Source organism: Lissotriton vulgaris, chromosome 1_1, assembly GCF_964263255.1.
Source record: "Lissotriton vulgaris chromosome 1_1, aLisVul1.2, whole genome shotgun sequence".
Classification (NCBI taxonomy): domain Eukaryota; kingdom Metazoa; phylum Chordata; class Amphibia; order Caudata; family Salamandridae; genus Lissotriton; species Lissotriton vulgaris.
The window spans coordinates 1,550,098,581-1,550,170,669 of NC_141685.1; positions in this window are offsets into that span (position 1 = coordinate 1,550,098,581).

A 72,089-nucleotide genomic window follows, 5' to 3' on the forward strand; every position below is an offset into this window, starting at 1 on the left:
TCTTAATGCAAATTTTCTTTCCTTGCCCTGGGTTCGAAATTGTTTTATTTATTTATTTATGTATGGTATTTGTAGAGCGCAGCACTCATCCCAGGGGATATCAAGGCTCTTATACCAGTACTGAAACTACTGCGTGCTGTACTGAAATGAACATTAGAGTTTGGGTAAGAGGTGGGCCTTCCATGCCTGAAAAGGTGGTACAAGATCTGTTTTCCAGGATTGCAATATAAGGGATTTAGCTATTAAAGCTATGAAAAGGGACTCATCATGTGGAGTGTGGCTCGAAGAGCAGCCTAGGATGGGAATTAGGTCATCAAGTACTATGGTCGTTTTGAGCACGATGGAGGGATATTTTTCTATTTCCTTCCAAAATAGCTGGATTTTTGAACACTCCCAGACAATATGTTTCCAGGTGCCTTTTTCTTCACACCGGAAGCATTTGTCGGTGACTTGGGGGAAGATATTATGTAGAAAAGAGGGGGTTCTGTATATTAACCATTTATTATAAAATTGCATACGTTTAAAATTAGCCCCGCGAAATATGGGTTTATTAAATGTATTTGTCTTATCCCATACCTGTTGGCTAATTACAATATCTTCCCTCTTTTTCCACCTCTCAATAATCCTACCCAATTTCTGTAAACAGGCTTTTAAATCTTGTTCTTATCTTAGCACATATGCTGTGAATTCAAAGACAGATGCCAAATGTCAGACTCTCTCTTCCTGGGAGCTTGGTGTTTACTTTTCTTTCTCTGACTTCAAAGTGAGAGGATGTATGCGACAATTATGTTGGCTCCATAGAGTACTTGAGGTAGGCTGTACAATGTTATTTTTTTTTAGCACTCAACAAAAATTAATTCAAATATCTCTATATGAACTGTGCAGATATTTTAGAATTATAAAAGCCCATATGAAGCAAATTTTTGGGTAATTCTGCAGTGTGGTGAAAATAAATATTTTAAAATGATCAAAACAAATCAAAACACTAAGTGATGATATTGCCGCACATTATTGTTTGTGCACTGTATACTTTTATCAGTGGAACTTTATGCCTGTGCAAATGTAATGACGATTTCAATTGAAGATTTGTTGTCTGTAATGGAAGTATGCTACCATCCTATGCATATTCCAGTCTACCCTCTCCACTCTACTCTGTGCCACTCCACATCACTGCACTATGTTCTGAAACACTCCACTTTACTCCATGCCACTGCACTCTGCACCACTGCACTCTATTCCACTCTTCACTACTCCTTTCTGTTTGACTGCACTCTACGCCACTTCACTCTATGCCTCTCCACTCTGCTCTTACTCAATGTGAATGCACTTTACTCTACACCGCTGTATTTTTCACTATTGCACTCTACACCACTCCAGTCTAGGCCACTCCACTCTATTCTGCACAACTCCACTCCACATCACTCTAGCCTATGCCACTCAGAAACACTTCACTCTATGCCAGTGAACGTTTTACCAATAAACTCTACGCCAATGCACTCTACGCCAATACACTCAATGCCAATACACTCTACTCTTTACCACTCCACTCTATCACCCTGCATTCTATGTCAATCCACTGTACTCCTCTCTAATCTACTCTGGACAACTGCACTCTATGCCACTGCTCTCTATACCACTTTATACCATTACTCTATGCCACTCTACTCTATGCTACTTCACTCTACCCTTCACCATTCGACTCTACCTCACTTTACCCAGCACCACTCCATTCTATGCCACTTTACTCTACTCTTAAACAGTCTACTCTATGCCACTGCACTCTATGGCACTGCACTCTACGTCACTCTGCGCCCCTCCACTCTCTACCAACACACTCTATGCCACTCTACTCTATGCCACTGATCTCTATACCACTACACTCTACACCACTGCATGCTATGCCACCCCACTCTATGCCACTCCACTCTACTCTGTACCACTCTACACCACTGCACTCAACACAACTCTACTCTGTACCAATTTACAACACTGCACTCTACTCTCCACTACCATACACCACTGAACTCTTTGCCACTCCACTCACCGTCACTTTACTCTGCATCACTGCACTCTATGTCACAGTCCGCTGGCTCCTCAGGATCAGGATGATGCTCATAGGGTTCCACCTCCAGCTTTCCCCACGCTCTGACTGAGAATGTTCACAGAGCACGGAAGTAAGCAGGCGAGGAATAGGAAAGGGTGGGAACAGCGGTGGAAGGGATACCTGCAATGAAAGACCACACATTAATAAATGCACTTTCCTCCCTACTCTCTGTGTAGTCTAGCAAAATACTAAACCATACCCGATAATCTCTCAGGAGCTGACCCCTTCCTTCCTCTGATCTAGGAGATGTTCTCTCTCACTGTCAGACTGGACTTCCCTGTGGGTCAAAGTACACGCCTTTAAACCTCGTTCTCTTTCTTTCACACACATTAAATTCTTTGAGTCAAAGACATACGTACCAGCCGTTCACCACCCCTAAAACCAAAGAGAAACCTTCTCCTGCACCAGCCACAAGCATTACGTAATCCGAATGATCATGCAGGTATATAGTTTGTAAACGTAATAAATTATAATGATATGGCTGGCAATCCGAAAAGGTAAACAGTGTAGGCCCTTTCTCCTCTGTAAAAGATTATTTAGTTCCAGACAGGCACCTACAAATGTTAAACAAGTTCGAGGTAATAGAATTCCTCAAAGTGACAATACTCTTACCCCACTCTCAGCAATGTCTCCAGAGGGTTTCCGTTTTCACAGTTCCAGCTCTGGGGGCTTCCTCTGACATGAACAAATGAAGATTCTCAGCTGAGAATCGATCCTGGCAGAAACCTACTCTAATAATCTACTCAGCCGAGTAGATATGTCCCAAGACTCCGTTCCGACTCAGGAGGGGGCAATCCAGCGGCTCCTAGTCGCACAAACAACCTATCAAATAGTGGGCGTTTTCCGTAACGGCAAGGAGGGGGCCATCCAGCGTCTCCTTGCCGGATCCGAGAAACTCACGAGTACAACACAAACTCTGCTCGGCCAAGCAGAACGCAATTTGGGGCACAAAACGTAATACTACAGCCGCGCTGTTACGACGGGGAAACAGATAAAAACTCCAGTGACAGCGCGGGGACAAGGCGTCCGCACAACCACTTCCTCCAAACAAAGCAGGATCACGTGCGAGGCACCCGGCGTCTCACGTGATTATGTAGCCTTCCAGTACCTCCCAGAAGGATGGCCTTCTGGGAGATGTAGTCCCGCCATGTTGCTTCTAGGTAGGCACTATCGGATCCTGACACTCTATGCCACTGTACTTTATGCCACTGCACTCTTTGCCACTCTAGTCTGCACCACTATACTGTGCAGTATTGCACTCTATGCCACTGCACTCTACTATTCACCACTCTAATTTACCCCACTGGATTCTATGGCACTGCATTTTACACCCCTGAATTCTATGCTACAGCACTCTATGTCACTGCACTCTATGACACTATACTCTGCAACACTCTATGCCAATGCACTCTACACCAGTCCACTCTACCTTGCGATAGCCACTCCACTCCAATGTAGCACACTCTATGCCATTGTGCTCTAGTCTACTCTGCACCACTCTACTCTATGCCACTCTACTCTATGCCACTCTACTTCATGCCACTGCACTCTACTCTGCACCACTCTACTCTACTATATGCCTCTGCACTCTACATCAATGCACCCTAACATCACTCTATGCCACTATACTCTGAAATACTCTATGCAAATGCACTCTACATCAGTCCACTCTACTCAACACCACTCCACTGTATGCCATGCCATGTGACTCCTCTATGCCACTCCAAAACATGACAATCTATGCCACTACAGTCTATGACACTCTACTCCACTCCTCGCCATTCCATTCCACTCTACCCCACTACACGCCACTTCCCTCTATGCCACTGATGTTTATCCATGCTGAACAGTAGCCACGCTGGTGTACTACATGGCTAAAACACATTGGTAAAGGCAAGCATAGGCGAGACCTATTAGGTTTTTTAATGATGTTAAAGATTCTTTTTGTCACAAAATAGGAAATGAGGTAGACATATCTTCCTGTAGGTATAGTCCCCTCTATTGTAGTCATGGTGGTCAAATCAACAAAATGCTAGGGGATGCAGAATCAACGTTGTGCTCTCTTTGACCCACAATGCCCGATGACAACAAAGATTTGTACTCTTGTCTCAATCTAAGCCACTAATCAGCCTCCTTTTTATGTTGAAGCCTTGCTGTCTGGTTTGCTAACAACATCTTGGGGACATTCGGAATGCTTCCCTGTACATGCATTCAACCCATTGTTTACCATTCTATTTGCTGGCTCTATTACTTTTAAGCTGTATAGCTCAAGTTCATTCCTTACCTTGCCCAAACCCTATTTGCTGTATTTGTCCACTATTGCCCAATTTCTGTAAACAGGCCTTTAATTCTTGTTCTTATCTTGTCACATTTGCTATGTATTCAGAAACAGAGGTCAAATGTTAGAGTCTCTTTTCCAGGGACCTTGGTGTTTTGTTTCTCTGACTTCAAAGTTTTTATCTGACAATCATGCTGGCTCCAGGGAGTACTTAAGGAGCCTGCATGATGTTATTTATTTCTAGTACACAACAAAATGTAAATGTCTGTAATTGAACTGTACAGATGTTTCAGAACTAGGAAAGCCCAAATGAAGCAATTTTATTGGTAAATTCTGAAGTGTGGTGAAAATAAAAGTTTTAAAATGATCAAAACAAATCAATAAACTAGGTGATGACATTTTCACACATTATTGTTTGTGTACTGTATACTTATATTAGTGAAACTGTATGTTTGTGCAAATGTAATGGTGATTTCAATTGAAGATGTGTTGTCTGTATTGAAGTGTGCTACCATACCGTTCATATTCCACTCTACACCGCTCCACTTTATCTGCATCACTCCATGCCACTGCACTCTATGCTGCACCACTTCACTTTACGGTATGCCAGTGCACTCTACTCCACTCTGCACTACTCTATTCTATGCCACTGCACTTTATGCTACTTCAATCTATGCCTCTCTACTCTGCATCACTCCACTCTCTGCTACTCTATGCTACTCTACTCTATACCACTGCACTCTACACCACTCCAGTCTAGGTCACTCCACTCTACCCGGCACAACTGCACTTTATGCCACTCCACAGCTTTGCACTCTACACCATTGCACTCTACGTTTCTCTACTCTACCCTACACTATTCTACTCTATGCCAATGCACTCTAAGCCACCCTACTCAATACCACTGCACGCTTCACCACCACACTCTTCACCACTGCACTCTACACCACTCCAGTCTAGGCCACTCCACTCTACTCTGCAAAATTCCACTCTATGACACTCCACTCAACGCCACTCTGCAACTCTTCACTCTATGCCACTGCACTCTGTGCCAATACACTCTATGCCAATGCACTCTACTCTGTAACACTCAACTCTACGACCCTGCACTCTATGCCAATCCACTGTAAGCCACTCTAATCAACAGCTGCATCCTATGGCACTGCACTCTACGCCACTTTATGCCATTACTCTATGGCACTACATGCCACTGAACTCTACCCTGTACCAATTCACTCCACGCCACTTCACTCTACTCCGCCCCACTCTATGGAACTGCACTCAATGCCACTCTACTCTACACCACTTCATGCCACTGCACTCTACACTACTGTACTCTATGCCACTGCACTCAATGTCAATCTAGTCTAAGGCATTATACTAAACGCTAAATGCTCTCTACACCAGTGCACTCTAAGCAATGCACACTATGCCACTCTACACCACTGTACTCTTCGACACTACTCTGCAACACTGCACTATATGCCATTGAACTCTATGCCACTCTACTCCGCACTACTATATTATTTGCCATTGCACTCTACATCACTCCACTCTATGCCACATCAGTCTGCAGCACTCCACTCTACATGACTGCACTGTATGCCAATGCACTCTATGGCACTATTCTACTCTGCATCACTCTACGCCATGCCATTCTACTCAGCACCTCCTTATTCCACTTGACTGTGCAGCACTCCATATCTGTGTAAAAGCCACTCATCTGAACTCCAGTTTGTTCCTCTGGGGAGACGACTGGACCCAACACCCTCTGGGACCTTTTCTGGGCAGCAATAACAGTACTGCAGACTTTGCCCAGAAAGGTCGCAGGGGAAAGGGGGTTGGGAGAGAGAGAGAGAGAAATAAAAAGAAACAAATCGCACTTGACCATGGTGCACCTGGTTCTCAGGATTCCAATGGCCTTTTTCTGGGTTACTTTGTCAGGAGGCTGAATAGGCTGTGTAGTGTCATGAGTCCTTGACTATCTGTTGGAGAACAATAAACAATTAGGGTGTCAATATGGAGACGGTTTTCCTTTTAACCTGTACAGGATTTTGTCACTGAATTCTTCCAGTGGCATAATACCAGCCCCTCACAGTCCCCACAGGTGCGGCAGAGCTACCAGGTTCCAGGGGGCCCACTCTGGTCCTGTAGCACAGGCAGGCCTGAGAGCTCTTGACTGAATCCAGGGCATGGTGGGGCCCGCTCCAGGATCATTCCAGGTGGGTACTTTCACATTCTGTTACGCCATTGGACTCTTCTACATGTTATAAACACCCAATATGATTTCCTCAATATGCTAAAAGGGAAATAAAATATCCCTTAATGAACACACAGATAAATGACAACACCTTAGGTCTCTAATGTGAACTCCAGGCTTTTGCTTACCTAGAACTAGATTGTAAGCCATTTTGTGTGAACCATTTTTACACCTGAACACAGTTTCTTTTACAACTTGACCATCAGTTTTTTAACTAAGCTTTGCTTTTCCCAAGTCTCTAGTTCCAAAAGAATAATAATATTAATAATAATAATAATAATTACCTTGAATTGTCTTTCAAACCTGCTAAACACCAGGACACCGAAAAATACGGGTAACAATTTCTTAAAATGTATTTCACAGATTCCTGCCTCAGAAGATCTGGTATTGCTTGTGGAATTGCCAAGGAGATGGGGGCGTGGCTGAAGACTCTGGAGATGAGGGAAAGTAGGCTGACTGGAATCAGGAAGAAGTGCTAAAACATCACCTGGAAGCCGCTGATGCTAGCGCAGGAGATCAGGTAAGAGTCCAGACGAGATGAGGCCAAGTGTCTTGTGTTAGGTCTAACTTCTTTAAATAGAAATGCACATGGGGGGCATGCCACCGGCTACAAGTGTTGACAGTTCCTCATGGGGACCGTAAATACTGCCACAAGTGTGTCCCAAAGGAAAGCACGTGAGACAAGGCTGTATTTATAACTTCCTAGATTAAGATTCCTTGTAAATAGTGTCCTTTCTTCCATGTAAGTCAAAATACGGGTTGAAGGGGTTGAAGGTGGGTAAATAATGTCAACCAGCCTTTGCAGGCCGCACAACCTATTTATTGACTGCACTTTGGCTGAGATCTCTCTCTGTCAATTAAATAGTGTGTTGTTTTAGAGGAAAACCTCAAAAACAGATTTCCTTTTTCCACATCACAATAAAATATTTTATAGCACATGTAAGCGTTGAAAACGAAAATGATGTGAAAACTTCAGTAAAGCTGCGAATATGACTATCGGCTAGATTCATCAAAGGCCCGTTATGCGAGTCAGTAATAGCGATTATTAAGGAATCGCTATTACAGACTCGCAAAACAGGATTCATGTACAAATTGCAATTCATTTTGCGATTCCTACAGCTTCCTTATTTGCGATTAGCTAATTGCTAAGCGCAAATAAGGAATTACTCCCCATTCATTCCTATGGGCATAAAGCCCCATAGGAATGAATGGGAAGACATAAATATTAGCGATTCACATTTTGAAATTGTGATTTCAAGGCTGCAGTGGTGTCCAAAGAACACCCTGTTGCACCCCTGAAATGTGAATTTACACTGATGTTGTGAACACACATGTCCAAAGGACATGTGTGTGTGTAACATGCAACTTAGAAAAATGCATTTAAATGCATTTTTCTAAGTTTTAGCTTTTTACCACGAGGTTTGACTTCGTGGTAAATTGCGGTCCTAAATTGCGAATTCGCAATTTTAAAATGTTTCATGAATAGCATTTAAGGAATCTCTAATAGAGATTCCTTAAATGCTAATCCTCGCAAATTTGCGAATTATTTATTAGCGATTTTTGCATTTGGGATGATGAATCCCAAATGCAAAAATTGCACTCGCAAAGGGGCAGATTCTCAGAATCTGGCCCTTTTGCGAGCGCATTTCGCTTGATGAATCTGGCTGTATATTCTTTAGGTTTCGTAGTAACTTCACAGCCTGTTGCATAGTTATTATTTGATATTTTAAAAACAAGATTAGCAAAAAAAGTTCGTTTTGCAGTTACAAATCATATGCAATCAAGCAGCTTTATGGATGGCTTAACCCCTTAAATGTTCTACCAGTGGCTCACCTTTAACCACCATCTCAAAATCACATCACATTTTTCAGGTTAGGAAGCAAAGTTAAAACAATAATACAATCAGCTGACCTTAAATACTGTTGAGTCAGTGCTGCATATTGTTTAGAATCCAATCAACAGCGATCTTTGTGACTACCTTTTTCCAATAATTTTGTAACTACTAACTTTCTGGAACAGCAATGAGGTCCTCCACACCTAGAAACTTCTTTAATTAAACGTTTAGAAAACTACTAAAGCAAAGCACCCTTGGAATATTGTGCATTACATGTCCTGAGATTAGCCTCTGTGTCAGCCCATGCTCTTGATTGCATGGCGTTATTATCTATGTCACTTCTCAACTCCTCTTCTCATGTCTTTCCTCCCTATTCTTCTGTTTGTCTAACTCAGGAGCATTTCATTTTGGTCTCGCAGGCCCAGATTTACAAAGGTTTTGCATTGGGTTTGCGTTACTTTTATAATGCAGACCCAATGCAGATTCCTTTTTAAGATTTACAAATTGGTATTTGTTTTTGTAAGAAAAAGTAACGCAAACTGAATGTCAAGGGGACATTCCATGGGTGGTACATGGGCATTACCATGCAACCACCCATAGTTTCTGGACGCATAGTCCTATCTACTAACAATAGTAGACAGTTTTTTGCACCAAAACTCAATGCCGCTATAAAGCATGTATTAAATTAGAGAAATGCTTTTATTTCTCCTATGTACAGCATACATCAAAAGTAAGAAACGTTTTAGAGTTAATATAAGCATTGTATTTTGTATGGTAAGTGTACCTTTCCAGTACAAAACCTGTGCTATTCTCATGCAGACACAATTCTTTGATACAGTGACGGAAAGACTCAAGAACAAGCAAAATGAGGAAGCATACTAACAGACAGACAGCGCTCTAGAGCACAATTCTGGGACTCCAGCCCATACAATTAACATTAAAATGTAAATTGGAAACACAAACTTTATTTATTATCGCACAATATGGCGATTCATGAATTTTAATCTTTGGTAATCATTTTTATCCTTTGATACATGTTTCCTTTTAAACAGTGAACTTCAAAAATTGTGAGTTTTAATTAACTGTACAATAAAGTTACTTACTTACTCATGCAGACACCGTTGCATTATGGTTCAAAGGTGAGTGCATTTGACAGCCTGATTGGGGTCAGCGGTAGGGAAAGCAGGATAGCACCATTTCTATGGATATGGCGCCTTCCTTTCCGGCTCTCTCCCTGTCACAAACCGCAGTATTGCAATTTTGGGTGCTGTGCTGCATTGTGTGGAAACTTTGTAAAACTGGGTCACAGTGCTTTTATTAGTTGACATAGCCTTTTCTATACTGAAGTGAGACCTTGCTCTGCAATGCATTGGAGGGACACTTTTACCTCTCTTCCTCCCTTTCCTCTGTGCCACCCTCTTCAATCCCACTCCAACATTGTGTCAGCTTGCCCCATAAGCCCCAATGCTGACTCTGCCACCTGCTACTCAATAAATAGGTCGCAATTTATTTTACCATTCTAAAATGGCCTCCACACTAGTGCATGTGCCTCAATTTTTTTAAATTTTTTTTACAAAAGCAAATTTGGTAAATCACTGGGTAAGCAAATCCCTCAATCAGGATTTATAAAGCGCGACTAATCACCCAATAGGTTACCCAGGTACTTACATGCCCTGGAGGCTTTTTTGAACAGCAAGGTCGTAAGGGCCGTTCGGAATTCTGAAAGTGAGGTGATGGCTTGGAGGTGCGTGCGGAGTCTGTAACAGCTTTTTGCTGCGATGTGGGAGAAGGAGCATCCTCCACTTCTGCTTCAATAGATGCAGGGATTATGGGCAAGAAAGGGAAGTGCAGCGTAGTCTTCTTAATGGTTGGTGGCAGTTAAAACAGTGGTTAATGTAGGCAGTCCTTGGTTTGCCAATTTCTCCATTGTGCCTGCTCCCACACTCCCGGAATAACTGATGGCTGCTGACAACCCATGCAAAACAAAATGCCCCACTCTCATTTTGCCCCACCAGGCACTCCTCTCTGCTCTCCACTCCCACCCTACACTTCTGTTTCATTCCTCGCTCCCTCACCATGCATTCTCCTAGAGCCCTTTACCTCCTGCCCTGTAATGCCTGTTTGCCCTCTGTTCTCCTTTCTCTCCCAGACTGTGAAAGTGTGAGGGAGAGGAGAGAAGATGAAGGCTTGTCGGAGAAGAAGCTGAAGTCTGTGCGAAAAGTATCTTTCAAAGTTTCTTGTGTGTGTGTGTGTGTGTGTGTGCGTGTGTGTTTGTATATGCAAGTTATTGTGCATGTCTGTGTGTTCGTATATGTGCACATATGTATTGTGTGCTCTAGTGCACATCTGTGCGTTTGTGTGCGCATGAATGTCCATGAGTGCTGGTGAAGTGTGACTGTGTTACCCACTGCCTCCACCAGTGAAAAGCTGCACCTTGCACAATGGCAGTCATTTCTTGCAATCTACTGCCCCTTAGTCAATCAACCATCGTTTATTCTAGCAATAAGCAGGCATGGGCAAAATCGAGGTCATTCTTTGTAAAATGCTATCACTGACTCAATGATGGTAAACCCTGGCAACCAGCAGGCCCCTGGCACAATGGTGGTAATTTCTGGTGCATTGTATAGAGTTAAGAAAAACTTTTGCAAAGCCAATAGTGCAGCATTGTAGAGCCAAGACCCTTTGGCTTTGCCAATATTTGTTAAATCAGGTCTGCCACAATACCCAGTAACATTATATCCCTATGCAGCAGTAAACGTAGTCCATATTGTAGCTGCCAACCAAGAAATCTCTAAAGGTTCTGGTACCAGAAGACACAATTGATGACCCCTCTCTGGCACAGATGTACAGGTAGATTCATCAAGCCGAAATCGGCTCGCAAAGGGACAGATTCTGAGAATCTGGCCCTTTGCGAGCGCTATTTTTGCATTTGGGATTCATCATCCCAAATGCAAAAATCGCAATTCTAGAAATCGCTATATAGCGATTAATTGCATTTAAGGAATCTCAATTTGAGATTCCTTAAATGCAATTCATAAACCATTTTAAAATTGCGAATTCGCAATCTGGGGCCGCTATTTACCGCAAAGTCTAACTACGTGGTAAATAGCAAAAACTTAAAAAAATGAACTTTAGTGTTTTTTTCTAAGTTGTATGTTACACACAAACATGTCCTTTGGACATGTGTGTTCGCAACAACAGTGTACATTACCATTTCAGGGGTGCTACAGGGTGTCCTTTGGACACCCTGGCACCCTTGAAATTGCTTCCTTATTTGTGATTCGCTAATTGCTAATCGCAAATAAGGAATGACTCGCCATTCATTCCTACGGGCCTTTAGGCCCATGGGAATGAATGGGAAAGCCATTCCTTATTTGCGATTAGCAATTAGCGATCCGCAAATAAGGAAGCAGTAGAAATCGCATAAAATATTGCGATTTCTACATGCATCCCGTTTTGTGAGTCTTTAATAGCGAATCCTTAAAATTCGCTATTAAGGACTCGCAAAACGTTACTTTGATGAATCTGGGGGGTATTTCCTTCCCAGGCGATTATTTAAGTGAAGAGTCCAGAAAGGCACTGGCACGGAACAATATAAAATATTTGCTTTCAAACTGATGACACTGGAACTGTATAGGCACAAGGGCTTTCTACAAGAAATTAGTTAATTTTGGGTAATTGATGAATTGGTACGTTGAAATTAATTCATCGGTTGGGTTGTTACAGGACTTTTATTATATATAATCCTCCTTTAATAAAGCACGAGGATTAAGTATGTTTAAAAAACAAAAACGTAAGAATTAAAAGAAAAGAACACCATGTTTAGTGAACCTTTGCACCTAGCATCGTAGGATTCTCCGTAACTAGTTCCTCTTCTCAAATGATCTTAAGGCTTTGCTTTTCCCATGGTAAAATAAGCTGCGAGTTCAACATATCAACGTTGATTTTCCTTTAATTATGTTGTACCTGTTTTGTTTCCTCTAATATAAACATGAACAAATATACGTTATTTTAAACGTCTTGGGTTTCTATTTCACTTGAAATTGCCGGGGCTAGATTGCCTCTCGATTCATACTCGGTCCTCGAGTGTGGGAGTTATCGGGATAGCCGTTTGGCAGCGGACACTCTCTGTGACAGTTGTGGCTGCCTATTCACCTTTCGTGGACACGCCTCTGCAATGAATAAACAACTCCCCACCTATCACATCATTGCTTTGCGCTTTCTGAGGCTACATTGTCAGACATCCACCCACGCAGATGAGCTGAGCGTAGGTGAGAGGGTGTGGGCTTACAGCCAGAGCGGCAGACTGAATCTGGACAAGCAGGTATGAAATCCAGGTGTCTGATCAACATCCTGGGAATCTGGGCACCCCACGCAATATCCCCGCCTTTTGTGAAAACTAAAACAAATGAAAAATATTTGTAACTCTACTCTGTCATTGCTTTAATGTGATTTTTCCTCGCAATACAGGTATCCCTCGACAGTTTAGAAGCTTTCCAGGAATCAATGCATAAATAAATCCGACAAGCCCAACGTTGGCAAGAGATTCACAAGGAGGCGTTTCTCCTTCTGAAGTGTCTAGCTGCGCAGAACAACACTGCTCTGCTGCCTCTTTCTTCCGTGGGTAGTAGGGTGGCCACCATTTCGAACACTGTTTCCAGCTCAGGACTTTTGTTTACAGTCTAATGCAGTCTGTTTCTAACTTTAATTGACCTACATAGACTAGGACTCCCGAAATCCATGATTTGTAAGGGTCCAGTTCAGAACAAAAGACAGCGTCCTTAATGACCTGGAGTGAGGTGGCCACCCTAGTGCGTAAGTTACCTGCAGGTGGCACGAGGCCTCTGTTTCGGTATTGTCAAACAGTGTTAAGGCGGAATGAGCATTCATACTGGTGCAGCACCGTACACGTGCGTCTTGACTGATCCCGGGTTGATGTGCTCTGCCAGAAGCTGAAGCACTTGAAGTAGTGATGCAGGGACATGCTATGGCAGTTCCTCTCCTTCATAATTAGGGAAGTCGTGACAAACTGAAGGCCCACTCATCAACTGTCTTTGCACAAACTTAGGGCCTCATTTATGAAAAGTGTTGCATCGCTGCGTAAAAACAGCTATCAAACACTTTTCAGTGCGCCCTCCTTCCGACACTATGGATGTGCTGTATTTACTGTATGGCACTCCTTGCCGCAAGGATTTACAGATACGTCAGTATTCCTGACATATTTGTAGGCGCAAAAGTGGTGCATTGATGGGATGTGTCTGAAAACAGACGCAACTCCAGCAATGTACCCTTTCACATGGGGCAAGCCACATGTGAAAAGGCCTGCGTTAATCTTACACCTGCGTAAGGATTTGACCCAGGGGAGTCCTGAAAGTGTTGCAGTGAAATCGCATAGATTTCACTGCAACACTTCTACGTGCCTTTTTTTGTGGGGGAACGCCCACCCTGCATACCATTATACCTGGCACAGGTATAATGTAGCGCAGGGCTTTACAAAGTGACACCTCGGCTTAGATGCGTCACTTTGTAAATATGTTGGAGTGTGGTTTCGCAAATACTGCTTCTGAATCTCTAATGTTCGCACATTTGTACTAATCTACTCTTATGTTACGCCAACTATGAACTCAACTGGTTTGTTATTTTTCTATGTAAAGTGAAGTTTAGAGACATGCTTCGTGAGGCTCTAATTGTTGTGTGAGGGGTGGAATTCTTAGTTATCAGGAAGCTAGATTTGCGATATACGGTCAAGAAATATAACTTCTTTAAATAATATATAATAAATGAATGAATAGAATGTCCTATTTCTTACCGGTAATCTTCATTACTCCGGGTCCCGTAGTCCTCGACACCTTCAATACTAATGAGATACTCCATCTCGCAGACAGAAAAAAAGACGAAGGAATGTTGGACCTACCCTCCTCTTCCCGCCGGGAGTACATAAGCATACAGGTCCCAGCATTCCCTCTGAAATACCAAGCCAAGGATGAAGGCAGGCAGTCCCGGAGGGAGGGAAACCATGAAGGTGTCGAGGACTACGGGACCCGGAGTAATGAAGATTACCGGTAAGTAATAGGACTTTACCCCCCGGTCCCTCCGTCCTCGACACCTTCAATACAAATGAGAAATACCAAAGCAGGCCCTGGCATTCATCCCAAAAAAACACAACTAACCACCAGGACCGCAAGGAAACCCAGAGATCCATCGACAAAACAGAAAGACAAGGGCGAACACAACGCAATACCTCCAAAGCAAAACCGCCCTCAACACCCAGCAAAGGAGAAGGCGGCAAGGTCGGGTGAAAGAAAAAAAGAAGAAGCCCAAACAGATGCCCCATAGAACACAGAGAGAGGAACACCCCGGACCGCAACTAAGAAGCAGCCACCCCCACCGCAGAATACAGGAGGAGCCAAGCCCCAAGGGAGCACCCAGCGGGGCACAAACAACACCCTCCAACAAACCACCGGGAGAAAGGGAGCCCCGGAGAAAACAACAGCAAGGGAGAAACCCACAGCCCCAGGCACTGCCAAGCAGCCGCCCCATCAGTGACAGAACAGGCCAACCCGGCCCACAACTGAGAGAGCACGAGAACAGGCCGCACAGGAGGACACCGCACAGGCCCAAAAAGGAACCAGCAGGGGCAATACAGAGAGCGAAACCCGTCCCCAACGCAGTGAAGAGAGCGACCCACAGCCGGGGCAACCCATAAACAACCACACAAAAAGGCGAGGGGAGGAAGACGAGACCCAAGAGGCATGCCAAGCAAGAGACCAACAAACGGGACCAACCACAGCGCAAGTCCCAACACACTAGGGGAAGCCACCAGCAGGGCCACCAGGTCAGAAGAGGGAGGAACCAGACAAGAAAACAGGCACCGACTCAAAGCCAGAACCAGGAAGAAAAAGGGGCCCAGGAACCCAGAGAAGGCCTGCACCAACAGCCGACAACCGCAGCAAAGAGGTAACCGGAGGCACAGAAAACCCCCAGAAGGCCCAGGCCAAAGGCAGGAAAGACAAGCAGCCAACTCCAGCAGGGCCATCGGAAGGCTGCAGCCGAGGTCACCATACCTGGAGAAGAAACGCTGGGGCACAGAAACCAGCCAGCTGCCAGTCCCAAGGCAACCAAGCAGGAGACCAAGGGAACAGGAATCCAGGAACCCGTCCAAACCAGGCCAGGGTGAGCAAAATGGTACCAACAGCAGCACCACAAACAGTCCGGGCACAGGCAAGAGAAAAATCCAAAGGCCGAACACGGAACCGGGGAACCAAACCCAGAAAAGGGAAGGAGGAACAGGCAGCAACCAAGAGCCGACCCGCTGGCCAGGAAGCCCCCAGGGGACCACTAAAGGCGAACCCCAAGAAGGCCAAACACAAAGGCCAACAGGGAGGCCAAGAGCCCAACAACGCAGGAGGTCCAGAAAGACCCAAGAATCCAACTGGAGAACTGACAGGACAGCCAGCCAGGAGGACCCCAAAACGGCACCGGCAGGACCGAAGTGGAGGCAGAAGAGAAGCATCAGGAAGGCAAAGATGGAGACCGGCAAGCCACAACCCATAACCAACACAAAGGGCACAGCGCACCATCCAGGCGGAAAGGAGTGGGACAGGAAGGACACCAGCCCAACCCAAAACCCAGACCAACAGGGGCAGAACCACCGGACACCAAGAGGCAGTAAAAGAGGCCCCAAAGCACCAGAAAACGAGCGACCAGGGAGGACCCAGGCAGGGACCCCACAAAGGGAGCCCAAGAACCGGGACCGCCAGGGAACAAACCCAACCGAGGCAGAACCGAGAACCCACAGAAAACCTGGAAACTCAAGGCAACCCCCAACCACAGGCGAGGAGCCAGGAGAGACCAAAAAGGCACACAACCCCCGAGGGGCAACGCCAGAGAAACACAGGCCGAAAGCAGGCCGCACAGGAGGCGAAATGCACAAATCCAAGAACATGTCCCAAGGGGAACACCAAAGCCCCATGGTCCAGGAAGGAGAAAAAAGTGGGAGCGGGGAAGGAGCCAAGCGACCCACAAACCAGGGGAGACCGACACCAGTCCACAACCCGCAACCACACCCACAAACCCATCAGCCAAGACCAAGAGAAGGCATGGGGAGAGGGACACCACGAACGGCAACCAAAAGGCAGGAAAGAAGGGCACAGAGCAGCCCATACCCCAAATCAGGGAGGGACACCGAAGCAATGCACCCAGGAGCCACCCAGACCGAAGCCAAGGAAGACCCACAACACCCAGCCAACACAGGAGGCAAAGGGAGCAGCAACCAGCAAGGAAAAGACCCCACAGCGCACCAAGCCACAACCGCCAGAAGAGGGGAATAGAAAACCACCACAGGAAACCAAACCCCACCAGCCCACCAAGAGCAACACAGCACAGCACTAGGCAAGAGGCAAGCCTCAACCACAGCCAGAAACCCACCAGGGGCTCCAGCAGGATAGACCCGGAGCAACAGCCAAGCAAGGCCTACCAGGACAGAGGGAGAGCAGAACAGCCCCTCCGCCCCGGAAAAAAAAACAACTGGATCCCGGAAACAGGGAGTCCGGATGCAACAAGGACCCAGAAACAGGAGGCACGAAGAGACCCAGCTAAATCCAAACAGGGGCAAAGGTCAAGAGCAAACAAGCCACCACCGAACACGGAGGGGAACGAGAGGTAGCACGCCCTCAGCATGACCCGCAAAGGAGAGGAGCGAACGCAAGGGCATCGAAGGGCCCAGCCGCCACACCCAGGCCCCACCAGGCGCCAGCAGGGAAGAAAAGGCCCCAGGCCAGGAAACCCCACACAGCGAAAACAGAGAGCACCGGCCATGCAACGGGGGACAAGAAAAAAGAGGCACCTCAAGCACGGGCAAGCCAACACCCCCGGAAGGACGCAAGAAGCGCCCAGCACCAGGAGCCCCAGGCAGGTACCCAGAGAGGAACGCACCAGACCCGAACCCACAACAACAGGCAGGCACTAACAGGGCAAAGGAGAAAAATATGGGAGACTGGCAACCAAGGGGGACAGCCCACCAGGAACCAAGGATGCCCAGGAGGAACAGAACCACGCAGAGCATGAAGGGAGGAAGTCCCGAGGCCAGAGGAATGAACCAGGCCTGAACCCCCCCTCCCTCCCAAGGGAAAAATCCATGAGCATGGGCGATAATGCCGCAGGACAGCATAGCACAGACTGGCAGAAGAAACCTGTGTAGCGCAAACATAGACCGGCCCCCAAAACCACCTGAGCAGACCCCAACCAGCAACAGGCGCTGGCCATGCAGAAGCCAGGATACCCGAGAAACCAGAACCTGGGGAGGAAAAAGTGCGCAGCACAGGGAAGAAAGGAAGAGACAAGCAAAGTCTCAACCCAGCACAGGGACTGGAAGCGCCACAAGCCAGGGAAAAAAAACCCCGGAAGATGCCGAGCAGGACCCCTCAGCCAGGACCCTCGAGGCAGCCCCACCACGCATAGCCAGACCCACCCAGGCAAAGCACAAAATACACAGGCAAACACACAGCCAGAGGAACATCGAAGTGCAAGTCAACTGGGAAAAACTGAACCGCTACGCGGTACTCACCACAGGGGCAGGAAGGACACCAAGCGCCCTGCCCCAAGAGCCAGCCCAGGCGCCACCCAAGACACCAGCGCCCGGCGGTGAAGAGGACTGCAGCCATAGGTCCGACACCAACCATCAGAAAGCCATTCCAGAAGACGCTGAGCAGGACTCCCAGACAGGACCTCCGAGGCAGCCCCACCTCGTACAGCCAGACCCACCCAGGCAAAGCACAAAATACATGGCCAGACAAACAAGCAAGAGCCAGGCAACCGGGAACAAGTGGAACCGCTATGCGGTAGTTACCACAGGGGCAGGAATGACACCAAGCGCCCTGCCCCCAAAAGCCAGCCCAGGCGCCACCCAAGACACCAGCGCCGGGCGGGGAAGAGGACTGCAGCCAGGTCCTCCATAGAACCGGGGATGTAGCCCAGCAGCTGAAGGCATGCAGCGCATGCATGAGGCTCCGGGAAAACCTCGGCAGTAACAGGCATCACCGTCGACGTATTCCAGAAGGGAAGCCTGAGAACATGCCACCCAGACAGGCAGGGGACCAGGAGCACCGCCCGGCGCAGCCCCTGGGCCACCAAAACAGCCTCCACCTCGCGACCTCCAACTGGCCCAACCAAAGTAAGCCGCGTGCTGTGACCCGGAAGAAATCCTGTAGGAGCGGCACCCCAGCCGCAAACGCCCATCAACGCGACTCCCAGCAAGCCAGGAGAAGCTGAACAGGAAGAAGACTCCACCGAAGAAATCAGGTAAGCAGCAACACATCCAAAACTGTCGGAGACAGAAAAAGAGAACAGAGGGAATGCTGGGACCTGTACGCTTATGTACTCCCGGCAGGAGGGGGAGGGTAGGTCCAGCATTCCTTCGCCTTTTTTTCTGTCTGCGAGATGGAGTATCTCATTAGTATTGAAGGTGTCGAGGACGGAGGGACCTGGTGGTAATTACATAGAATAAATATCAATTTGTCTATTCATTCAAGCTGAACATAAACTAAACCATGCAGAAAAACAGACGTATAACCTTGGCAATAAGATAGAAATATTGTGGTAAATTGTAAAAGGAAGTAGGTCAGAAAAAGCGATTGCATATTGAGTTTTTGTGAACTGTCCTTGCTTTTGTACTGTGACCTATACACTTAGATGTTGCATCGCAAAATAGACGCAGAACAACCTGTCAAATTAATATTAATTAAGAATGTAGCTATTTGCATGAATGATGTCCTGCAAAGAAGAGAAGACCACCATCCCTCTGTTTACATTCCCAATTGGGAAACTTTTTTCTTTTCAAATGATTAGTGATTACGATTGTGGTGGTCTTCCGACTGCCACACTAGCACTGACGCCTGCACCAGGAAACCGCTGTTCCCTTGTTGTGGCACAGCAGAGGCCCACTGTAACATGCTGAGCCAGACTGGCACAGTCCAGCTGAACACATTACTAGTTCCTCCACTGCCAGCAAATACACAGCAGGCTCCCAGCCGTCAAAAGGCTGGCGGTGGAGGAAGAAAGGGGGCCCATGCCCTCCCACCATGGGGATACAATGTGGCCACTGTCTGCTTGCACCCCCAGTTCGAGCACGGCATGGACGTCACATTCCATGCTGTGATGGAACCTTTTTGCAATTCCGATTGAGTTGCCTGTTTTCTGGCACTGCCCTGGGTAAGGCCAAAAGGCCATCCACCTGCATGAGAAAAGCACGTAATCAGGCGGGCGGTCTTTCCGCGACTTTGGTGCACCCGTGCTGGCAGAGAGCCGGTGTAACTGTGCCAAAATCATAATCAGGCCCTATGTGCCTTAAAGTAACTTATGCTGCTTTAATAACAAGGTTTCTTCAGTGGAAGCAGGCAGCAGTCCCCTAGAGCACAGCTTACTCCACCGAGGTAACCTGACACCATTCACCCATGAACACCTTTTCAAATTAGTTACAACACCAACTTAGGGGTCAGTAACTCATTACTGGTTGGCAACTGCTATTATTGATGCAAACCATTGAGACATGCTATACTACTACTCTTATTAGAGGGGACGCCCCTTTCATGCCTTTCTCTGGCTACGATTTGGTATGAGTAACTAAACCCATTTTGTGAGTCATAAAAGCTTATCAGATTTACAAAATGGTTTAATACATAGCTAACAGCCATTTGGCACTTGCAAACTCTATGGTGTTGTGAATCAAAGAGACTGTAATAACAAAATGCCTTTTTACATCTGGCTCTTCGTGTAGATTTCTAGACAGTGAAAATTATTAGAACAAGCAAACAAAAAAAACAGATAATAATAAATATGATTTGCCACTATTTCCAAAGAATCCAAACCATCAATATGTTTAATTTCTGGACCCCAAATGTGTTTAGTTATCTCACTTTAAAGACCACTTCCTCGAAGTGGGTGCTAATAAGAAGAAATGTTCCCATTTCTCCAGAAAAACATGTATTCCATGTGTGCTCAAGTTCAAAGCATACTTGCCGTGCGTGGGATCCTTCTATGTTTGTCCAGATATTGAAATTCACATTGGAACGGTATGCTTCCAGTACAAATCCTAAATGGCACGTTGCAAACTAAACTCTGCTAGGCTGTGCATCATGCAAAGCTGGTTTAAGGAAAACCCCAACAGAGAAAGACAGTAACAACAGACCAATCTTAATTTATTTGGCTCTCCGATGTGTTTTTCTCTTGTGCAATGGAACGAACTTGGTTGTAGTGCTGCATTGCATTCAACATAAAGAATTATTGAGAAATAGATTACTATTTCTGAATAATTCAGGTTTAAGATTTTCTTTAATTCAGAAACTCACTGCAATAGTAAACTTGCAAACTATACCAGGCATAGCATTCCAGATGTACTGCAGAGTGAGGCAAGTAACATTTGTAAAAAGCTGCTAATTCCCCAATGGCAATTTTACAAAAAAGTATAAATGAGCGCTGTAAATATTGAGGCTGATGTTCATTTTGTTCCTCCATAGGGAACAGTTTCCTTGCCAAGAATTCCACTTCCATTCACCTTCATAAAGTTTGTGGCTCATCAAGTCTCCTTCCCACCAAGCAAGGGGAGTTATTCCAGCCCTCTCCTGAAATAAAACTCGGACCATATTCAGGGCGGCAAAAGGTCTGGTAAGAGTTTGAGAATTCCCAAAAATATACAAGATTGTAGGTTCTCAATAACTTTCATCCATAACTTACTGTGTTTTTCATCTTTACCTGGATACTTGAAAGTTATCTCTGTGGTTCCCATCAGTGGTTGTTTTGTAAAAAATGTAAGACCCTGATTTTGATGTCGGTCAGGAAGCCTCCGATCTACAGCTTTGGTTTCAATCCGACTGCCGTATTATGAATATGGTGGTCAAAATTGAAACCAGCTGGCTTTCTACAGGCTCAAGGAGCCCGTCAGACAGTCAGAAATGGCACGTAATCCCTTAAGGACGATGTTTCTGCCATCTGGATTATGATGTCGGTTTCCCACTAGCTTTTCATGTTGGGCTTTCTGACACGAAAAGCTTGTTGTAATGTTACTTTGGGGGCCCCTAGCAGGGTGCCCTTGCAACAATGGCCTCCGGTTGAGGACCTGGGGGCACACATGTAGTCCCCCTGTCAATTCATGCACTGAGTGGCAGACATCATGTGGTGCATGCAATGTGGTGCAGGGATTACCACAAACTCCCATTTATCTACGGGGGCTTGTGCTGCACTCAGTTTCTGATCACAGCACAAGCTCCCATAGAAGAATCCTAAAACTGAGGTCGGGACGGCCAACTAAAGGTCGGTTGGTCCCGATTCTGCAATGGTGTCAGACGAAAGTGAGTCCACCCGACATTGTAATGAGGCCCTAAGTGTCGGGGCCCTCGTCAAGAGGACACAGCAGCTTGCACCATCTATTGCCCCTACAGAGCTGCCCATTACAGTACCAACACAATTACTAACCATCACACTCCAAGTGCGACAATGCATACTTTTCAAGACCACTAAATCTATAAGAATGGCTTGCGTAGCACTAATAGTGATTTGTTAATGTATATTAAATTATTACACAGCTTTTGTTGTTCTTATACCCACATTTGGCAGACAGCTCCACCATGTGGCAGACTGTCACAAGCGCCGATGCAAAGAATTAAGTGCCGGTGTACAGCACCGGAAACCACAGGCTCAAATTAAGCACTGGTTCCTATGGAGAAACCCTTCCCTGTGAACCTTATTACATGTAGGACTGTTGCAGCAAAATCCCAACATATAATCTACTTCTAAACCTTGCCAGGAGTTAATTCATGGCTGTTCCTTGTATCTCCTACACCATAGCCAATGCATGAGGCTTACCATTGCATAAATCTGCATACTAGTGGTGAATTACACACTAGAAAAAACATTTGTGGGAGACAGATGTCTTTTTGAGTATTGTCAGACCTGGCTTTTTCAGCGGGTGTATCCCCAGGCTTTTTGATTTTTGGCCTCCTGTTTTTGAAACTGTTTCTGTAGGTTTTAAAACTGTGAGCACTTTACCACTGCTGCTCAGTGCTAATGTGCCCATGCTCTCTGTGTAAATTGTGTTTATGGATTGGTGTTTCCATGGTTGGCTAGTTTGACTTACTACTAAGTCCCTAGTACAGCGCACTGTATGTTTCCCTGGCCTATAAGTCAACTGCTGGTAGTGGGTCTGCAGCACTGATTTTGCCACCCACATAAGCAGCCCTTTCAGAGGGGTCTCAGAACTGCCACTGCATTGTCTGCATGCAGTCTCGGCTGCCATGCCATCTTGGCAAGTGCACCCACTTGCCAGGTCCTACCCTTCCCTTTTCCTACATGTAAGACACACCTAAGGTAGTCCCAAGGTACCCCTGTGGGCATGGTGCAGTGTATGTGAAAGGTAGGACATGAACAAAGGAAAATGCTGTAGAAATATTGGGGCCCAGACCCCAGAACTACTTCTGGACTCAAGAGGAACCTCTGCCTAGAAGAAGAGATGGGAAAGCTGAAGGAGAAGTACATTGCTGTGTGCTGACTGGGGTTGGCCTGCAGTGGCTGTTTCTCCCAAGCAGAGGGTAAAGGCTTTGCTGTGTGCTGTGTATCCTGCTTGAAGAAGATTTCCAAGGGCTTGAAGTAGATCTTGCCTCCTGTTCTAAAGTATCAGGGACACAGAGACTTCACTACCAGGTCCCCTGAAATTACTTGCAGGGAATTCTGACCTGCCAAGAGGTGCATGTTGCTGTGTTGGGCCTCTGGACGACGTTCCTGCTGTTGGGAGCTGGAAAAGAGACGCGACTAAGAGAAGCACAACGCATCCACACCTGCTTCTGAAACATCGCAGCTGTGCCGCTGAAGAAACCGACGCAGCACCGCGGCTGGAGAAATTGCTGCATGCTGAATCCTGTGCACCAATCTCTGAAGTCCAAGATCAATGTACCGATTCCAGCGCAGGCCCTGCTGTACGGCTGCAATAACCAACGCAGTGCCGTTGCTGCTGCCGCGGCATCAAGAACCAACATATCCCTGATGGTATAGATTCATAATATCGATGTTTAAATATCGATATGCCATAATATCGATGTTTAAATATCGATGTGACACAATATCGACCTGCAAGAATATTGTCGACCAGAATATCGACAAGCAGGTAAGAAATATTGTTTTTGTTAATATCGAAGTTAGTAATATCTTTAGTCAAAATATAGTTGTTAATTATATCGAAATTTAATTTAGTGTTCTGTATTTTAGAATATGTGTTAAAAGTATAGTATATTTTTCTAATGTATTTTTGACATTTTTGGATGCCATTCATTTTATGTTAAGTAATTTTTGCGTATTTTTGTTCCAAATCGGGTTTTGGGTTTATAAGGAAGTAGGATGGGAAGTAATTTAATAATAATATATTTATTAATAACTTTTAGAAGTTATACATTTTATAAAAATGTAATATTGCGTTTTAGTTCCGTAGCGGGTTGTGGGTTTATAGGGGAATAGGGTGGGAAGTAATTTAATTATAATGAATTAATTAATCATTTTAATTAATTATCATTTTTGTATTAAATAATTTATATTGGGTTTTTTTTTTGTCCTCATCTTTCGCCCTTGGTGATCAACTAGTAGCGTGTGGAAAATACCTTACTGTCTCAGATACTCTGGAAGGAGCACGAAAGAAACCGCCCTAATTTCCCCACAGTAAATAGTGTCATAGTCCACCTAAGCCACTTAGAACAACCGCGTGGGACATATGCTGCGTTCATATACCCAATCCTGCAACGGTTCCAACTTTATTGGGTATAGTCAAATAGAGGAGAAAATACCAAGCAGCGTAATCATTGGACCTTGGAAAAAAAACACCAAGATCAAACCAAGATGTATTACCAATTTAGTAACCTCCAGAAGTTTCTCCTATTTTGATTTCCTGATTTTCAAAGGTCCATCTTTGATACTTGTAGCACTGACGTTTGCCAGTCCAGCAAGGTAGGAGGTACAGGGTCTTTCCACTTCTTACATATTTCTCTCCTTGCCAACAACATACAAAAAAAAATTAGATCTTTTGCTGGACCATGAAACTCTGGTGAAATACCAAAAATAACCAGGGCAGAACATAAAATTAATCGGGATCCCAAAGAGGTGGATATTAAAGTAGTAACTGAGGTCCAAAACGATGATAGGAGTGGGCAATCAAAAAACACGTGTAAGTCCGAAGCCTCTGCCAGTCCGCACTTTGGACATAAAACCGGCGAATTATCCGAGAACTTCGACAAACGTTGGGGCGAGTAGTAAGCCCTGTGTAATGTAAACAGATGGTTACGACGTAACCAAGATGGCTTTACAATGCTCCACATGATCTTAAAAGAATCGTACCACATATTTTCCACACTAATATCCATAATATGTGTAGACCACAACTGCTCTGGCAGCTGGAACTCGCCCTCTACCTCATCTAATATAAGATTATACCAGAATGAGACCTCTTTCTTAAATGGAGGTTTATCTGTTAAGAGAGACACCAGTGTACTATCCCCTCCGAGCTGAAACCTGCCTCTAAGAGAGGTCTGTGAATATGAATGTGCCCAGCTTTGCATTTGAAGGTATTTAAACCTAGAGAGACGGGACCCCACTTTTAGTCTCAATACCTCCCATGGCAGTAGGGTTCCCTCGACAAAGATGTACCCCCAAACTACCAAACCTGACTCGCGCAGCAGTGTTGCAAGTCTATCTAGCAGACAGATCGGGGAGCCTGGAGAGTTCCATAGTGGAGCCTTACCAGAGTAGTAGTCTATTCTAATGGTACCCCTCAGTTTAGCCCATGTTCTTATGCATCTCTAAGCACCTTCAGTTTTGTTTTCTTAAAAAACTTGGGGTACTCAAACTTAAATAGAAATTCTCGATCAGCCACTTTTTCTCCTTTAAGTAATGCAGCAAACATATGCCCACAACCTAGATTTATCGGAGATTTTAACAACATCCTAACATGCGACATCTGAAAGGCCCACCCGTAAAGGTGTAAATCAGGAGCCGCCAAACCTCCCTTCTCTCTACGTCTCCTGATCTTCTTCCAGCGATTCTCGGGTTGCGGTTGTTCCAGATAAAAGAGCGAATATCGCTTTGAAGCTTAGCTATCATAATGGGATTGAGAAAAAGGTGAATGGTATTAAATAAAAATGTTACCTTGGGTAAGATCGTCATTTTAACTAAGTTAGATCTACCCAGTAAAGATAGTGGGAGTGTAGACCATGATTTCATTAGTCTACGACATTCTTTGTCAATAAGCGAGAAATTTGCTGGAACTATCTCATCTATGTCTTCATATATATTCTGACCTAGATAACGGAGGACTGAGCTTATCTGAGCCCCTGCCACGGGCTCAGGGTCATTCCAGACCATTATGTCTGTCTTGGCTGCATTGACCTCGTACCCCGATATGGCTCCAAACTAGCCAACGTTATTACTGCCGGAAACGCCGACTGTAACTCCGATGTAAAAATAAGAACATCATCTGTATATAAAGCTACCTTCCTCTCCCATCCCTCAAACACAAAGGACTTAATGTTGTTATTGTCTCTTATCTTCTGAGAAAAAGGCTCTATATAAAGATCAAATAAGAGGGGGGAGAGGGGGCAGCCTTGGCGGGTACCCCGAGCGATGTAAAATGGGTCTGATAGTTCTCCGTTGACAAGTATAGATGCTGACGGATTCATATACAGGAGTTTGACTGCATGCCTAAATTTTTGACCAAGATTACATTTTGCTAAGACCTCCGATAGGTAAACCCAGTTCACTCTATCGAAGGCCAATAATTTATATTGTTAATTGTGTTAATTAGTTTGTTATTAATTGGTTATTCATTATTAATTATACATTGGTAAATATGTTAATTGTTTCATTTTTTAGGAGTAGGTTGTGGGTTTATTGGGGAGTAGGGTGGGAAGTATTTTAATTATAATTAGATAACTAATAATTGTATTAATTAATATTTATGTATTTAATAATGTTTATTGTTAATTGAATTAATTGCTTTGCTATTAATTCGTTATTAATTGGTTATCAATTATTACTCGTTAATTGGTAAGTTTGATAATGGAGTAATTTTTTTAAGACTGGGTTGTTGTTTTATTGGTGGAGTAGGGTAGGAAGTAATTTAATTTAAATTAATTAATTCATAATTTTATTAATAAATATTTATGTCGCTAATATTTTATATTGGGAATTATTTTAACAAATTGTTTTTAATTAGTTATTAATTGGATAGTAATTATTAATATTTTGTTGGTAAATATGTTAATTGTGTGATTTTTTTAGGAGTGGGTTGTGGGTTGATAGGGGAGTAGGGTGTGAAGTAACTTAATTTTAATAACATTTTAAATAATTTCTTTGTATAATAATTATTCAAAGCTATTTTTGTGTTAAATGTGTGAGATAATTTATTTAAGATGGTTTTTAAATTGCTTGTTAATTGTTATTAATTGCTTAAATACTTGTTAATTAATTTTGTTAATTGTGTATTATTTCGCAATATTGGTGGTGTTGTTTACAGGGGAATATGTTGGGAGGAAAATTAATTTTGACTAATTAAATATTTCTTAATTAATGTTAATTATTTTGCAGGAGTGGGAATGCAAAATTATTCCTCTCCGCTATCCAACACTTTCCCTACGGTTGCATTTGCTGGAATGGGAATAGTAAATGATTCCCCTACGCTATCCAACACTTTCCCTACTGTTACACTTGGTGGAGTGGGAATAGTAAATTATTCCCACCCGATATCCAACACTTTGCCTACTGTTGCACTCACTGGAGTAAGAATAGTAATTTTTATCCACCCGCTATCCAACACTTTCCCTACTGTTGCACTCACTGGAGTAGGAATAGTAAGTTTTACCCACTTACACTTGTTGGAGTTGGAATATTAATTTATACCTCTATGTTATCCAACACATTCCCTACTGTTGCACTTACTGGAGTGGGAATATTATTTTTGACCCACCCGCGATCGAACACTTTCCCTACTGTTCCCTACTGTTGCACTCTTTGGAGTGGGAATAGTAATTTTATCCCCTACGCTATCCAACTTTTTCCCTACTGTTATAGTTAATGTAGTGTAAAATATTGTTTTACAATGAAACATTAATTGTGATATTTTAATTTATCATATATATGGGATTGTTATATTTGTATTACAGGTTTATGTATATATATATATATATATATATATATATATATATATATATATATATATATATATATATATATATATATATATATATATATCACACAGTTCAGGAACCCTGATTGAAGACTGCCACAAGAGGTTTGTAGTTCTGCAGTCGGTTTAATGAGCTTGCATGGCAGCATACATAACAGCAAGTAACTCCTTCTGTACTTCTTGCCAGCCAGACGCGTTTCATGAGCCTGACGCTCTCTTCTTCAGTGGCGTGAGTGGAAAAAATGTCAGCGCCAGTGCCATTGCACCGTTAATAAATCACCTGCTTCCAGAAGAAGGGGCGTGGCCGACACCACGGACTTCTGGATAATGTAGTTTAATAAGGTGTGCCTTGTAGGGCGCGCTGTTAATCCAAGTAAACACAATTTGTTTCCCAGTGGACTGGAGATACTTCAACAGTTCCGAGTGCTGCCCCGCTTTGTAGACTCACCATGCTTACGAGCGGGTGTCTCCCTGATTAGTCACCAGTTCGTGCCTCTTCCTTCAATGAACAAGCACTCACAGGGCTTGTTCAGGACCACAACAGTAGTAGTGGTGGGCGGTCCTCGCGACCGGGGTACAGCCGCTAAAACATCACACAGTTCAGGAACCCTGATTGAAGACTGCCACAAGAGGTTTGTAGTTCTGCAGTCGATTTAATGAGCTTGCATGGCAGCATACATAACAGCAAGTAACTCCTTCTGTACTTCTTGCCAGCCAGACGCGTTTCATGAGCCTGACGCTCTCTTCTTCAGTGGCGTGAGTGGAAAAAATGTCAGCGCCAGTGCCATTGCACCGTTAATAAATCACCTGCTTCCAGAAGAAGGGGCGTGGCCGACACCACGGACTTCTGGATAATGTAGTTCAATAAGGTGTGCCTTGTAGGGCGCGCTGTTAATCCAAGTAAGCACAATTTGTTTCCCAGTGGATTGGAGATACTTCAACAGTTCCGAGTGCTGCCCCGCTTTGTAGACTCACCATGCTTACGAGCGGGTGTCTCCCTGATTAGTCACCAGTTTGTGCCTCTTCCTTCAATGAACAAGCACTCATAGGGCTCGTTCAGGACCACAACAGTAGTAGTGGTGGGCGGTCCTCGCACCCGGGGTACGGCCGCCAAAACATCACACAGTTCAGGAACCCTGATTGAAGACTGCCACAAGAGGTTTGTAGTTCTGCAGTTGGTTTAAAGAGCTTGCATGGCAGCATACATAACAGCAAGTAACTCCTTCTGTACTTCTTGCCAGCCAGATATATATATATATTACAACAACTTCTCAACAAAAGAGAAAATGAGCCGCTACTCCTCCCGGTTTTAATTTTTCAGTTGGCAGGCTGTCTTTCTGTCTAATGTATTTCGGTCATTTCCACGACCATCCTCAGAGACGACGCTTCCGCAGCTCATAGTGAGAGGCAGCTCACTTTACCTCGACCGTAGCATTAATGTTCGATTGTTAACATGGTCAGTGACGGCTACCGCCCCTCTCCCTGTATAACCACATCAACCCAGAACACAACGAAACAGAACAGGATTTGTCTTTGGAAGGCGGGGGTCGCAAGACCCCCCGGCCGTATTTATTAACATACAAAATAATAAAATTGTTAAACAAAATATACAATTTTATGCAAAAATATTCAGAAACATTTAGATACATTCATATCGACAATTGTGATCGGCTAGTCTTAGCAAGATTCTAATACAGCTTGTTTCCTAACCGAATCTAACATCCTCATCTGAAAATTTTTGCATACTAACATTTATGATGACATGGCAAGGTCGCTAACCGGTGTCAGGTCTTACAAGCTGCGCCCTTACACAGGTGCGCATGCACAGCCGGGCCCGTTAATTACCCGTTCCACCCCTGCAGCCGCGCCCGTTAATTACTCGGTCCACTCATGCAGCCGAGCCCGTTAATTACTCGGTCCACCCGTGAACTTCATTTAACCAGTGAAGGAGGGCCCTAACTTGCGTTACCAGCTGCCCCTGAAGTTCTAGGAGGGGCCAGTGACCCCTCCTCTCCCTGGGCGGACACCTCCAAAGGATGATGCCGCCCCCTAAGACCTTAAAATAGCTGCTCACCGGTCATGACCTTACCGCCACAGGCCAGCATTGTTACCCGACGATCTGGCTTCCCCCCTACCTACTCCTCAGAAAGGTCATGTTCCCCTCGCAAATCCCTCCAGCCATGCTAATATGTTGTTTGACCAAAGAACGTTCCCAGCCTCAGTCAAGTGCACCCCGTCCCGCAGGTGGAAATGCTCCCGCCAAATACACCCGTGAGGAATCATCTGCAACCGGGGGGCTCGAAACAACTTGTCCAACTGTGTGTTGATCCTCTTTACCGAGTGATTCAACGCCTTAACCGAGTCCCCCCCTCGCCACTGCCAACGAGGAATAAGTTGTGACCAGACTACCTGCATCCCGCGCATGTTCTAGACACCCAGCCCGCAGTGGATATGATTTCATCTATCAAGATGCGTCTCCCCTGTTTGGTCAAATCATTCTCCCCCAGGTGAAGTATCACCACTGACGGGGAGGCGGGTTGCTGAGATAATATCTCCATAAAGTAGTCCTTGAACTGCCTAAAGCCCAAGCCTCCCCTCCCAAAGAAGGAGACGGAGAACGCCTTTTCCTCAGCCCTTCTCATCCTGTCACCTGCAAGAAATACATTTTTCGCGCGGCGAACATAAGAGTGGCCCACGATCCAAGTCACCATTGTCCGACGATCTTCTTGTTGCTTGTGTCGCGTTGTTGATGTATCCTGCCGACATTCGGCAAGTTCCTCTCCCGCGTGACAGGTTAGAGAAACTGCAAAACCAAGAGATACCAAGCGTGAGTCATCTGGCTATGTCACAACATGTCAACGCGTACATAACGTTTGTAACACTCAGAAGACCACCTCCCAATCCTTTTAACCTTGTCGGCTGGGAGTCCCCTTATAACTGCCTCAGTTGCCGCCCCGATCCTGAAAGAGTGGTATCCAAAGTCCGTGGGATCCAGGCTTGCTTTTGCGACCGCCAGGTCCAGGACTTTCCTAAACTGATACCTAGTCAAAGGAGTACCATCCATGTGACACAATAGTGCCCCCCCCCCCCAGTGTACCATCCCGCTGCCTTCTAAGAGCCTCTACATGCGAGACTGGGCAACAAGGGTTGGTCCGAGCCCGGTGGAGTGCTATGGTATCCCCCCTTCCCTCCTGGTTGATCTTCGATCTTTGAATCGTTACCCACATGGTATCATCATGGATCACCACACAGCTCATTTGCAGGCCACCTATTTTGTCAGCTTTTGACTAAGCTACTAGCTCGCCTATTCTTAGGGCCCCATAAAACGCTAGTGTGAACACCGCTTTGAAAAGCAGTTCCTCCCATGACGAACTACAGACACCCTGGAGGGCCAACAACAGGGCTGTGAGCCTTACAAGCCCAATCGGCTTTCTCGAATCCGTCGAGTGTCCCTGTATACGATGCCAGCCCCTCAAAGCCTTGCGCACTACAAACGTGTTCGTAGGGCCCCTTACGCCCCTGGCTTGTGCAAAAAGGAAACTGCTGTCCTTTGCCTGTTTGCGGCGGCCACAGAGCGCCCTTCCTTATGCATCAACTCTAGGTATGCAACAAAACTGTCCTCCTGTGCCCAGCTAGCCTCCCAACTGTGCCCTAAGAAAGTACAGTAAGACAAGAGCGCCCCTTCGTATGCTGTCTTGGTCCTGGGAGCTAAGCTAGATGCCACGAGGTACGGTAGTCTGGGGCACCAATCTGCCAGAGAGCAACCGGGAAAGGTGCTGGCGATGGGTCTGCTGCTGGAAGCTGTTCCCTGAACACCTGCATTTTAAAGCGAGAAAGGGCATCAGCTGCATTATTGAGAACGCCTGGTACATGTTTGGCCCTGAAAGTCACATTCCATTTTAAACATTGTAGTACAATCTCCTTTACCAAGCATAGTATGAATGGACACCATGCTGCTTGCTGGTTAATGCATTCTACCACGCTCATGTTGTCCGACTAGAACACCACTGACTGATTGATAAGGTGCTCTGGCCAGACCATCAGTGCTACCCATATCGGGAATAACTCCAGGAATCCAATCCAATCCAATGTTGGCGGTCAATCCCCATGACCCCCATTCCTCCGGCCACTTCTGGGCGACCAACTTGGTTCCCAGGATGGCGCCGAAGCCCACGCTACCAGCAGCGTCTGTCCATAAACCCAACTCTGCTGATGTCATGGGGGGGCCCGGCCACACTACCCTGCCATTGAAATCCTCCAGGAATGCCGTCCATATCCGCATATCCTCAGCTGACAGTCTAGTGCGATGATGTTTCTCTCTCAAACCCTTCATAGCTTGGGCAATCGACCGAGAGAAGGGGCCGAGAGAACTCGCAATGCAAAGTTCAGTTGACCCACCGTCTCCTGCAGCTGCTGCAAGGTAACCTTCTCCTTTAGGAGGCACTGGCGCAAGGCCGCCCTGAACTTCAATACTTTGTCTTTAGGTAACCTAAAGCACCCTTCCAATGAATCAATCTCGATACCCAAGAACTCTAAACAGGTGGTCTGGCCAACCGTCTTCCCGCGCGCTAGCGGAACCCCGAAAGCCCGCATGAGCACGCAAAATTCCTGCAATGCCCAGGCACACTCCTGAGTCCCCGCCGCTCCCAGGAAAAGGAAGTCGTCCAAATAATGCATGGCCTGTTTGTGGCCCATGGCCCGTGGCCTGTCTCATGACCCACTCCAAAAAAGAGCTAAAAGTCTCAAAGTACGCACAAGAGATCGAGCAACCCATCGGCATGCATTTGTCCATGTAAAACTTTTCTTCAAAAGCAAAACCAAGTAAGTGGTGGTCCAAAGGATGCACCGGCAACAGACGAAAGGCGGATTCAATATCCAATTTGGCCATGAGAGTGCCCCGCCCCAACCCCCGCAATGACTCAACTGCTTGGTCGAAGGAAGCATATTTCACACTACAAATTCCTTCGTCTATCGCATCATTCAAGGACGCCCCTCTCAGTGCCGATAAGTTGTGGATCAGTCTAAACCCACCCTTCTCTTTCTTGGGGACTACGCCTAATGTTGAACACACAACATTGGGCACTGGAACATCCTGGAATGGCCCGCTATCCTGCCCAAAGACAGTTCCTTTTGAATCATAGCCATAACTACTGCAGGATTATGTTGTACTGATAACTGATTCCTACAGTGCGCACTGCCTGGGTATCCCCCAGCCGGGATCCGGAAACCTAAGGAGAAACCTTCCTGTAGTAAAGCAGCTGCAGCGTGGTCTGGGTATCTATTCAACCATGGGATCATTGCTAGGACATTAACGGGGGAGAGGCTAACCGTGCATCCAGCACTACTCTGGTTTCTTTCCCCCTTTCTGACCCTGGTTACCACTTCTAGTTCTGCATGTTGTCTCGGGATGGGAGGTGTGACCACAGATTGCGCATGCATGCCTGAATCGACATGTGCCGGCCGGCCTTGTACAGGAATGTTTATTAAAGTCCCAACACACACCCTTCCTTTCCCCGCCGCCTCCCCTATTCTTCCCTGGGAACTCATTCCCCGGCGCCGCACGAAAGGGCTGCTGGGTTTTTGCGGGGAACACACTGGCTACGCTCACGGCTTGGGCAGGGGCCGTGCTCCCTGCGAACTGTTTCTGCCACGACAGCGAGTCCACCTTGTCCCATGATAACAACAAGTCGAATTCCTTCGCTTTCCTGAAATTAACATCATATTCCTTCCATGCGTCCCCAGAATACTGTTTGCTCCAACCTACAATCCTGCTCTGATAGCAAGCCGTTGCCGCATGCACATTTGGAGAGCGCTCAACAGTGATAGCCGTAAGGATAGAGAAGGCCCTGATCCAATTGCGCAGTTTCCTCCACCCTAAAGTTCGCACATTGTAATCTCCATTCACTAGGATGCATCCCTTCTTTTAGACTTTTGGCATTTTCCATTTCCCTATTGTCTATTAGCAAAGAGAAAATATATATGTACTTTCCCGCCTAAATCATCTCTTTCACCGCCCGAGAAACATGTTGAGCTAAATCTTCGCTCCTAGACGGGATCGTACCGTCCCCTAAAAGAGGCAGTGCTACCTCCTTACCATTACCTGGGCACCGGGGCCGGTCCCGCGTCGTTTCCATTCGGTCGAGCGGAATCTAAACCTGCAGAAGAAGGAGAAACAGAGGCCGCAGCCGCACTCGCAACTGTTCCCGCCCTAATCTTTTCCACCATATTGACCGCCTCAGCAGCATGGTCCAGCGTTGAGGGCATCATACGCCCCTTCTGCAGCCAAGGAAGTATAGCCGCTATCTGCGCTGTAAACTCGGGGGGGATCTGAGGTGCGTAATCCGGTACTGCTGTCGGCACCACCGGCGGGGGGGGGCGCCATGGGTGCCGGCACGGGAGGCAACGGAGTGGGCCAACTGGGGCAGGAGTGGCCCCTGCTGGCAAGGCGGGAGCCGGTGCCATGGGAGCCGGGAGTACCGGCTCCGGGGTAGTGGGCTCCGCCACAGGAGCATGAACGGAAGCACTGCGCCTTGGTCTTTTGGACTTGCCCTTTTTTGGCGAGGTGTCGGAATCCCCCTCAATCTGCCGCTTGGGTCTACCGTGTGGGCCTGCGATATCATCCATCCTTTCCATCATACAAGCCTCTAGGCCATCAACCTTATTCAATCTCTTATCCATGGCATTCATTTTATGCATCATGGCCTGCAACATCAACTCCATTTTAGACCCCTTAGCGCCCTTGGCTCCCGGCATTTTGACTATTGATCGATTCACAACTGCTCGGATTCCCAACCCGTGCGCCCTGCACCTTCACGAGACGTAGGATGCGCAGGGGGCTATGAGCACCACGCAACTGTGACCGCAACACCGGCTATTCCGAGTGTTAGGGGTGGCCAAACTCTAACGTAGACCCACCCGGCGGCCACACAAAGCGATGAAATGCAAGCCCCCCGCTCACCTCTAACTGTCGATGCCTTGCGTGTCCTGTGCTCTACAGATCCACTGTACACCGGTATACCGCGTGACCGCTTCGGTCTTTGTGATCAACTCTCCGTCTGTCTGCTTCCAACGTCGCGCTACCCCACACTCCTAGCTGCAATCCTTGACCTGAAAGATAAAACAGAAAATACGGAGGCCCGAGCGCGGGGCAAGACCAGTGTGGGGGAGCGTCTGGCGACAAGAAGGGCCAACTGAGCGCTCCCCCTCCTTTATTCCCAAGGACGCGGGGAGAGGGCGGGCCGCTCCCTCCCCTCACCCCTCGATGCCCGCCCTCTTGACCCAGAAGACTGCACCAAGATTGCGCCTCCTGGGTCAGGGATTGGGCGTCGGCCGACCGGTGGTGTGGCGCACACCTCCCGCGTAACCATTGGGCGCCGGAGATCACGCCCCCACACCACTGGCAGGCAAGGGGAGAAGGGATCGCCGCACCGCCATGCGGACGGGGGGGCCAAGGGCCCCCCCTTTTCATTTATGCCACCTGGTGGATGCCGAGTCAGGCAGTTCCACTGCATGCTGGTCTATGTAGTGAACAGTCCCCTCTAATATATATATATATATATATATATGCATATATATGTGTGTGTGTGTGTGTGTGTGTGTGTATTTATAATTGTAATTACTTTCTAACATTTTATAATTGAATAAAATTATGATGTATTAATATCATTTATTTAATATATATATATAAAGAAAATATGTATGTTTATTTTTGTACTTTGCATTTAATATTTATCATTTTTATCTTTTTTAAATAATTCTAACTATGTTTGTATTATTTATATTTATTATTTAAATAATTTAAAATTATTTTTAAGACATTTTAAAAAACAATATTTTAAACAACGATATTTTAAACACCGATATTTTGCTTTCAATATGTTTTACTTACCTTTGTAGAGATAGGATGTTGATATTCTGTCCATCGATATTCTGTTCTCGATATTCTTGTAGGTTGATATTCAGTCCATCGATATTCTGCCAGTGATCAATCCCTGAATCTTATGCATCGCACTGGGACACCAAGTCTACAAGAACGCCGGGGCCACCGTAAGAATCTGACGCATCACCTCCCCACACAGTGAGAAACTGACGGTTCACCTCCTCTGCGAGGTAGTAAGTAACCGATGCATCACCTCTCCTGAAGTAAGGAACTAACGCATCACATTTCCTGAGCATAAGGAACCAAATCATCATCTCCCCCGCAGCTGGTTTTGTTTACGATTGTAACGGCATTCAAGATGCTTTGTGCTCAAATTGTTGCATCCATAGTTTGCTATGGACAGAACTGTTTTTGCCTTCTAAGGATTACATTTTAAGTAATATATTGTGGATTTTTGGTTTAGATAAAGATTACTTATTTTTCTAAACTGGTGTGGTGTCCATTTGTAGTGTTTTCACTGTATTACTGTTTGTGTGCACAAATGCATTACACGTTGCCTCTGAGATGAGACTATCTGCTCGTGCCAAGCTACCAAGGGGTGAGCAGGGGTTATTTTAGAAGTGTATCTCCCTTTGCCTGACTAGGAAGAAGGGTCCCAACTTGGACAAAGGTGCAAACCATTGCCAACTATTGACCCCCATTATAACTTAAAGGATTTACATCAGTAAATGACTTTGAGACTCTGCCTTGTATTTCCTTCTGTTTTATCATTAAACATTTCCTGGCTACATTGGCGATCTAATAAATTTACCTCATAAACATTACTATTTCTGATGGGCTCCATTGCTGTGGAATTAATTTGAATGATAATTGAGCTATATCTTCAGTGGCAGGTGTTATTATAAATGGATTGATCTAGTGGAATTACACCAAAAGGTGAAGAAAAGAGCAGGGCCCAAATTAAGAAAGCATGTTTGAATTAATTGTTTCTTAAATCAAATGTCTACCTAACAGTTAATTAAGAAAAATACAAATATGTATAAGATTTGAACGACACCTCATTTGACTGACAATCTACTTCCATAAGCATTTCATAAACATAGGTATCCTGAGGGTTACGGACCAGTTTAAGTATTTAAATGTACGATAGACCCCAAAAAACACGCTATTGCAATGACTGAAATCACCACTCTGCTTGCCCCCTTACCCAAACCCTTTACTTAACTTAAAAAAATAGTCCTGCCATTTACCCAAGGTCTTACTTTTTTGAGGAGAGGCTCTTGTTAATATAGCAGAAAGGGTAGGATGCATCCAGGATGTGAAGCTGTAATTGGCTTCAGTCGCCTGCCCCTTTGTTGTTTGGGTTTTTGTGTTTTTCATTTTTTCAGGATTCAAGATGCCCACCTAGTCCTTGCTTTGATGTTTTTGGTCTCTTTATGGGAGCTACATCTCAATCCCTACTTGTTTCTTCCAACCCCCTTGCCCTCCCTTGTCATATCCAATATTTCTTCACCTATCCTGCAGCCTTGTTTAATATACCAGTATAAAGCAGGAAGGAAATGTACTGTGCATGGCACAAAGCCTACATAGCTCTTTTTTAGGTTGTCTAAGAATGAATACCACCAGTCAAAGGTAAACTTAGCATGTCTCAACTTGAGGCTGAACATTTTACAGATTATCTTGTTTATTCCAAGTCATTAATGCTTAATATGTTAACATTTAGGGCCTGATTACGATGTCGGCGGAGTTGCCTCCGATCGACACCATCTCGGACTCGGGACTGACCGACCTCAGGTCAGCGGTTTCGACTGTCCAATTACGATGCGACGGAACACTGTGAGGTCGGATACTCACTGTTCTTTATTGTAGCTTGTGTTACGGCCGTAAAACTGGCTCCTATAGAGAAATGTGTGTGTGTGTAAAACCCTGCACCCTGTGGCAGGCACCCCGTGAGGTGCCTGCCCACAGTGCAAGGATTTAAAGAGGGTACCCTAGGCAACCCCTTGGCAACCAACCGTAGGCCTCAGAGGCAAAGGGGCCCTGATAGGGGCCCCAAAGTCACTTCCCGACAGCCTTTCCATGTCAGAAAGGCTGCAATGGAAAAGCTGTGGGAAACCTACATTGTAATCCCAATGGTGGAAACACCGTCCATAGGGATTTCGACTCAGTTCCAACAGGCTTGATGACTCCGAGAGCTGGTCGGAACTGAGTTGGCATGACCTGCCGGTTTACGTTCTGACCACCGACATTGTAGTCAGGCAGTCGGACCGTAAGCCGACTGTGTCGGTCGGAAAACTTCTGACTAGCGGTCAGAGGTTTTCCAACCAATGTTCGCGCTATACAAAACCTTTCAAATAAAATAAATAAAACATCATAATCGGCACCTAAATGTATTATTTTCATTTACTTTTTTGAATACTTATGGTAAACAGGACTTACCCAGAGTAAATATATTCCTCCTCGTTTTAAACTATGAAAGATTTGGAACTATGTCGACAAACACTCCTATAAATCTAAATTGTATGGAGGCAAACTTATATTTTGAAAAAAGAACATGGGTTTTTGGCAGTTAAAATAAACTATAGTATTTTATCATGAGATTATGAAATAAAAAGCTTTCCTCATTTCGAGGATGGATCCCAAACAGTCAGGATTCTGTTTCTGTCTGCATCAGCATACCTTTCATTAGCATTTTGTAGTATCGCTGATTTTACTTGTGTCATGTATGGATTCAAACTATAAAGAGAAAAGATTAAAATAAAATAAAAATGATATTTATTTGACCAATAGCAGTAAAAATCATACTATCATACTTTCATAAGCTTTTTACAGTTTGATTATTAAGTCTAAAATATTTCAATTTAAAATACTAATTGATATCAGCACAATGGTCCCAGAGCAAGGTACAACCCTTTTGTCCACAGGGATGCCAACTATGGTATATGGGGAGCCCCCTCAAAGAGAGTCTTGTGTGTGGTAGCCATTATTATAATAACCAAAGGATGAGGATTCTCCTGTCGAACATCACAGATTTAAGACAGAAGATAGAACTACCGGATTAGCAGGAGATGGTCTCAGGTTTCCATTTTAATGCTTACTGGAAACATGGGAGCCGCCGGGAGGGAAAAAGGTGGCTAAGCCACCTATATTGTGAATTTGTTCCCAGAGAAAGTAATAAAATACATAAACGACTCACCCTTCTTCCTCCTCTTGGAGGTGGGTGAGAATTGGGGCCTACTTAAAATTATTTTGTTTAAAAATTGTTTTTACAGACAGAGGGCTCAGGTGGTATTGGGATTGGGTCTGGCTATCCAGACTGCATCCATTGATTACCACAAACTATTGAGGATATTGTGGGCAGGAGACTTTAATGCCTATCAATTTCTCCTGCTTGCTAAACCAGTTTGCAGTATTTTACATTCTCAAGGGGAACGCCTGGTGCACTTCAAACATGATGACTATTGATGTGCTTTGAATACTTTAATAATTAAGCTATTTCTTAGGATGTCTGATAACTATGGGGATGAGGAGGGTGACTTAGTTATCACTTTTGTTAGAAAGGCACTCTCTTCAACAATTGATTACATCTTGATTTCAGATGATATTAGTGCCATCGTGGAGGGCTTTGAGACTTATTTCACAGGGTATAGTGATCATGCATTGTTAACGTGTTGGATGGGCATTGGGAGTATGACTAAATTATCTCCCATAAGAGGCTTTCAGCCACGTTTGGCAACACAAAATGATTATTACATTAGGTGGGATAAAATGTATCACACTACATTCCTACCGCCCATTTTGTGCGAGACTAAGGCAGAGGTGGACATATATTTAGATGCCTCTGCAGAGCCAGCTGAGCTTACAACAGATTTGTCAGTTATTACTACTTATATTATACAGTTCCTGTGTTGCAATACTCAAGCATCCAGCACTCAAACGAGGTGCTGGTTTGCCCCTAATTGTGTTAAAGAACGAGAGAGGGCCACATACACAAGGTGATGGGGCACTGTTAAGTAGCAATGAAAACAAATTTCCCCTAAAAAAAAATTACTGGGTTATCAGCTCACCTCTTACTACACCCCTTTCACTAGCCACACCTCAGGAACAAGCAAAAACCAATAGTCAGACTAGTATCACAACAGTACGATAACCTTCAAGTTTTATAAGATATTTCATGGACACCATACATAGAATACTTCTTCACACCCACACAGATTAAAAATTAATAAATAAAACCTCACAATCACATTAAAATCATTAGACCCTCATTGTACAATGACATATTAAAATGCAACGCAAAACATATTTGAGAAAAACATACCCCAAACAAATATGAAACAGGAGAAACATAAGACCACAAACACTTATCTATTTAATCAATCAATCTTTGACATTTAGTCACTACCGTCTGCTCTATATAATATGTCTGATACATTATTGGGTTGATTCCGATTCGGGAAACAAATCCGTACGACGACTTGTATTCGTAGCCGTTTCCGTATGAATCGTACTAATCCGTCGGATTCGCGTAGTACGATCCGTAGGAAAAGAATCTGTACGAAGGTGTGCAAACCGTACGAAAAGCAAGGAAAAATCCGTACGATACAGGACCCTCACGGTGAACCATACGAATCGTAAACATGCTGTACGACCCGACAAGTACGATCCGGACCGGGGAACTAGAATGTGATTTGTACAGAAAACGTCGTATGAGCAATTCATATGGAGAACCACACATTCACATGCGCACAATATCCCTGCAATCATGGGGGTAGGCACCATACCCCTATGCTCTGTACCTCTATGCACCATACCCCGATGCACCGTACACCTATGCACCGTACACCCATGCACCATACATCCATGTACCATACCCCTATGCACCGTACCCCTATGCACCGTACCCCTACGCACCGTACCCCTGCAATCATGGGGTGCACACGCATACCGGGGGGGGGGGGGTCCGTTTTGCACACGGTTCGAGTCGAAATATGTTTTTACGGACGTTTTAAACTCCTGTAGAAAAAGAGTCATACGGAGTGTTGTTGTAACGAATCATACTTGATGGTTCGTGAAAAGCTGCTTCAATCCGTACGGACGTGGCGTACTGCTTGTTCCGAATGCGATTTGTACATATTTTTAAGTCGCATGGTCTTTCGTACGATTCGTACAGAGATCTGCTTTGGGTTTGGATCGTACTTCATCCTACGTACGGGGACGTTGAAGGTGTACAATTCGTACGGGAAAAATGCTCCGTACCGCGATTCGTAGGGGATTTTACCGAATCGGAATCGACCTCTATGTGTTATCTCAATTAACATTTATTGTTTCTGGAAGTTACAGCAAGTTGGTAAATGTAGAGTGTCAGCGCGTTTCGGGGGAATCGAAATTTGAACAACTTCCTCAGGAGAACAAGTACTCCCCCTATCAGTACATCACAATTACACACAAAAAAATCACTGTCACTGGCGGTCTTTGAGGAACCATACATCAGGGTTGCCCAACTTTCTCCGCAAACAGTAACAACATCTTTAAAGTAGCTTATCACGATCTATGCTTGTTACTGTTAAGGCTTATGTTGCCACCTCAGTGTTTCGGCCCCCTGGCCTATGCTTAATGGGGTATATCATGTTGACACCGGTGTGTGTTTCATTTCATAAAAAAACTGATAACCCAATAATCTTTCTGAAGGGAAATGTGTTTTTACTTCACTTTAATTTTACCACAGCTCAGCTCAGTTGCATAAAGTTTTGCATATGAAACCCAGAGAGGCAACATTAATTAAAAATGCCAGAACACAGTACAAGAAGTCCTTTGAAGTTAGAAAGAAATCTATAAGAAGGCACTGGTCGAGGCTAGTGCTTTAAAATACAATAGGACCCTTTAGAAGATAATAAATGAACCATACATCTGTGAATCTTCTGACCCCTCCACGGACATTCAAATACATGAAGGGTCTTAGCTATTATTCTGCCATATATTCAAACCAGACTATGTCTCATGGTAAAATAGTGCTGGGGAGCCTAATTTTCACAGTGGCCCTTTGTTTTTTAATTAGGGGAAGTGGAAAGGGTTGTGATGGAAGCAGCAAGGGTAAGGCACTGGGACCAGATGGGGTCTCCCATAAACTGTTCTGTGACCATCTACACATATGGGCATTGCTACTTACCAATGTTATAATGCGATTGCCAGTGTGGGACCCCGCCCTCTTGGAAGAGCTCTGTTATAATTGACACCTTCAAAAAAGGAGATAAAGCTCTCCCAAAAAGCATAGGCCGATCTCCCTCCTGGATTCGACTGTGAGGTCATAGGGCACATACTAACACCCAGAATAGAGGAATTTAAAATGTTATTTGTGCCAATGCTTACATTTAAAAAGGGTAACAATAATTTCTATGCTATGTTAAAAGTAAGTCTGCACAATTAAACTTGCATATTTTCAAAAACCTTTTCCTTTGTTACAATGTTTGTGACATAGATAAATGCCATATTAATGATTAAGGAAAATATAAATCATTAGTCAACATGGATTTTTTGATTTGTTTCAAAAGTGATTTTTGAAACATATAAACAATTAGAAGCAAATGTATCCTGGTGCTCAATTTCCTTTCCCCAGAATAAACGTTTTCCTTGAACAAGTGAGAGAAAATCGATCGGAGGCCAAGATCATTCCTGCTATTTTCTAAAATTGAAGAACAAAGCAATGGTGGTTTACTTTTAGCAGAAATGTCTAACTCGGACATAAACTGGATCATGGTCTTGCAAAAAATAAGAAGGACGTGCACCAACTCTAACTTGATTCGCTTAAGAAGATTCACCACTAACAGTTGGATTCACCATACAGAAAACTGCTTCAACCAATCTCAAGGCAGAGAGCCTGATAAGAAAGAACTTAACCTGGCTGGAAGGTTTGAGGAGTCCTGACTCCTGCTGCTGCAGTTTATACTCACGACCTTATAGGCATCTCTGAGTGCCCGAAAAACAGGCCTTTTAGAACTGGGTGAAGCCTACCTGCTTTCAAACATTTCTTACACGTGTCATGCCTGCCCAACACATGTAGCCAGCACGTTATGGTGACAAGGACTAGTGACCATTAGACATCAGGAGAAGACAAACTGCCTTCCAACATGAGATATGTTATATTTATTTTTTCAATTCCAACATGGGCCATTTGCATGAACATGCTGGGACAGAATTCAGTGCTAAGAAAATCTCATCAGGATTACAAAAATCTTTCCAATATGTCAGCTACATTGGGAACAGCTGGCATTTAATCTGCACCAGACCTAACTTCTGTGCTTGTAATTGAAGGTTTTCCATAGAAGAGGAGCTCCTTACCTTTTTGTGACGGGGACAATAAACCTTCTTGGCCATCACTCAGCATCTTAGGTGAATTTAAATTTAAGAATACTGCAAAAGGAGCCAAGTTGAGATATTGAACAGGTTTGAACATTCTGCAAAGCAATGCATGCATGCACAGTTGGAACAAAGGGGCACATTCGGATGCCGTCCCGATGTAAAACAGGACCGCCCGCCATAAGGGCGGTGGATCCCGCCGCAATGCTAAAAATGCACATTGTGCACTTCAATGCACAACGTGACGGCACCGCGTTTGCCTGCCACGTTGTACAGTGAAGTGCACCCCCTATCCCCCCCGAAGTCCCTGGGGGCCCGCAGCGGGCACCCACAAGACATTCCTGCGTGCACGGAAAAGCATTTCACCGCAAACACCCTAATATGGATGGCGGTGTCTAACAGACACCGCCACCATGTGAAACGCTTTTCCGCCAGGTCAACTCCTTGACCGGGCGGAAAAGCGGCGAACGGGCTTTCCGTCCGCCGTGGTCCCCCCCGGCATAGTAATATGGCAGGGGAAATAGGTGGGGGGCGGGGAAGGATGTCAGGCGTATCGCCACCGCCCGCATGGCGGTGGCGATCCGCTCGACATCCTAATGGGGCCCAAACTGTCTAGCCGAAGCAGCAAAATGACAACCTGCAAGGTAAAACTTTGTTCTATGAAAATTAGAGACAAGGTCCTTATTGTGAGTTTAGCGGTTCAACCACCAAAGGACTGCATCTGCATCTGCTAGGAGGCTGCTGCACCTTTGGCTGTCTGACTGCCGTATTACGAGTTTGCTGAGGGCCGCTGTGTGGCTGTGGAAGTCTTGAGGTGTGTGTGTACATTCTGACTGCATATGTGTCGGATTCACACATATGCATGATATATGTTGAAAAATACCTCCTACCCATTTCTGGAGTCTGACCCATATGTGGGCAGTCCCACATGGTATCAATGCACTTAATAGTATTTAGTCACAGATGGGGTAGTATTCCTCAAGGTGAAGATGCTGCTGACTGTAAAGGGGTGAGTATGCATCCCAAATCCTTTATCTTCACTGACCTTAAAGCATTGGTCATGGGAAAGCCAACTCGTAAATCAAATGCATTTTATTGTTTTATTTATAAAGTTTTATATAGCCCGAACATGACCCACAGGGGTATCAGAGCGCTTTACAGTACATAATTATCACATATTATACATACAATCAGGAATCGCATATAATACAAATGAGGTAGACATTACTGTTTGGATAAAATCGGGGAAAAGTAGGCATCAGAAAGTTAAAAGTTTAGAATTTTAATTTGTTCGTGAGAAACATTTTCGCTTCTTTTTTGAAGGCAGTAAAAGAAGAGATTCTGCGTACGTCTGGGGGAAGGTTATTCCGAATCTTCGGTGCGATACCTGAGAAAGCTCTGCACCCAGTTCTCTTTTTGTGGAAGGATTGAGGCTTTAGTAGTAGTGAGCTCGCGCTTCACGAATGTATACAACCTCCCGACCGCTCTAGCTTTAGTGCTAAATAGCTGGGGGTGTTGCTATGCAGGGCTTTGTGTGTCATGCAAGCGATCTTTAGTTGTATTCTCAACTCGTGAGTTAGCCAGTTCAAAGCTTTCAGGGCCGGGGTGATGTGGTTACTTCTTTTTATTCCAGAGACCAGCCTGGCCGCAGCGTTAAGCAATGCCCTGATCGGTGCTAGCTTGTATTTTGGATGAACCGCATAAAGTGGTGCTTCCATAATCCAGTCTTGGTAGTACTAGAGATTGGACCTCCATTTTTAAATCAGACTGTGGGAGGAAAGGTTTAAGTTTCCTTAAGATACTCAGCTGAATGTTGGCTCCCTTGGTGGCATTGTAGATTTGTTCCTGCATATTTAAATGTTAGTCAAGGGTAACTCCTAGGGACTTTGCAGAGTCAATGATGTGTGGGGCGCAATCAAAGGAGGTAAGATGCTTCAGCCATAAGTCTATCTTGGGTGTGTGATTGAGAGGGGAGATGAGGAGGAACTCAGTTTTCTTGGTATTGAGCATGAGGTGGTTGCCATTGAGCCTATGTTGGGTATTATGAAGAATGGCGTTGAGGGAGATGAAGTCATCTGGTGAGGAGATTTTCATATATAGTTGAGTGTCGTCCATGCATAGGTGATATAAAATGTTTGCAGAACTAAGCGCATTAGCAAGGGGTTCCATGAGTAGATTAAAAAGTATAGGTGATAGTGCTGATCCCTGTGGAACTCCTAGTGTGACCATGGAGGGTTGAGAGAATGATTGCTTCAACTTGATTCTTCGGGTTCTGTTGCTTAGGAAGGAGGTACACCATTGTAACACTGGATCGGTTAGGCCCATCCTTCGTTCAAGTAGGGACAGTAGATTGTCGTATTTAACAGTGTCGCAAGCCGAAGATAGGTCAAGAAGTAACATATAGGCACGATTCGTTATGATCTAACATTTTTTAAATGTCATCCATTATATTGGTGAGAGCTGATTCAGTACTGTGACCTTGACGGAAGCCGGATTGGTGTTTTTCTAGGAGAATGAAGTTCTCGATGTGATTGCAAAGCTGACTTTGTACACATTTTTCCAATAACTTTGCCAGAGTGGGGATGCTGGATATACGGTGATAGTTGTTGAGGTCTGTGGAGAGGGAGTTGGCTTTCTTTAGTATAGCTGTGACCTGCCCTATTTTCAGACAGTCCGGCATGGAACCTTGCCTCAGAGAGGCGTTGACAATTTTTGCCCATATTGGTAGAATAGAGGACTTTATCATTTTGAATACAGAAGGAGGTAGGGGATCATAGAAATGATAGGAAGGGTTGATCACTAGCAGGGTGCTATAGATTTCGTGTTCAGTGATGGGCGAGAAGGAGTGCCCGTTGGCATTGTTCTTTGGAACTTCGATCGGCAGGCTGAAAAGGTCCTTGATCTGTGAGTAAAGAGTTATTCTTGGTCAGTAGATAGTTGGGGTTCTTTCTTGGATTGAATGTCATTTTCAATGGTTCTAGTCTTTTCTAGGAAGAAAATGGCTGTGTTGCGCCTCTTTACCACTCAATGGATGCTGCCTTCCCCCAACTATGACCTTGGTGGTCGGTGGTGTGCCTGCCGTCCAGTGGCAGTCCCTGCACATGCCACACTCCCAACTTGTAATACGACAGATGGCTCACTGTCGTCGAATCACCAATGCCAGGACCATGGTCCACGGACCGCCAAACTCATAATAAGGTCCTAAATATGAACATTGTTTTGAACAAGCTACAAAGACATTTTCATCGTCAATAAACCTAGTATGAGAATTTGAGTGTCATTAGAATGTTTCAATTTAATTAATGTTTCTGCACAAGGAAACAACATTTGAACCAGCACCTTATGAGTGCTAGGTAAGTTTCCAAAATATACAAAAGTTGAATGATAAGTTAAAGGAGAAGCCAGTGATTGGTAGCAGTGTATCATAGGCAGTAACCATGCTCTTTTCCTTGTAGATTCATAAACGTATAGACAAAGAAGGAGAATCAAACGTATCATATTAACAGTGGTGACAGCAGTTTGGGGGGGTTAGGAGTCATCTGCTTGAGGATCCAGATGACCCCAGCAGGATTCAAAGAATTGCTCAAGTTACTCATTGCACTGTCAGATTTGGGGGTCTCTAGTTGGCAGAGGTAGGTACCTTTGACTATTAGGGACCATTGCATCTAGTCAGGGTAAGAGGGTACACTCCTAAAATAACCTCTGCTCACCCCCTCGGTAGCTTTGCATGAGCAGACAGGCTTATCTCAGAGGCAGTGCGTAAAGCTTTTGTAATCACGTGACAACACTACAGATGGACACCATACAAGTTTTAGTATAAAAATAAGTATTTTTATATAGACTTATCACAAGACCAAAAATGACAAAATGATCGACAATACTGTTATCAAAATTAGAGGTCTTCTTAGGAATACTTGAATCAAAGTTCTTTAGGAGTCGGCAGCCTCCTCCAGCGACGGCGATGTTAACACAACAGAGTCTCACAATTCCATCTGACCGCGTCGATACGGGTCAGCACAGCGGGACCGACTCGGTCACAGTACCTTTACTTGTTGCGGCAAGCACAGGTGTGTGAGCCAGATGTGGCAACTATTGCACTTGCATTGCATGATGGAAGCGGTGCAGGGTACGGTGTCCTCTCGATGCGGTGCAGGCAACGACTCGGTGATGTTGTCGAGATGGCGTCATTGAGACGAAGGTCGTATGTTGTGGGGCGAGAGGTTGCTTGATGCGGTGCTGGCATGGTGCGGTACAGCGGCGGTGCTGGTTGGTGGGAGTTGACATTAGTCAGACCAGTTCGTTTTCAGTGAAGCAAGGCGGTGCGAAGTGGGGTACCCACGGGTCACGGTTCAAGCAGCAGCATCATTGGCGGCGGCGTTAAACGTCACAGTCGGTGAGACCAGAGTTGCATTGCAAGATGCGGGCGGTGCTTTTGATGGAGCCATTGGGACACAGAGCCGGTCGTCGGGGTCGGTCCCCTTTTCTCTGTAGCAACTGAAACAGCGTTTCCAGAAGCGGTGCACGGAGGTCGGTGAAGTCTACTGGTCCTGAGACTTCGGTCAGGGGGCAAGCTCTCTCTCAAGCCCTTGGAGATCCGTCACAAGTTGATGAAAGTACACACAAAGTTCCTCTCTCCTCTCTTTGGCAGCAAGGCAACCACTGCAGGTCAATCCCTCACGATAAGGGGTAGTCTCTCCTCAGTCTCTTTGGTTCCTCTCCTCAGCAGAGGTTTTTTCTTGTTTCCCAATGGAAGATGATTTCAATCCCTTCTGATCTCAGCAATTCTGATCTAAAGTTCTGGGTTCTGCGTCCTCCTTTTTATACACAGTTTCTCTTTGTTCTCTGAAGGCAGAGAGGCCTTTGCTTAGTCCAAACCAGTTCTGGTAAGTCCTGGAGCACTTTGTTGACAGGACTCTATCTTTCCTTTAACGGTGAAGACCAGGGTCATCAGACACACCACAGGAGGTGGAGCCAGCATTGTGGAGGGAAGGCACAGCCCTATGCAGGTCTCAGGTGCAACTCCTCCCACCCATCTACATGCAGATCCCTCCATTAGGCCCTGGGCAGAGTCACCCTGTCTCCTTGAATCCTCCAGCCCCTGTCACTGTCAAGTCTCACTCACCTGTTCTTCCAGTCAGTTCTGCTCGAAGGATGAGACGAATATTCGTACCCTCTCTTAAACCTCAAACCCACCACACAGCTACAGCAATATGTGGTAATGAAAGAAGCCCAAGGAAAGGGGGAAGTGGATAAAATAACAAAAGAGAAACACTGCTCCTTTTGACTCTCGTGAACTTCTTCTCTCTCTGTTTAGGTCGAGCAGAGTCTGCTCGAGACCTATTGCTGCCCGTATCTGGGAATGTAGACACGAGTCTGACGCGCGCTTTTCCATTCTCAGTTTTCACCGCGGGAGCGCACCTCTGAGACGTGCTTGCGCAGACGCACACACAGCCCCTGCTTTCACTTGGCTTGCATGCAAACACGGCGCACACACACACAGCCAGCCCCCACCCCCTGCACATACACACACACAGGCGCACGCACACATACACACGCTGCTGCCCCCCCACCCCCCCTGCACACACACACACACACACACATACAGACACGCACACACAGACACGCACGCATACACCCGCCACAGCCCCCAAGCCCCCCCTGCACACACACACAGACACCCCCCCCAGCCCCCCCTTACAACTAAACCCTACTCACCGCATCGCCGCCACTCCTGACTTCGGCAGCCACCGCGGGGCTCTCCCTCAGGCATGGGAGTCCCGCCCGCGTCACCAATGCTGCTCTCTGGCACTCCATGGATGCGGGCTTCACGCAGAAGGCGGAAGTCCCGCCCCACGACCGGCTTCACGCTGCCGAACTTCCGGTTGCAAGGTTTTGTTTTGCAAATAAATTACATGCATCCCCAGACACATGTAAATAAAAAAATAGACATTTCAAATTTGCAGCTGCTGCCTTCAAACTCTGTCGCTGAGCTTGAGAAGGGCCCGCAGCTGGGTCGGCACATGTGGCTCTTTAATAAACCGCGAGACGGTGACCGCAGCAGCCGCACCTCCATATGTGTCTTTGGACTCATGCCTAATGAAGACGCCTGTTTTCACTCCGCTGTCATTCAGCCCACAGCGCGGCTTGTTACTAGATGGCCATAACTATGTTTTTAGGTCTCGCCTAAGGGAGAGAGGAGATGGCACGCGCAGACAGGAGATGTGCACGCGTACGGACAGTAGATGTGCACTCCGTACGCGTGCACATCTCCTGTCCCCGGAGGGTAGTGTTACACAGCACGCGCCGCGCTCTTTCACTTTCCCTCCCCCGTCGGCTCCTCGGAGACAGCTTGTTTGAAAGTCCGTAGACCTTCTGTACTAAGCTCATATATAGCGCGCCTATCCTGTGGTTCATGTTTCGGTGCCTAGCCACAGAAGCGTAGGTAGTTTTATAGTTACTTTGTTGTGTGTACATATAAATGTGTCTTGTGTGCCCTGCGAGCGGTGAGTGTGGATTCCAACTTCAGCTGAGGCATTTCTGGATTGAGATCCTGTCTGTCCGATCGCAGGATGCGTGAACTTGCCTTTTGATCTCAAGCATACTCGGTCTCCACCTCATTACACCCTCTCCACTCTGTCTCTCTTGTGAATTTCCCCCCAAAAGTACAACAACCTGCTAGGTGAAATAGGGCTGCTGTAACACAGTCTAGGTTTCTTGTTCTGAAATGTGCACTGCATGCTCCCACTGATATAGCATTTTAAACAAATGTTTCACAGAAGGTGCGCGTGTCAAGCACCAAAGCTGACCTTCATTCTTCATAGCCTTCTGTGTCTGCACTGATTCTTTCATTTCTTTTATTGACTACCTGGAGGAAATAGCTCCTGAGCACATATTGTGAAGTCATTGTGCTGCTGAGTCATTGGAGGGCAGCGCTGTTGACAGGGCAGTAAAGTGCGATATTTCCTTGCACTGATTAATGTTCTTTGGAGAGGTGCATTGCAATCTAATCCCCTCACATACTCATTCTGAAGATCTTTATACATGTTTCTACTTTTGATGATCGAGCTATTGAATTGCACTCGGTTTGCGTAATTCATTTTTAGAAATATATATGTAGAATGTTAAGATTTGAAATCGTGTTATTTCTATACAGGTGTATTCTTGTCATTATGAAACACAGCTATGCAAAAGCATTGGTCTGCTCTGTCAATCAAGAAGAATAAAGAGTGTTGTGAAATGTGTGTCTTGGAAAACTGCATCAAATTCTAATTTGCCTGCTCTGCAATATGTGTGATCCTGAGCATATAGGTTCACCCCATTTTAATCCATTCTTTTTAACTGACAACTTTAGGATTACATACAAAACAATAATTTGCAATGCAATAGGCCTCGCATTTACGCGAGGCTGAGCTATTCACTTTGCAAATAACAATGCCTTTTATATTGGTTTTCTTTTTAAAAACATGAATAAAAGGCATTGTCATTTACAATGCCAATAGCTTTAACTCGTTATTAAATGTGGGCCATTGATTCTGGGACTTTTGGTTTAGTTAATCCTCGGTATTATGAGACACTTTGGTCTCTTCTAATTGGTTCAAATATGTTCTCTCAATGGTTCAAGCTTTATTACAAATGTCACAAAAAGATGTTAATATTTCACTTCTGTTCTTGGATTTTCGTCACAATAAAATACACTGAAAATAACCTTCACAAAAGTTTAAGGTATTGCCATTATAAATTACAATCACTTTTATTAAAGTATCATTTCAACAAATTAAAAGCAATTGTTATTTGTAATATCAATACATCTAAGTCACGTAAATACAACATATGTTTCATTACAAATGCTATAGGTGTCACATTTGCGAAAGTTATAACTATTGGCATTGTAAATGACAAAGCTATTAATTTAGCTATTTTCAAAACCAACACATAAATAAAAAATGTGTCATTTACAAGACCAATAGCTCAAACGTTCCTAATGCGAGACCTATTGCATTGCAAATGCTTGTTTTTCTGTAGAGATGAGCAAGGAATGTCTTGTCTGTGGAGCTTTGTCTTTAAACAAGAAGGAGGATAAGATACATATTAGTAAAATACTTATGTCTGTGACAATCTACCTAAACATCAAGGAAGAACTACAACTTCTCTAGATAAACAGTCTAACATAGATGTACCTCTCTGATCTGGCTTTTTATGCACACCAGATGGGGAACCCTTAGGAAGATATTCCTCTTTTTCCTAAAAAGCAAACTGTGGCGAGAGATAGAAAAAGCAAACACATAAGCTAAAACATACTAGTACTTGACATTTATCTTAATTGAATCGCTTTTCATATTCAGTGCTTACTTTCTTAACACCCCTAAACAGCCATCCAATATAAAATTTCTCGTAATGATCAGGTATATTTTAACAAGTGTCTCTATATCTTGTAACCGATATTCTGCATAACATAAGCAACAAGAACATTCTTTTAAGTCAATATCCAAAGGTTTTGGTAAGCTTCTAAAAAGCGAACAAGAACGGTCTTTAAAGTCTAATATCCAAGGTTGTCTTTGCAAGCAGAAAATGTACGAACAAAAACTGTTCTGTAAATATCCAAAGTTTCTTGCAAAGTAATGTTCTCCAAAAGTTAAGTCACTTGCGGCAATGGTGTCCGTACACTTGTTATTTCAAGGGGTAAGTACTTACGTTCCTCGTGAATTGTTTATCGTTCTTTGTTCTTTCTTTACAGGTGTCAAGGAGTGCTTCCAGGTCTCAAAGCCGGAGGGAGCAAGCTGACGGAGGAGGATGGGAAGGAAAGCCAAAAGACGCGGAGAAACGAAGGTCGTCAGGAATCAAGATCCACCGAAGCTGAGGGGCGCTGCAGACGAAGTTGCTGGTAAGTTCGAGCGGGGCTTTAGCTGAAGCGCAGGTGAGCTGGATTAATGCTGACGAACACAGGCACCGCTTTGAGAAGTGTGCAGACTTTAATAGGCGCTCGAGGGTGGGGTCGCTTACTGCACGTCTAAACGGTGGAAGGGAGTTTGTCTGTTAACACGTGGGGAAGGCTTCCAAGAGCACACTTTTGCATATGGAACATTGAAGCCACGGACTGTAGCACAAAGAAGCATTGATAAAACCAAGATTGTACAAACAGCATATGGTTGAAGAATAATTATATTACATAAACATTAAATATTAACACATGAACAGGGAGCAAGGTACATGTATTCATGCTAATTTCAATGGGCTGCCAAAGGACAGGCTGTTTGCAGTGGACACACCCTAACAGTCACTCACAACTCCAGACAAGAAATACACAACCTAGCAGAGGCAGGATTGGATGGTTAGACAAGAAAATACTTACTTCCTAAAAGTGTTATTTTCAAACGCAGAATGTTAAAATTAACTTCACTAAAAGACGTATTTCATCATTCTGAGTTCAGGGGTACTAAACTAGATTTTCTACCTGGTTCCCTGAGTCAGTTAGGATTATAAGATGTAATAATCAAACTACCCATTCTGGCCTATGGGGGACAAGTAGCCTTGCAATAGTGAAACACGAAGATGGCTGTAATTCACTATCAGGACATTCCACACACATCAGGGCATGTCCTACCTTTTACCTACAATGCACTCTGCCCTCGGGCCTACCATAGGGGTGTCTGATATGTAGAAAAGGGAAGGCTTAGAGACTGGCAAGTGGGTGCACTTGCCCAGTCGACAGAGCAGTACCGGACTGTCCACAGGCCCTGTGATGGCAGACCTGAGACACATTTTACGAGGCTGCTTCCGTGGGTGGCCCAACCAGTGCTGCAAGCCCACCAGCAGCGTTTGGTTTACAAGTCTCAGGCACACTCTGGGTCTGACAAGTAAACCAAACAAGTCAATCATGGAGTCACTAATTTGCACATCAATTTACCATAGGGAGAGCATATGCACTTTAGCACGGATCAGCTGTGGTAAAGTGCCCAGAGTCATAGAACCAACACAAACAGGTCAAACAAAATACAGGAGGAAGGTGAACAGTTCAGGGATGACCCTGCTACAAGGGCCAAGCCCAACAGGCACACATTACTAGTTGAGTTAGTACTACTTGGGGACTGCCACCCACAGTAGATGTGCAACAATTTCAGACACATTTACTACTCCAAAAGTAAGGATACCACTAGTGATTTCAGATACAGCTGCTGAGCCAACTCCAGTAGTGCAACTGCATATGAATACACCTCTAGCAGTACTACTAGCTCAATTACAGGATTTCTATGTATAATGAATCCTGACTTTGACATACTTCAACGAAAAACACATAGGACACATTTGAAAGCTGACAGTATTGCTCACATGGTATTTTAAGGGATCCAAAAAAGTTGGAAGATATTGAGAAATGGCAGGCACATAGATCAGTTATAGAACCCCAGAATTTCGTGGGGTAACACATTTCTGTAGATGCTTAATTTAACTGGGACCAAGAATTCAAACAGGTCTTATAAAGCTCAATGAAGTAATTTGTGGCAGCTCCAGTTTTTATCATCCACATCAAGCCCCATCTATTATAGTTGAAACATATGCATCAAACGTGGCAGTGGGAGGTGTTCTGTCTCACTATGCCTGATTTCTATCTTGGCGGTAATGGTCCTGCCTTCACTTTTTTTAATGGATTCTCTGTCTGTCTACTAGGCGGCCCACCTGCTCTATTTAGATTCTGGTCGTTCGACAGATGAAAAACCATTGGAGTGCTGCCTTCCACGCCAGGTATGCTCGACCAGCGTAGATGGAGCAATAGGCAAAAGTGGCTGTCAGAGGAAGGACAGCTAGTTTTTCTGCCGACCCAATTACAATGTGCATTTGGAAGGGATATAAGACATTAATTCACCTTTTCTCACGTTCGCACTTCCTTTTCTGCCATGGACCCGATCCAAGTCCTACTTCTGCAGCTGGTGCTTGATGACGAACAAAATCTACACCGTCTTGGGCGGAATCCACTTTTACCTGTTACTTTTTGACTTGGATGTTAACATTTGCACTGGACTTGTTCATTTTTAAAACTCTCTTACAAGCAATAGCATACCAGTGTGTAATGCATATGTGTGTAATGTTGACATTTAAGAAATTAGGAAACACACCTCTATGATAACTTTGTAATTCCAAATTTGGTGCAAGATGCCTTCCAAAAAATTGGCACTTGTACAAAAAAAGATATCAATCAAAAAATCAAACAACGAACAAGTGTTTTAAAAGCTATTAAAACAATTGTCAAATTAAAAACATACACATTGCTCATCATTAGGATACGTGCAATGTAGCATGATGTAGAAATTGCACTAGACAAGGTGCAACCTTTACCTTCTTAATTACCTGTAAAATCAATGTCAGTCCCAAATTTGAATCATTCAACATATCCATCCATGTAACATTCCCATTGCATAGTCCAAGTCCTGTTTATATCCAAGTTCAATGTTCACATTATGTTTTTTAAGGTGTACTGCAGATGTCTTTACTCTTATCAGTAATCAAGGGGAAATAAACATACCTGTAGTAACACTTCGAACAATAATTTCAAATTTGTTGGGGCAAGTGTGCAGTATCATGAAGAATGGTTGCACCTAAATACAAATGATCATCACATACTATTTTAACCAGTGTATGCATTTAACAAAGTAAAAATCCCTGTAGGACTGCCTTTGTTTCCTCTCTGCCAGGCTTTTCTTGTTGGGGAAACCACCATGGAAAACCTCGCTGAGAGGAAAATTAGAATATGCTTACATGGACCATGACGGTTCCGCCAAGCATATTGCGGTCTTTGACCGCTGCTCCTACACATGGGAATGGTGGATCTTTGGCAGAGAAGGCGGTCCTACTACAGTCCGACTGCCTGAGTCGTAATCGGATGGTCGGACTGCCAGTGCGGCGGTAGCTGATCTGTCACCGACGCACTCGTAATGAGTCCCTTAGTAGATACCTATTCTGTTAAAGAAATTAATACAAATATTGCTTGGTGGATTAACAAATGACTTGCTCAGCATATGTAAACACATAGGCTTTGATACATTTCTAAACCACTTTAGTACAGAGCAAAAGCATTTATATATTTGACTCCTAAATATCGTTAGTTATTTGAACATTGTTTTACCTTTATAAAATTGTCTAACAAAATATACTGGCTTTCACTTTAGCCAAAAATTGCTACAACAACACAGTAAATATTACATACATTAATTCATATATAAATTTTACATCAAATATTCAAATGTAATTCACAAGATGCACCACATTGCACCCTGATGCATTCCTATATTTGCCTAATGATTATTGATTTGGGCCTGATTTTGAGATTTCCATATGGGATACTCCAACATATATATCAATCAATCAGCAAATTTGTAAAGCGCGCTACTCACCCGTTAGGCTCTCAAGGCGCTGGGGGGAGGGGAAGTCGCTACTGCTCGAACAGCCAGGTCTTGATTTGTTTCCTGAAGGAGAGATAATCCTGGGTCAGCCATAGGTGGGTGGGGAGGGAGATTCAGGTCTTGGCTGGCAGGTAGGAGAAGGATCTTCCTCCGGCGGTGGATCTGCGGATACGTGGGATGGTGGCGAGGGTGAGGCTGGCGGATCGGAGCTGGCGGGTGGGTGTGTAGAATGTGAGGCGGCTGTTGAGGTATTTGGGGCCCACGTCGTGGAGAGCCTTGTGTGCGTGGGTGAGGAGTCTGAACATGATCCTCTTGCTGACGGGGAGCCAGTGCAGGTCTCTCAGGTGGTCATAGATATGTCCGTGAAGGGGGATGTCCAGGATGAGTCATGCAGAAGCATTCTGTATGCGCTGGAGTCTTTTCTGGAGTTTGTGATGTTGTGTCGAGGAGGTTCCAGAGTTCGACAGACGGAGCGGGTGTTGAGCAGGATGCACTTAAGGTGAGTGTTGCTGGTGTCTGTCTTGGCGGGAGCGATGCAGGTTCGGAGGCAGGTGAATTTGCAGGCTTGGCAGGTGAGGTTCCGTGACAATTGTAAGTGGTGTTTTTGACTCGCACGAATATGGTCGAGTCTGGTATCTATGAACCGCAAATGACGAGTTTAGTGGGTGTACGCGTTTTCGCTGTGCTAGCCTAAACCGTTCGTTTGTTTCGTGGGTTTCTTCATCTGAACCCACGGGTTCCATCTTAGATACGGCATCCATTTTGTTTCTTGCCCTCAAGTAGCCAGCGAACGGACGCTGTCTGCTTCGCGACCCTGGGATTCCCAAACTCTTGCGGAAGACACGTGTTCCTTTGAGGGTGTCTTTATGATGAGGGGGATGACACTGTAAGGCAGATGGCCCCGCTCGAGGCTCATCTTGTCGTGCCGCACTATTGTCTTAGTTGTGCATTACATTAGGCACGTCCTTTGATCCCTGCAACTCGTGTTTCCTGGTACCACCCCTTTTTACACCCTTTTCGATCTGTTGCTGTCCTCATCTTCCTCTGCACCTGTTTCTGTTTCTTCCCTGATTCGTTTACTGCCGAATTGAATGTACTAATGGTGAGAAGATGTGCTTTTACAGTTGGGAACTACCAAATGCTACTGTAATTATGTTCCGGGCTCTGAATACATGAAAGCGACCCCTTACAATCTTTACGATGGGAACCAGGTTGTAATCGTTTGTGCACCATGTTATCCTATGCTCAGAAACTGTATAAAAGGAGCGATCCACAGATACAATTTGAATCAGGCTCCGCGAACCTACATGTTATGTACTTCACGTGACTTCTGTGTTCCCTGCAGTAAATAAACCTCAAATCTTTGACGCCGAAGGAAGTGTCCCGTGTCTCTGTTATTTGTATGCCGGAACAGGTAACCCACGAAGGTTTCAGGTGTTATCCCTGGAACCGCTGGGTCTTAAATTAACCCAGTCCTTCAGTTGGCGCCCAACGTAGGGCTGCATCAGCGGTACCGGTCCAAAGCCCGACGATCGTGAGGAACTTCGTGTGAAATCTCCGAGGGAAGGTGCACCCCGCTTCATCGATCCTATTGTCGAAACAAGTGGCCCGACGAATTTTCCCGCGAAGATTCCCGCCTCCTGATGGCTGCGACGGACTGCTGCCCTGACTGTAGACCTGTTTTGGCGCCTGGCGTAGACCTTGGTACAGCGAGACGATAGACGGGCCTTCCTGGTGACGCCATCGATCTTTGAGTTAAGTATTTGTGGGTCGCTCCCAGAGTCCTTTGTTGTTGTGGGTGCTTAGTTGTTGCATGGTTCCATTGCATTTGTGGTTCTTAGTACTTTGTTCTTTGTTGTGATATTTGACGTCTGCAGTCGCCAAAAACCGAGGGTTTTTGCTCATTGCTGGGATATAGTGTAATCCCGTAACCCTTGACGTTTGTGAAACTCGGTTAGTGTGCACGATGCCTGGCAGTAGTACTTTGTTCAGTTGCTTTAAGGGTTGTGGTGCGGATTCCCGGCTGGAGGACTCGTGTCCGATACCTCCGGTTGGAACTCCAACTTATGAGCTGTACAGTAGACATGGTTTGGGTCCAATTACATTCAATGAGTGTTGGGTTCGTTACACTAAAAAAGACGGTGTCCTTAGTTGGCCACCTCATGGTAGTTTTGAGACCCCGATTTTGGATAATCTTGAAGCTAAATTGTTCCAAAGAAAAGCAAGGCCGGCCATGTTTGATTCCTTTCGGTTGTGGCGTAAAGAAGCCAAGCAGAGAGAAATCAAGCAGATTAAACGTAATAAGAGAGAAGGTGTCGTTACAACGGTAAGAAACGCAGAGCAGTTCCAGCGGGATAAGGAGGAAAAGGAAAAGGAAGTTTTCGATAGATTGCAGCGTATGACTATAGATAAATGTTACCCCGCTTTACCGACGGGTATAGATAAGAAGGAGGGATCAGTAGAGGACCCCTTGTTGTCCTATCTCTTGAAGTCCCCACCTACGTACGCACAGGGTACCGTACCTCCAGTGGTTCCCCCTGTCCCTGATCCTCCCCCTGCTCCCGTTCCTGTTCCACAACCTGTCCCCGTACTTCTACCCGTTCCTGCTCCTCTACCTGCTTCCGTCCCTACTGCTCCTCCGCTTGTACTTCCCCATACTCCTGTTCCCGCTGCTCCTACTGTTCTGGTTACTCCTGCTGTCTCTTCTGTACCTGACGCTTCTCTTGTTACCCCGTTGAGTTACTCTTCTTCTCCATCTGTTCGACGTCGTACCCCCTCTGTTGCTGCTAACTTCTTTAATTCTCTTGGACCTATTCTTGAGTCCGCTGGTTCAGATGGTCCTCAAAGACGAAGTCAGCTTCCCGGTAGTAGGGAACGTGACTCGCTGTATAACATGGCGATGGGTTGGATGAAATACCCCCTTATAAATCCTCCGCGTGTGGTGCTTGATACGTTTTGTCAATCCAACGTACCGACACAAAGGTTCGTGTTTGAGGAAATGTGCAAGCTTTTACATGACCTAATATCGGCTGATGCATCTGACGATGTATTGACTGCTTTGACTAATCTTCAGCTTCAGTTTGCGAGCGGAATGTTGGTGGGTACCAATGTTCGGCGTGCTGTCGAGCAGTTGTTGTCTTTTCGTCCTTCTATAATGCCTCGGGCATTGTTTCTAGAAGACATTGAGGAACCGCTAGCAGTGCCTGGTCAGTATCCCATGCGCGAAGTTCCACCAGTGTGGATGCCAGGTGATGCTAATGCCGTTCCTATTATCCTGCCACATTTCCAGAGAGTATGGATACACCTCCCATGGAAGCGGTCGGAAGTTTTGCAGGTAAAGCAATCTTTGCCTGAGCCTCGCAAAAATCCTGCTGGATATTACAAAGAATTATCACAGTTGGTAGATGCTACGATAATGAATCTTGCTGACATCGATATGTTGTTCGGTAATGTAGTTCCGCAACCGGTTTGGGCAAAAATTTGTCAGGAAAATCATGTAGCAGAATTAGGTGGTGATTGGGCTGCTCTTATAGCGGCGGATACACCACAAATTGGTGGGGCTAAGCCTGAACAGTTAATCACGGCTTTGCCCCAGTGAATTATTACCCTTATGAAAACGCTTATGCCAGCTATGAAGGTGAATTGGGACAAACTGTCCGCTTGCAAACAAAAGAAGGATGAGGGTGTCTCTGATTTCTTTACGAGATTTGAGGAGGCATTCATTGATTATAGTGGTCAGGATATCGGTACTGAGGGAGGTCAGCGATTGTTTGTGGACAAGTTTGTCTCAAATTTGTTGCCGGACCTGAGCAACAAATTACGAAATTCAGAAAGTGCGTGGGCTGTTCCCACTTCTGCTCAAATATTGGCCACGGCCCAATATTATGAGAATAGAGAGAAAGAGGAAAGTGATCGTGCTGATAAAAAAACAAAAGAGCTAAAAACTAAAGTGTTGTTGCAGCAAGCGTATCCTCCACGTTCGAATCAGAACGATTCGCAACAGCGGAATAGATCGCAGTCTCAGTCGAATAGGTCGCAATCGCGAAATGACTCCTCTTCGCAGAGATCTACGTTGGGGTACAATCAGTGTGCCTATTGTAGGGGGGAGGGTCATTTGAAATTTGATTGTCCAGTTTTGCTTGATCGAAATAATGGTAATTCATCTAGAGGAGGTCGTGGTGGTCCCCAACAGGCATTACGTGGTAGAGGTCGTGGTGCTCAAAATGATCGTTCTAACAATTCTTCTGATTCTAATAATTGTTTTGATCAGCGCGGATCGTCGCAAGGAAGATCTGCGCAGTACAATGTGGACGATTATTACGTCGATCAGGATGCTGACGACGGTAATTACTAGGACAGCCATAGACAAGGAGAGGGAGTAGTATCAGTTCCGGTTGATCAGAGAGGGCCTTACGTCGCAGTTGCCACCTCGGGCGTCGTTGAGCCTTTTCTGTTGGACACTGGTGCGGCGAAAAGTTCCATCATGCATTCGAAACTCCCTGGCGCACCTTTGTCTGGCTTAACAAATGTTTCCGTTGGATTCTCAGGCGCCCCCGTTAGCAATCCGGTTTCTCGTCCGTTGCCCCTTACAATTGGGCCTCGCGAGCTGCAAGCTCCTTTGATTTTGACTACTGGTTGTGGTGAAAATCTTTTGGGCCTGGATTTGCTAAAATGTCTGTATGCGACTTTGTATTGTTCCCCTGTGGGAGTAAAGCTTACGTTGGGTGAGAGAGTTGTCTCTCCTATGTACTGGTCTCTTGATAAGCTTCCACCGGAATTGAGTTCTCTTCCTGCATCTTTGTGGGCAACAGGTCCCAATGACGTGGGCCTGCTTGATATCTCCCCTTATGTTGTTCATCTGAAATCTAATGTGCGTTTGCCACGTATTCCCCAGTATCGTATCTCCCTTGATGGTGAGCGAGCGTTGTTAGCAATTATCTATGACTTGATTGCGAAAGATGTTATTGAGGAAACTCGGGGAAACGTGTGCAATAGTCCTGTACTACCCATCTTGAAAGGTACTGATCCATCTAAGGCCCCTGTTTATCGTTTTGTTATCGATTTACGGGAGGTGAATAAAATTGTGATTCCTCAGTTCCCTGTGGTGCCTGACATCACGGCCCTACTGACTCTGATTCCAGCATCTGCGTCCTGGTTCTCAGTGATTGATTTGAAGAATGCTTTCTTTAGCATTCCGATTGCTGAAGAGAGTAGGGACCTTTTCGGTTTCTCTCTAGGTGGTCGCAGCTTTAGGTTTAAACGCACTCCTCAGGGCTACTGTGAAAGTCCATCCATATACAGTCAAGCCTTGAAAGGCCAACTTGACGCGTTTGTGTTGCCGGTTGGTGCGGCCTTGATCCAATATGTTGACGACTTATTGGTGGCTGCAGATACTCAGGACATTTGCAAAACTGCTACGGTGTCGTTGTTGCAGCATCTCTGTGACTTACATCACAAGGTGTCACCTTCTAAATTGCAATATTGTTGCCAAGAAGTAACCTATCTAGGTCACTTATTGTCAAAGGAGGGAAGAAGGTTGACCCCAGAGAGAATTGCAGCAATTGCTCGAATGACTGTGCCAACAACTCAGAGAGATGTGCGTGCCTTTTTAGGTATCACGTCATACTGCAGGCAATGGATTCCAAATTTTTCATTGCTAGCGAAACCATTGGTAGCTCTTAGGTGTAAGGATGTTCCAACTCCTTTACCATGGACGGAAGAATGTCAGAAAAGTTTTTCTGAACTGCGTGATGCGTTGTGTTCGGCTCCTGTGTTAGGTACTCCTGACTACAGTAAGCCGTTTACACTATACGTTCACGAGAGGGAAGGTTGTGCGTTGAGTGTTTTGACGCAACAATTCGGCGGTAAGCAACGTCCATGTGCATATTTTTCTTCGACCTTGGACCCGGTAGCTAGAGCATTGCTGAGTTGTTTGAGAGCAACAGCGGCAGCTGCGGTGTCCATCCGACAATCTGCAGGATTGGTCATGGATAATATGCTTACGGTGATGGTTCCGCATGCAGTTGACACTCTCTTGAATCGTACGAAAACTCAACACCTGACGAGTGCAAGATTGTCTGGTTATGAGTTGACGCTCTTGGCAAGTCACATTCAAATAAAACGTTGTAATGTCCTGAACCCGGCGACTTTGTTGCCAATTAGTATGGAATCAGACGAAGTAGCACCTCATGACTGCTACTTACGAACCGAGGAGGAAACAAAAGGTCGTGTAGACCTGAAAAATACTCCATTGGAAGATCCCGATGGGACCTTGTATGTGGATGGGTCGTGTTTTAAATTACCGAATGGTGATGTAACGACTGCGTATGCTGTGGTAACATTGAGTACGGTTGTGGAGACTGCGAGATTGAATCAGAACTCTGCACAGGCGGCAGAGCTGATTGCCTTGACAAGAGCGTGTGTGTTGTCGAAAGGGAAGCGGGTGAATGTGTTTACTGACAGCCAGTATGCTTTTGGTGTTGCGCATAGTTTTGGACGTTTGTGGAGAGAGAGAGAGGTTTTATGACATCGCATGGCACGAAGATCCAGCACGGACAGCTCGTGAATGATCTTTTGGATGCACTTACATTGCCCAAGCAGGTGGCGATTATTAAATGTAGTGCACACCGTAAGGTGACGGATGATGTTGGTCGTGGCAATGCGTTTGCTGATGAAGTTGCTAAGGAGACTGCCAGGAACCTTAGCACTAGAATGTATGTGACGAGTTCGGTTAGGTGGCCTACAGAGACTGGTATGTGTGAGGACACTATCGAGAGTGTGAAAGCGATTCAGAACGAGGCCACTGAATCTGAAAAGACGAAGTGGAAAGAGAGTACGGGAAAGTTGGATGCAAATGGCTGTTGGATTGATTTGTCGGAGAATAAAAGGTGGATGTTGCCGGATGCATATGTGCTAGCTGTTGTGACGATGGCACACGGCTTGGCACATATTAGTGCGAAAGGTATTTGTAAGTTGTTGTCCCCTGTATGGAAAAATGATGGTATTACTAAGTGTGCTGAGAGATTGGTTAAGAATTGCATGATATGTATGATGTACAATCCTGGTAAGGGAACTCCTACACCTCCTGGCCATTTTGCTCCCCCTTCATGTCCCTTTGAAGTGATTCAACTAGACTTCATCCATATGGAGCGATGCAATAACCTAAAATACGTTTTAGTAGTGGTTTGCGCATTCTCCCGATGGATCGAAGCCTACCCCCTCAAAGACAACACTGCTCTGTCCACTGCAAAGATCCTACTGAAGGAATACTTTCCTCGGTATGGATTGCCACGGATTGTATGGTCTGATAACGGAAGTGAGTTTGTGGGGAGTGTGATGAAGAGTGTGTGTAAGGGCCTTGGAATTACACAAAAATTCCATAGCGCCATGCATCCCCAGTCAGCAGGTTTTGTTGAAGGTTATAACGGTACCCTTAAATTAAAGTTAGCAAAGATTCAGGCTACGACTGGTCTCTCGTGGCCTGACGCTTTACCCTTAGCTCTATTGTCAACAAGGACGACTGTACACTCTCGAGTAGGGCTTAGTCCCTATGAGATTGTGTTCGGCCGCCCTGCCAATGTTTGGGGGGTCCCTAGACCCAGTGTGTTCTCTGATCTTGAATATCCAATGTTGATCGATTATCTTCATGATCTGACTATTAAACTGAGGTTAATTCACCAACAGGTCTTTGAAGCACTGCCGACGCAGACGGAGGGTCCAGGCCACCAGCTCCAGCCCGGAGACTGGGTGGTGACGCGAAACTTTGGCAGAAAGCGCAACCTTGAGCCTCGTTTCACCGGACCCTACCAAGTGCTCCTTGCCACGAGGACTGCTGTTCGTTTGGAAGGACGCAAGAACTGGGTGCATGCCACTCATACCAAAAAGGTACCTATACCTTTACCAGCAGACTCGTGGGTGAGGAAGGGCATTGCCTCGTCTGAAAGCGAAACTGTGCCGACCTTCGTTCCTTTTAGCGACGCTCAGCCTGTTGGAGATACCTCAGTGCAGCAGAACGACATTGTTGAACATTTGTCATCACAAAACTCAGGATCTGAACAATTGACTGATCAACAGAACTCTGTTTCATCATCGGACCAACTGTTTGACGACCAGACACGTCCTGGGAGAAGCCGATATTTTCTTCGATCCGGTACTAAAGACTAATAAAAATATTTTTGCTTACTCCCCTGACATCTACGTTACCCCATTGCCACCATCCAGTTTGAACACACTTGCATTATTGTGATTTTGAAATTTTGAGTCTTTTTCCTATGTATACGTTTTTTGCTTCCACAGCTAGGAGATTTTGTACATACTGTTAATTAAAAATACCTTACATCCGGGTGGACCGTAGGGCCGCGCGGGTATTTCCTTCTGGTTAGTAGGTCTTGACACTAGGTCAAAGACCGTCGGTTCCTAGGAACTCCTGGGGATTGACTACTGCTACACAGAACGAAGTGCGTCAAAAACGTTGTGGACGGTTTTAGAGGATGGCTTTCTCAAAGCTGTCGGATTTGGAAAAGGCTCAGGCACAAAGATTTGAATTGCGTAGAATTGCCTATACAAAATGCTTCATGTTTCAGGCGTTCCTTTTATTTCTAACTGTCTCTTTGTTATTGGTGGGTGGGGTGTATTACACGATACAGTCCTTGTTGCCTACTGCCTCACCTACCCCTTCTTCTGAACCTAAACCTATCTCCACTGTTTCTCCTCATTCTTTCCACATCTTACCACAACACGAGCAGGCTAGACGTGCGGAATTCATGAATAATTCCTTTGTTCAGCTCCTTCACCAGCATCAGTTAGTTCTAAACACTTCTAATTGTTGGGTGTGTGGGTTAATGCCACATACCACCGATAAGGGAATTCCGTACTTGGTCCTACCTTACAGTTCCCAGGGTTCAGCTCGAGCATTCCAAACAATGTTTCGAAGCGCACTAGATTCTTACCCCAATCGAGAGCCACGTTCTCCCCACTTTGGTCCCGGTCCGTACCATAAGTCGTTGGCAATAGCGATAGCTGACTTAGATAGGGATATCTATGATCCATCGCTTATCCCAGATGAAGAGGTGCGAGCCTATAGGGATCTGAGTGAGGTTGAGTATAGTGCGCTTGTGGGCGATAGACAGCTTAGAAGTTCATCTCCAATATGGATCGTACCCCACCTTGGTAATTTCTGTCTGAAAGGCCGTGGCCGAAGCCCGAGAGCTCACCTTGGGGAGAGTGCTTGCTCTGAGACATATGTTTTACCAATGCTCTCTTCCCCTGTTCTCCTGACTGCCAAGGGGACGTACTTTGTCTGTTACGACCGTGCATATACATGGTTGCCCCTGGACTTCGTGGGCACCTGTTATATTGCAAACTTGTTGCCACCAACCTTCACAGTTGCAGCAGATTACCACAAGACTAGAGTTGTGAGGGGCGTGATTAGCAAAGAGGACACTGCCGGTCAAGAGGCAGGAGACTTTTTCGAAGGTTTCTTTCCGTTTTGGGGACCTATGGTCAATAGTAGGAACCTGAGACAGTTGACTCGAGTGGTGGAATCGACTGCTAATATCACTGCCAGTGCCCTTGGCAACATCACAGCAGAGCTTCAGGCGGATAGGCTTATGACGTTACAAAACCGTATGGTTTTAGACGTTGTCTTAGCAGATCGAGGTGGAGTATGTAAGGTGATCCATTCGAGCTGTTGTATTTTCATTCCAGACAACGCTCCGACTGTCTATCAGGCCATCTCGAAGTTGCATAAGATCTCTGAGTCCATACACGTGGACGTAGGAGATTGGACGCTACTAGGATGGTTTTGGGGCCTAATGTCGACTTGGGGTTGGAAGATTCTGATGATTATCGGGGTTGTTGTAGCATTCCTGTTCACGTGCTGTCTTTGTGTGCAGTGTGGTCCTGCCTTATGTGGCCTCTGTGCTACAACGTGTATAAGACGGCCGCCTGTTACCAAGGAAGCATTGATGGATAGAATTATGTTGCAGCAGCATCTGGATGGTCTGATGAATATCAAGATCGATTATGATTCCGACTAGTGCTTGCCTACATGAGGGCAAAAGGAGCGTCTGAGGTTCCGTGACAATTGTAAGTGGTGTTTTTGACTCGCACGAATATGGTCGAGTCTGGTATCTATGAACCGCAAATGACGAGTTTAGTGGGTGTACGCGTTTTTGCTGTGCTAGCCTAAACCGTTCGTTTGTTTCGTGGGTTTCTTCATCTGAACCCACGGGTTCCATCTTAGATACGGCATCCATTTTGTTTCTTGCCCTCAAGTAGCCAGCGAACGGACGCTGTCCGCTTCGCGACCCTGGGATTCCCAAACTCTTGCGGAAGACACATGTTCCTTTGAGGGTGTCTTTATGATGAGGGGGATGACACTGTAAGGCAGATGGCCCCGCTCGAGGATCATCTTGTCGTACCGCACTATTGTCTTAGTTGTGCATTACATTAGGCACGTCCTTTGATCCCTGCAACTCGTGTTTCCTGGTACCACCCCTTTTTACACCCTTTTCGATCTGTTGCTGTCCTCATCTTCCTCTGCACCTGTTTCTGTTTCTTCCCTGATTCGTTTACTGCCGAATGGAATGTACTAATGGTGAGAAGATGTGCTTTTACAGTTGGGAACTACCAAATGCTACTGTAATTATGTTCCGGGCTCTGAATACATGAAAGCGACCCCTTACGATCTTTACGATGGGAACCAGGTTGTAATCCTTTGTGCATCATGTTATCCTATGCTCAGAAACTGTATAAATGGAGCGATCCACAGATACAATTTGAATCAGGCTACGCGAACCTACATGTTATGTACTTCACGTGACTTCTGTGTTCCCTGCAGTAAATAAACCTCGAATCTTTGACGCCGAAGGAAGTGTCCCGTGTCTCTGTTATTTGTACGCCGGAACAGGTAACCCACGAAGGTTTCAGGTGTTATCCCTGGCACCGCTGGGTCTTAAATTAACCCAGTCCTTCACAGGTGAAGGGTCCGTGGGTGCGTTTCGGGATGGCTCGGTAGCAGGCGGGGTTCCGGGCGGCGTTGAGTGCGTGGAGGGTGGCAGCTGCGTAAGTCCGTTATGTGGCCAGGCATCGTTGGGGGGCAGGGGTCCTAGCGCTGGGCGCGGTCCAGGCACGGACAGGCACAGACGGGCTTGCCTTAGGCACGCCTTCGGCACGCCAGCGGCGCGCCCGCTGCGCGCCGCCGCTTCGCGGCCTCCATATGAGGGCCGGGAGGGAGGAGCAGCTGGGAGGTGGGAGCGGGATGGCTAATGGGAGTGAAGGGGGTGGGGCGGCAGGGGCTGAGCGGCGGGGGAGAACCCAGGGGAAAAAACGGAAGGAAAAGACAGCGGGAGAGGGACAACAGAGCGCAGGGGTACAGAAAGCAAAACACAGGGGCAGAGAATGAAAACAGAACAAAGTGGCACAGAGGCCAGGCGCAGGGATACAGAATAAAAAAGGGAGCGAGCAGGCAGGCGGCGAAAAGCGGAAACGGAGGTTCAATCCACAGGGGGCTGCATGGCGGATGGGGGGAGCGACCTGCCTGGTGACAGATGAAACATTCCATCTGCAAAAGTCCCTTTAAGTTGCACATTTTCCTCCATCATTGGTACATCATCTGGACACAACAAGGGATATTAAACAATGGTTTGGGGTATGTGTTATTCTGTTACCAATGTGTACACATTCATGTCTGTGTTTCAACAATAAGTGTATGCCTATAAAAACTATTTGTCCAAAAACTAGCTGACTTACATAAACATTTGTGAAGGAGTAAGACATCATTCAAATCTATCACTTTTTACATTTATGAAGTATGCGGGTCATTGGGGGGTCAGAGTGCAGTGCACACACTTCCCAAGGTGGGAAGACTTGTCAAGCTGGAGTTGTGATGACTTCTTGGTCCACCATTGTAGTTCCTCCCACCTCTTGTGGCATTGGATGCTGCACCGTTCGTAGACCGCACTTTCCTGATGATGGCCTTCCATATCTACTTTTTCTTATTGGCATTGACCTGCATTGATACAATAAAGGGAAGAAAAAAAATTGCTTTGTGACTTGTTTGACTGTATTGATGTAACACAATGTTACTACATTAATCACAAGCATTACTCAAAAGTTACTACACATTATATTTTATTCTTCAATCTGCTATAATAAAATACAGATTAAGATTTTTATTGTAACATGTTGACTACCCTTAGCCCTTGTCTTTTCCTAATTTGAATAAGCCAGGCTAGTGACATCAATAAGGTCAGGAGGCTCCACTATTTTGTGTAATGAGAGCTACTTCTCATCAGTGATACTTATTGTGACATACTGAAGACCACGCAACTTACTCATTCCAACCAGACACCATCACGGGCAGCTACATTGACTTGAATCCTAATGTCCATAGAGCCAGATAATATGGTTTGAACTACATAAAAGGTCTACGGGCACTATGAAAAGGCTGCCTTGTGTGTCAGTGAGAGCGTGGTCTTTGGGGATGTATGAACATGTGTACGTATTGAAGGGATTTATTTGTACGTGTGACTGAGGGCCTGTGAAATTTTAACTATTTGTGTAATTAATAACTCTCAATTTCATTTGTATTTCATTAAAAAGCATTCAGAAGCATAATTTTGTTCACATCTCACATTTTGAGTTGACATTGAATTTGTTCCAAGAGTCAGTGCTTCAGTTGTTCACCTCTGTGACTCAGCCCTAGCCTGACCCACAAATCTCACTGAGCACTGCACCTTGTCAGGCCCTGCTATCTGCAGCCTGATGATCATGATGTCACATGAGCACAGCCTTCCCTTAACTTTGACATAAAAATATGACCCTGTGCTCTTTTGAAAAATTAAACTCAAGGCTGCGAGCTACTCTGAAAGTGTCTGTGGGCTACTGGTGGCTCCCAAACGACTGGTTGGAGACACCTGATCTCGATTGAGTGAAATGTATCATAATACACATAGCAAACATCATTTTCATTTGGTATGTAAACATTCAATCAATGTACAGTGGTAAATAAGATTAAGTGTGGTTTCAATTTTTAGATGATGTGAAATTTTTAGATTTCACTTGACAATTACACAAATACATAGATATATCTCAGAATACACACCAAATAAAATGTAGGGCTCCAAACAAACAACACATACTAATGTTACAGTGTTCTCTAATCATAATGTGCTACAAAACTCAGACCATCATTGTTTTATGCAATGCAAACCATAAATGACACTTCACTTCAATCACTACACTTCACTAAGGAACTCAAAGGGACATTCTTTCTCGTGTATTAAAAAGACTGCTAGACAGCTTTGCAAATGCATTTTAAATATGTACCTGTTCCTCTTGTGAGCCATAGAGCTTGCTGGACTGGGACAGAACCCCAGTTGCCAGCAATTCCAGCTCCTCTGATGAGAAGGCTGGATCCCTGTCACCTGTTCTGCCTGGAATCATGCCTCCCAGAGATCGGAAATAGCAGCAGACATTGAGGAGGTCTTGTTGGCTGCAGTGTTAGGAGGCAAGTGAGTTTTTATTTTAAGTGGTGCATACATGTACACAACATACGCGATCGTCAAAGGTGACGGACACATCCATTGGCTGTCCTATATAGCTTTCACACTTGTTAGCCTATTGCTGAGTCTGACGTGGAGTTTCACACCCACTAGGCATTCAACTTTCGCTGCTGTCGACTAATTCCAAATGTCCTGACAGCAACTGCCATTTTACATTGTGGAATAGTGTGTTTGTGACTGTTCAGTGCATCACCACCACTCACAATGAAATGAAATGAAAGAAATGAAATGAAATGAAATGAAAATTAGGCTTATAAAGCGCTGCAGTTGCCCTGAGGCGTCCAGGCGCTGGAGCTACCAATGGTAGCTACTTTGTTTACATGTCGAAGATGCAAATGTTCTTAATTTATTTTTATAAAAAAGTTTCATGTAGTGCCTCAATATGGTTTGCAGCAAGATTTGTGCGGTGGTGTTTATCCCGCCATTGATGGTATTTTTACATGGTAATAAAAAAATAAGAATTTGTAAATAATACGATAGCAATATATTATGTACACATTTAAAAAATGTATAATTTACGCATGTAATAGATGTGAATTTTAAAAACGAATTATACTTAACATAATAAGGTTCTGTCTAATTATTTATGAAAATGTATATGTATTTAAACTAAATGCAAAGTGTGGTTTCGATTAAAAATGTGCTAGCAAACATTTACAATAATTTTGTTTTCAATGTGGGCATATGAACCCAGGGAGATTGAGTAGACGACAGCCTCAAGAGTTCAGCCCATTTCCAGACCTTGCCACCATGGTAGAATGGGATATTATTAAAATATTCAGATTGAATAGGCAACACATTCTTGATTTGATTTGTGTGGTGGTGGTGGTCTTGTCATCCTCTCTTGATGGTCCAGATGAACATGTGCTCCTGTAGGTGGCTGGTGGATCCACACTTGCAGGGACTAAGGTGAATGCAGGTGTTTCCTGTTGTAGCAGGGATTCCCTTATCATTTGGCTGAGGCAGATGTAGTTGGCCAAGATGTTATTGGACCACAGAATGGGGAAGATGGCGCTGGAAAATCCCTGCACCTATGAGTGTAAATGTCCAGCAGCACACCAGTCAGGGAGCTCAAATTGGAGTGCAGGTTCTCCATCTGTACATTGTGCTCCCTCTCCAACAACGTCATATCCTGGAGCTCTGTGAGTACCCAGCCCATCATGTCTTGGGACTAATGGTGGGGTCCCAAGACTTGGTTGAGGGTGGCCTGAGAGGCAGTCAACCCAATGGCCTCACTATGCTGCTCCACAGTTTCCCTCCCACAACCCCTACCCCCAAAACCTTGTGACCTTGCCTAGTGTGCCCCATCCACCTAGTCCCTGGCTGAACTGTAGGTGGTGGTATCTCAACAGAAACCAAGATTGGGGGGCACAAGATTGGTGTACTCTTGGTTTGGACACAAGAATTGGAGTTATCCGTGACCTAATGTGTAGTAAATGTTGGGGTGGGAGGTGTAGGTCTGGGCCGAGTGAGACTAGCTTGAGCCATGTGCCGAGGCAGACCAGATGCACCTGGCCAATACTCTTAATCCAGGCTGTCAGTGTGTAGTCATCCCTGGAGCTTTGATCCTGGGCTGGAGTGGAAGTTTCCTCCGTGGCAGATGGTGGGCCATATGCTCTGGCTTGTGAACCTATTATGAATGTAAAAATATGGATACATTGTTAAAACGTGGATTACACACATGAGGTGTAAGCCACAAATGTAGCAACTTAAAAGGGAAAAAGAAATCAATATCATGATTATACATTTCTGTAATTTTGTATTTAGTAACAGAAACAGTTTAAATTTCAAACAAAGTACTTCACATTAACAGGTAAGAAGATGTCCTGAAATGTAAAATTAAATAAGTAACCATACATATGTACCAACTATTCAACAAATCACAATAGAGAGGAGAAATGTGAAATTAGCCAACCGAAGGCTTAGCAGGCTACAAAAACATACTTTCCACAACTTAAAAGGATATTTAGCATTAGTCATGATTTTAACAGTGCAGCATACATTTTTCACATATACCAGTTATGTCCAGCATACAAATGTACAAATCTTTAAAAAAGTTTCTCAACAAACTCTGATTTATGCAAATAATTACATCAATTCAATTATACCTGATAAGAAAAGGAGAACATGCAAAACATCAAGACATCCGATTTTCAAAAAGAGGGCATTAAGTAGAGATTGGTCTATAAATGATGCTTTACCATATGTGAAAAAAGGTTTGAAAAGGGAGAATGAGCAGAATTATATTGCACTATGACTTTCACAAAGCAGAAACAAAGCATCAAGGCTGTTGTAGTCATTTCAATGATATATTCACAACTCTTGCAAAATTGTAACATGAACATACCTAGTGAAAATCTACAGTACATTTACTATTTGAAACACATATATGTTATTTGTTGTACAAACACTTACCAGTTCCATCACATCATTTGAAATGTAATGGAGATTGAAACCTTTTATCTTACATACAACCCAATAGATTCAAACAAACAAGTCAAACCTGATGTTACCTTATATTTAGGTTTGCCTGTTAATGAAACTTTGCAAAAATGCATTAGCGATAGCTAACTTTTAAAGCAAGCAGGGCATTTAGGTTTAGTGACACCTTGAAAAGTGTAACTTACCAGTTTCCACTACACCAGGGATTCATAACAAGCCTTCAGGATGTACAAGACCCTCTCCTCCAAGGGAAAGATTTGTAAAGGGGGCCTGGGAGAACGACAAGCAGTCCTCTGGGCCTCCAGGTGACAGTTGTAGGACATGGAATGCACTCTCCCCTGCAGGTTGATCCACCTCTTTCTAATTTGCTACTGTGTACACATGTTGTTTTCTACAGAATTCACTCTAACTATTCTGGCCCACTTTTGACTTTTCTGTGCTATAGTTGTCACGTGGCTCCAAACAATTGTGGCTCTACTCTATGATTTCATCTACCATGACTGACAATTTACCCTTAGTAAAACAGTTATTGTTCTTCACTAACCCACAAGATGATAAAGAGGGCTGGTACAAAGTTCTGTTGTCCTGGAATGGTAAAGGATCATGGTCTGAAATGGAGTGTGTTTTATAGTGTGATATGCAGATGTAAACAATTGAGCAAATCACATTAGGTGTGTGATGCTAGCATACATCCTACAGCCACAGTACTTGTCCAATGTTGACGGTGTCCCGCAACAGAATCACTCCATCAGCAACCCGCTGATAGAAC